This window comes from Carassius carassius, chromosome 45 (assembly GCF_963082965.1).
Source record: "Carassius carassius chromosome 45, fCarCar2.1, whole genome shotgun sequence".
Lineage (NCBI taxonomy): Eukaryota > Metazoa > Chordata > Actinopteri > Cypriniformes > Cyprinidae > Carassius > Carassius carassius.
The window spans coordinates 778564-846522 of record NC_081799.1 but is presented as its reverse complement, the minus strand read 5'-3'; the positions used below and the strand labels follow the sequence as shown (position 1 = coordinate 846522).

The following is a 67959-nucleotide window of genomic DNA, read 5'->3' as shown; positions in this document are numbered from 1 at the left end:
AACAGTCGCGACCTTAAATTGCTTGCACAAAAATGTGTTTGTTCATTTAAACCATTATGCGCAGAGAACGTGAGGGTGAGAGAGCGTGAGGTCTGCAGTCTTGGCCATTAGTTGATTTCCTTGTTTTTGTGTAGGTAATACGTTGTCATATATGCTTAAACTTAAATAGACTACCTATACAAGTAGTTTTGTCTCTTTGTATTATTTTGTCCTGTTATTGACGTAATGCGCGTCATTGACAACATGCGCAACCAGATGTTCGAATAGTTCGAATATTCGTGTATTTTTTAGAGGGAATATTCGACCGTCAATTTTGAGCAAGGTCGAGTCACTAATTAACAGTTTCACCTTTCGAACCTTTCCATCAGGGCTCGGATACACCTCTGTCACTCTTGCCAATCTCCATTGGTTACGTGGAGAACTGTCCTCCTGCAGGATAACAATGTCATTTACCTTCGTATTTCTCTTCTCTTTCTGCCATATTTGTCTTTGTTGAAGATTAAAGAGATACTCCTTCTTCCACCTTGACCTAAATTCATTTGCCAAAAACTGCACCTGACGCCATCTCTTGCGTAAGTATAGATCCTGACTCACAAATTCACCTGGAGGTGGGAATATTATGTTAGACTTCATCATAAGAATATAATTGGGCGTGAGAGGTTCAAGGCTTGTTGGGTCATTTAAATGCTTGGTTGTCAGAGGTCTGCTATTTATAATAGCCATCACTTCATACAGAAAGGTTCTGAGAGAGGCACTGTCGAGTCATTTAGCAGACTGGTCAAGGATTGCAGTTAAAACACTTCTGATAGTCCTTATTTGTCTCTCCCATATGCCTCCCATATGGCTCGATGAAGGGAAGTTCATTACGAACTCACATTCATGTTTCTTCAACCGTTCATGATCCAAATTCTTCATTGCATTCAAGAACTCTTGCACCTACGAAGTTAGTGCCTTGATCACATCTCAACTGTCTTACATGTCCGCGTATTGCAATGAATCCATGCAATGCGTTGATAAAGGTATCTGTAGTGAGGTCATCAAGCATTTCAATATGTATGGCTCTAAAGGAGATGTCATTTCCATTCTTTCTTCTGGCAAATCCGCCATTTTTCGATCTTGTGTGCTCCTTCTGTACTTTCTGCATGTTGTGCACTTGTAAATATGTGAGGCAACAGCACTGCTGCATCCTATGACCCATACTCCATTGGATTGTAATTCATTGGCAGTTATTCCTCTTCCTTGATGATACACCCTTTCATGGTAATGCTTAATAAGCAACGATGATACATGACTCTTATTTGGCACAATGGCAGGATGCTTGACATGTGGATGAAGAATAGATCTTGTCAATCGTCCTCCAACCCTAAGCACACCATGCTCATCTACAAACGGACTCCGTTTGTGTAGTTTGTTTACTTTGTCTTTGGGTTTTACTTCCTTGCCTTTTTCTATATATCTGATTTCACTGCTGAATGCTTTCCTCTGAACCAACTTAATTATAAAAAGCTCTGCTTCCTTCCTTTCCTCAATACTTGTAGCTCCACTTACTTTATCCTTGATGCCCTTGATCTGCTTAGCATGGCGCTTTAGAAGAGCAATAGCCTTGACAGCTCTTTTCCAGTCAGAGAACTTTGTTAGGCGGTCTAACAATGACCTCTCCTCCTCTCACCTTTCGAAGTTCCGGATCATCATCATAGACTTCTCCCACCATAACATCTCCTCTGGGTAGCTCTTTTTCCCATAAAAAATCTGGGCCAGTAAACCAATTTGAAGCAACAAGCTGATCTGCAGAGACCTCTTGACGCATGATCCGCAGGATTATCTTCAGACTTTACAAAGTTCCATTGTGCAGGATCTGTAGTAGACTTGATTCTTTGGATTCTGTTCGCTACAAACACATGAAACCGTTTGGCATCATTGTTTATATAGCTGAGGACCACCTTTGAGTCAGTCCAAAAATGTTCTTGAAGACCCTATATTTCAAGCTCATTTCTTAGCATAACACTTGTTCTTGCTGCTACAACTGCAGCCGATAGCTCAAGCCGTGGCACTGTGGTTACCTTGGTAGGAGCAACCCGTGCTTTTCCCATGACTAGTGTGCAGTGAACATCTCCCTTGACATCGATTGCTCTGAGGTAAGTACATTCCCCATAACCTATGACACTTGCGTCCGAGAAGTGGTGAAGTTCGTACTGCTTGACATCTTTAAAGTTATCTGGGATATAGCATCTTCTGATCCTTACATTAGATAAGTTTCGAAGATCATGTAGCCAGATTTCCCACTTTGCTCTTAGCTCTTTTGGGAGTGGCTCATCCCAAGTTACTTTGTCTCGTCACAGTTGTTGTAGGATCTGCTTTCCACAGAGAATAAAAGGAGCTACGAACCCCAATGGATCGTAGATGGATGCAACTGTAGAGAGTACTCCTCTTCTGGTGTTTGGGTGTTCCTTTGATGATCACTCTGAACTGGAATTCTTCAGAGGATACACACCATTGAACGCCAAGAACTCTTTCCACAAGTGGCTTTCCCAAAGCCATATCCATGTCCTTGACACTTTCTGCACACTCGTCCTTTGGTACTGATTTCAATACTTCCTAACTGTTGGAGATAAATTTGTGTAGTCTAAGCTTGCCTGTGCTACAAAGGTCTCTCGCTTCCTTAATCAGTTGGATTGCTTCAGTGTCGGATGTAGTGCAAACCAGTCCATCGTCAACATAAAAATTCCTTTGGATGAATTTAACAGTGCTTATAAATAGTACTTATATGACCGCCATCAGTTCATAGCAGTGAATGAAGATGTATCCTATCGATCACAAGTGCAGTACGGAGTACCTCAAGGCTCAGTACTAGGGCCGCTACTCTTCACGCTTTATATGTTACCCTTGGGAGATATCATCAGGAAACATGGTGTTAGCTTTCACTGTTATGCTGATGATACTCAGCTCTATATTTCTTCGCAGTCCGGTGAAACACACCAATTTGAAAAACTAATGGATTGCATAGTTGATATAAAAAACTGGATGACGAGTAATTTCTTACTGCTAAATTCTGAAAAAACAGAGGTGTTAATTATAGGACCTAAAAACTCTGCTTGTAATAACCTAGTACACTGTCTAAGACTTGATGGTTGCTCTGTCAATTCTTTGTCATCAGTTAGGAACCTAGGTGTGCTATTTGATCGCAATCTTTCCTTAGAAAGCCACGTTTCTAGCATTTGTAAAACTGCATTTTTCCATCTCAAAAATATATCTAAATTACGGCCTATGCTCTCAATGTCAAATGCAGAAATGTTAATCCATGCATTTATGACCTCAAGGTTAGATTATTGTAATGCTTTATTGGGTGGTTGTTCTGCACGCTTAGTAAACAAACTACAGCTAGTCCAAAATGCAGCAGCAAGAGTTCTTACTAGAACCAGGAAGTATGACCATATTAGCCCGGTCCTGTCAACACTGCACTGGCTCCCTATCAAGCATCGCATAGATTTTAAAATATTGCTTATTACTTATAAAGCCCTGAATGGTTTAGCACCTCAGTATTTGAATAAGCTCCTTTTACATTATAATCCTCTACGTCCGCTACGTTCTCAAAACTCAGGCAATTTGATAATACCTAGAATATCAAAATCAACTGCAGGCGGCAGATCCTTTTCCTATTTGGCGCCCAAACTCTGGAATAACCTACCTAACATTGTTCGGGAGGCAGACACACTCTTGCAGTTTAAATCTAGATTAAAGACCCATCTCTTTAACCTGGCATACACATAACATACTAATATGCTTTTAATATCCAAATCCATTAAAGGATTTTTAGACTGCATTAATTAGGTAAACCAGAACCGGGAACATTTCCCATAACACCCTATGTACTTGCTACATCATTAGAAGAATGGCATCTACGCTAATATTTGTTTGTTTCTCTCTTGTTCCGAGGTCACTGTGGCCACCAGATCCAGTCTGTGTCCAGATCAGAGGGTCACTACAGTCACCCGGATCCAGTACGTATCCAGACCAGATGGTGGATCAGCACCTAGAAAGGACCTCTACATCCCTGAAAGACAGTGGAGACCAGGACAACTAGAGCCCCAGATACAGATCCCCTGTAAAGACCTTGTCTCAGAGGAGCACCAGGACAAGACCACAGGAAACAGATGATTCTTCTGCACAATCTGACTTTGCTGCAGCCTGGAATTGAACTACTGGTTTCGTCTGGTCAGAGGAGAACTGGCCCCCCAGCTGAGCCTGGTTTCTCTGTCTCTGGCTCAGCGCCAGCCAGCGAACGCTGATTTGAATTTAGCAGCTGATGCTGTGCACTGAACGATCTAATCACACCGCTGTGATTGTATCAAATATATAAAAAAAGATTAATAGGCAATTTTTTTTTGTGTGTGTCTTTTGGAAGCTGCATTTAAAATCCACTTGGCTCAGAAATCTGAGGGGGCACGTGCTCCCTCACTTCGAATGGGCATGACGCCTCTGCCCTCGATGCCTGTGAAAGGTTTCTCCCTCAAACAGCACGCTAGCGTTACTTCTACACTACAGGCTACACACCGCAATATAAACAACATATCTGCATGTTCTCACATAACGTCGTTCTTGTAAAATAATAATAAGTAAATAAACATCAAAATCACTTCGCTGAGAATGAAACACCACTTACCAGCTTGTTGAAAATATCCTCTGGCAATTAAAAAATGCGCGCGCGGCGTGAGGAATCGTCCCGGTCGGATGAGGTCGTCATCGTCAGGTGAAAGGTCATCATGTGGGTCATTTTATTGATGGCTAAATTATTATTCAGAAATTTTACTAATATTTAGATTGGGCATGGGCAGGAATTCACCAAACTGTATGTTATGACAAAAAAATTTAGGAAATTTTGCTTTGACAAAAGGGCACTTTGGGCACCTAGTGGCAACGCCCCCCACCCCCCCCCCCCCCCCCCCGTGCACGTGCCTGCTTTCAGTATACTTTAAATTTCACAATAGAGCACTTTAATCATAGCAACAAACTCCAAAATCTTCAAGAGTATACCATAAAAACTGATGTTCCACCCAGTCAAAAGCCTTCTCCTGCTCCATGGAAATCAGACCAACCTTTTGATTAAAAAGTCTGGATACTTCAAAAACATCTTGAATTAAATATATGTTGTCCACTATTGAGCTGTTGGGTACACAATAGGACTGATCCATATGGATGACCTGCCCAAATAAGTCCCTTTAGTCTATTGGCCAAAGTTTTTGACAAAACCTTGTAGTTGATGCATAGCAAAGACACTGGTCTCCAGTTCTTGACTTCTTTGAGGTCACCTTTTTTTCAGGAGCAGAGTTAAAACTGCTCTCCTACAACTTGTTGGCAGTCCCCTTCAGACAGACAGCTGCTTAAAGGGTAAGTTCATCCAAAAATGAAAATTATGTCATTAATAACTCACCCTCATGTAATCCAAACCAGTAAGACCTCCGTTCATCTTCAGAACACAGTTTAAGATATTTTAGATTTAGTCCGAGAGCTCTCAGTCCCTCCATTGAAGCTGTGTGTACGGTCTACTGTCCATGTCCAGAAAGGTAAGAAAAACATCATCAAAGTAGTCCATGTGACATCACAGGGTTAGTTAGAATTTGTTGAAGCATCGAAAATACATTTTGGTCCAAAAATAGCAAAAATTACAACTTTATTCAGCATTGTCTTCTCTTCCGTGTCTGTTGTGAGTGCGTTAATGAAGCTGCTGATGTATGACGCTGCTGACCGGACTCGAGTACTACAGTCCTACTTTGCAGTGCCTTAAAAAGTTCATCCACTGTTCATCCAGAGGATGCACCAAACCAGCACAAGACTCCTCGGTCACCTGTGGAAGATCTAAAAGGAATAGATTTGTTGACTTGTCCTCCACCCATTCAGAAGCATATATCTCTTTATAGAAGCTAACAGCCCTTTTTTGAATATCAGAAACCCTAATCAGATGCATCCAATCCACAAACCCTAAACACTGAATACTTTTTTGTCCTTAAGAGTCTGAATTTGGCCTTGATCTCTATGGGTTCCACACAACACTTGGAGCTCAACGATATCCATTTCTAAATTTAGAATATTTTGAATAGTTGTTCTTGTGACATTACAGACATCCCAACCTGCAAAAGGTCATTTCAGGGAGGTATTCCCCCCACCCCAAAAAAAGGGAAGGAAATAGATCTCAGCTGTAGTCACCTGAATCTGAATGGGAGAACTGAGATATATTGGAGCAGCCTTCCCTGCGCTTAGCCTCCCTAACATGTTGTGATCCCTAAAAGATATAAAAGCATAAAATATTATTTATATAAGCTATAGGCCTATGTAATTATTCGTTAATTATGTTTAAATATGTAGATTACTTTTACTATTTATATAATCTGTTTATACAATTTATGTAAACTGCATTTATTTATTTTCCATTGCAACTTTAAACAGGTCTAAGGAGTTTGTTGTTTTCATGTAGCCTTGGCAACTAGCCTGAATAATATGCAGATGAAATTAAACTTGTCAACTCATCTCAACATGCCTTTTGCAATCACATAACCCTCCATGGGCAATGCTTGAGCAAGACTGTCATTATGTTTAACACCTATAAGACAGGAGTACACTTTCGTGTAGTCTGCCGTAAAATGTGTCTTATACTTTTTTTGTTTTGTGGCACTCTCCCTCTGCCATGGTGCTCCTGTTTCTAGATAGACATAACTGATTAATTTTGTTCGGGACTCGGGAGTAAAGATAAAAGCCCGCCCACACTGACAATTGATTGGTTGATTTGCAGAAACAGGCCAATCAGGATGCTCTCTGTCTTACATGCGCTTCGCACACACGCACATTAGCACACACACGCAAGGTCTCTCGCTCCCTCTCCCTCTCTGCCGTGCGTGCGCTACACGGTTTGAAACACAGTATCTGTTTTGCATGCGCGCTTTTGCTCGCTCGGTCTAGATTCCGGGAGATTTTAACTAATTCGCGGGTCTCAGGGAGCCGCTTTCAATATGCAGGAGACTCCCGAAACTTCCGGGAGACTTGGGATGTCTGACATTAGAATTATACTTTATTACATAGTTTTTGTATCTATAACTTTCCAACATCCCACCACTGCTGTATTGAGGTAAAATTATGTTTTTGAACTCTCCATCCCATCCAAAAGAAAAGTAAACATTGTCCAAAAACAATGCCAATATGCACTCTTATGCTTCACAGATTTAATAAACACACAAGCTTCTACCATTGAATGGTCAGAAAAACCAGGACAAATACAGCAAGACTTAAAACACGGTAATTGTTGTTTAAAAATAAAAAAGAAACACAAGTGTCTTAGCAATAGCATACATTAGCCCAAGTTAAGTCAAGTCACCTTTATTTATATAGCGCTTTAAACAAAATACATTGCATCAAAGCAACTGAACAACATTCATTAGGAAAACAGTGTCAATAATGCAAAATGATAGTTAAAGGCAGTTCATCATTGAATTCAGTGATGTCATCTCTGTTCAGTTAAATAGTGTCTGTGCATTTATTTGCAATCAAGTCAACGATATTGCTGTAGATGAAGTGTCCCCAACTAAGCAAGCCAGAGGCGACAGCGGCAAGGAACCGAAACTCCATCGGTGACAGAATGGAGAAAAAAACCTTGGGAGAAACCAGGCTCAGTTGGGAGCCAGTTCTCCTCTGACCAGACGAAACCAGTAGTTCAATTCCAGACTGCAGCAAAGTCAGATTGTGCAGAAGAATCATCTGTTTCCTGTGGTCTTGTCCTGGTGCTCCTCTGAGACAAAGGTCTTTACAGGGGATCTGTATCTGGGGCTCTAGTTGTCCTGGTCTCCACTGGGAATGTAGAGGTCCTTTCTAGGTGCTGATCCACCATCTGGTCTAGATATGTACTGGATCCGGGTGACTGCAGTGACCCTCTGATCTGGATACAGACTGGATCTGGTGGCTACGGTGACCTCGGAATAAGAGAGAAACAGACAAATATTAGCGTAGATGCCATTCTTCTAATGATGTAGCAAGTACATAGGGTGTTATGGGAAGTGTTACCGGTTCAGGTTAACCTAATTAATGCAGCCTAAAAATCCTTTAACGGATTTGGATATTAAAAGCATATTAGTATGTTATGTGTAAGCCAGGTTAAAGAGATGGGTCTTTAATCTAGATTTAAACTGCAAGAGTGTGTCTGCCTCCCGAACAATGTTAGGTAGGTTATTCCAGAGTTTAGGCGCCAAATAGGAAAAGGATCTGCCGCCTGCAGTTGATTTTGATATTCTAGGTATTATCAAATATAAAGCTCAAGGCGTAGACTCCTATACGAGCAGGCGGCTTGGATTTGGGGTCATTTTAAATCCATTCCAAAGGATTGTGGTCACTGACAAAGGTAAGTGGTGCCTCATAAAGATACATGTGAAAATGCTCACAGTCCCACACAATAGCGAGAGCTATTCGGTTTGTGAATATTTTTGATTGATGGGTGACATGGCTCTGCTTGCATAACTTATCACTCTGGTTGGTTCATATGGGCCATTTCTCTGTGCCAACACGGCCCCAAGACCCACTGGACTTGCATCTGTGTGGACATGAGGATACCAAATCAAGCCATCGAACGAGAAAGACATCTCACACCTACAGTAGATGATGTAATACAAACGCTCAATAGAGCCAGGTTCTTCTCAAAACTGGATTTAAACTGTGGATATCATCAGCTGGAACTGGAGCCATCATCATTATATCACAACATTCTTCACTCATGTAGGACTGCAACGTTATGAAAGACTGAGTTTTTCCTCGGCAGCAGAAGTATTTCAAAATTCATTTCAATAAGCCCTGGATGGTACCCCAAGAGTCATTATTCTAAGTGATTATATTCTGGTGTTTGGCAGAACGAAGGCTAGCCATGATCAAGCTTTAAGGGGCAACATTTCAGCGACTTAAGGAGAAGAACCTGACTCTTAAGAAGGCCAAAGGCTCCTACGCACAAACCACTTTAAACTTCTTCAGTTACACATTCTCAGATGGGTTTTTTTCTCCTGATCCCAAGAAGGTTCAGGTTCTACATGATGCTGCTTCCCCAACCAATGCCAGCGAGGTCTGCAGTCTTCTCGGCATGGCAAATTACAGCGATGATGTCAAGTTCCTCTAAACGTTGTAATTCAGCTTGAATTTGCTTTCTGATATGGAAAGGTACTCTTCTGTGAGTTCTGTGACTGGAGGAACGTCTTTCTTTATGTGCAGCTTGACTTGAAAGTCCTTTAATTTTCCCATCCCACAAAAGAGGTCACCATACTCAGTGAGCAGATGACCTATTGCATTCATCTCCGTCTGGCTTGAGGTTGTCATAGGCTGTGGTGGCTGCACTGGCTGCTCTGGAGCTGTGTGGAGTGTGTTAGCATCTTTGATTAGTCCCAACTGACTGGCAGTGTCATAGCAAAGTAAACTGCCGTTACTGCCATGAAGTACTTGGAAAGTTGCGTTTGTGAATCGTGATTTGGATTCCACCAGTGAGGTGAATTTTCTCAGGGTACGCAGTAGGGTGTTTGAACCATACAGATAGATGGGAACTGTACATTTAGTGAGTGAGGGCTTACGTCTCAGTCTCTGATAATTTGCTTCATCAATGATGTTTACAGTTGCCCCAGAATCAAGCATCACTTTTGTATTACAGTCACTGACCTTTATCTTTGCATGTGGGAGATTTATTTTTTGTTGGGTAATTGTGTATACATATTCCTCAGAGGACTCTGTGTCTGCGGTACTTCCTGCTTGGGATGTAGTGCTGTGGTTTCCACTGGTGTGTATATAATGCACTTCATGTCTGCCTCTGATGTTGTTTTGACACTTGGCAAAAGTACCTATATACCAATAAGACTAATAATAATGATTATGGTTATTATTTCTAAATAAAAACATTAATCAAAAGAAGGAATTTTACCTTTGTAATAACAATATTTCACTATGATATACAGAACTGAGTATTTAAAAATAAATATAATAATATATATAGATGCAATAATGCACACTTCGTTAACCTGGAGAAAAACAAAGGGATTTACAAATGTTTACCTCAAAGTTCATAATTATTTTTGCTATTTCTACTCAAATTAGGGTTTTGTGAGTAATAATGAGCACTCTATTAACTGAATAACATGCAGACAGACGTTTTACTGATGAAACATGAAGAAAATAAACAATGACTACAACAATATATGGTTTTATCTGTGCTCTTCAAGCCATCTTTGGTATTTTTATAAGAATAAAGTTTAATATAGCCTTTATTACTGTATAGAATAATATATAACCTCTCCTTGAACTGTCACCTTATCGTGGTGGAGAGGTTTGAGTACCCGAATGAATCTGGGAGCTATGTTGTCTGGGGCTATATGCTCCTGGTAGGGTCTCCCAAGGCAAACAGGTCCTTGGTGACGGGCCGGACTAAGAATAGTTCACAAACTCTTTTTTATGTTAACAAACAAAGCAAGGACTGAGACGTCACCCGACATGGCGCAGCCGGGGCGCCACCCTGGAGCCAGACCCGGGGTTGGGGCTCGTATGCGAGCGCCTGGTGGCCGGGCCTCCCCCCATGGGGTCCGGCCGGGCTCAGCCACGAAGGAGTGACGTGGGGCCACCCTCCTTTTGGGTTCACCACCTGCAGGAGGGAGCGTAAGGGGCCGGTGCATAGTAGATTGGGCGACAGTCGAAGGCGAGACCCCCGACGACCCGATCTCTGGGCACGGAATCTGGCTTTAGGGACGTGGAATGTCACGTCATTGGCGGGGAAGGAGCCTGAGCTTGTGCAGGAGGTCGAAAGGTACCGACTAGAGATAGTCGGGCTCACCTCCACGCACAGCTTAGGCTCTGGAACCACACTTCTTGAGAGAGGCTGGACTCTCTACCACTCTGGAGTTGCCCATGGTGAGAGGCGGAGGGCTGGAGTGGGTTTGCTTATAGCCCCCCAGCTCAGCCACCATGTGTTGGAGGTCACCCCGGTGAACGAGAGGGTCACTTCCCTGCGCCTTCGAGTTGGGGATAGGTCTCTCACTGTCGTTTGTGCCTATGGGGTGAACGGCAGTGCAGACTACCCGGCCCTCTTGGAGTCTCTGGGAGGGGTGCTGGAAAGTGCTCCGACTGGAGACTCCGTCGTTCTACTGGGGGACTTCAATGCCCATGTGGGCAGTGACAGTGACACCTGGAGGGGCGTGATTGGGAAGAACGGCCCCCCTGATCTAAACCCGAGCGGTGTTCTGTTATTGGATTTCTGTACTAAACACGGTTTGTCCATAATGAACACCATGTTCAAGCATAAGGGTGTCCATCAGTGCACATGGCACCAGGACACCCTAGGCCGGAGGTCGATGATTGACTTTGTAGTTGTGTCATCAGACCTTCGGCCATATGTCCTGGACACCCGGGTGAAGAGAGGGGCGGAGCTGTCAACTGATCGCCACCTGGTGGTGAGTTGGATCCGATGGCGGGGGAGGAAGCTGGACAGACTCGGCAGACCCAAACGTACTGTGAGGGTCTGTTGGGAACGTTTGGCCGAGCCCCCTGTCAGAGAGATCTTCAACTCCCACCTCCGGCAGAGCTTCGACCGGATCCCGAGGGAGTCTGGAGATATTGAGTCCAAGTGGACCATGTTCTTCACCTCCATTGTCGCTGCGGCTGCTCGGAGCTGTGGCCGTAAGGTCTCCGGTGCCTGTCGAGGCGGCAATCCCCGAACCCGGTGGTGGACACCTGAAGTAAGGGATGCCATCAAGCTGAAGAAGGAGTCCTATCGGGCCTGGATGGCTTGTGGGACTCCGGAGGCAGCTGACAGGTACCGGCAGGCCAAGTGGACTGCAGCCCGGGTAGTCGTGGAGGCAAAAAAATCGGGCCTGGGAGGAGTTCGGTGAGGCCATGGAGAAAGACTATCGGTTGGCCTCAAAGAGATTCTGGCAAACCGTTCTACGCCTCAGGAGGGGGAAGCAGTGCCCTACCAACCCTGTTTACAGTGAAGAGGGCACCTGTTGACGTCAACTGGGGATATCGTCGGGCGGTGGAAGGAATACTTTGAGGATCTCCTCAATCCCACCGACTTGTCTTCCGTTGAGGAAGCAGTGGCTGGGGACTCGGAGGAGGACTCGTCCATCACCTGGGCTGAAGTCACCGAGGTAGTTAAAAAGCTCCTCGGTGGCAAGGCACCAGGGGTGGATGAGATCCGCCCGGAGTACCTCAAGTCTCTGGATGTTGTGGGGCTGTCTTGGCTGACATGCCTCTGCAACATCGCATGGCAGTTGGGGACAGTACCTCTGGACTGGCAGACCGGGGTGGTGGCCCCTCTTTTCAAGAAGGGGGACCGGAGAGTGTGTTCCAACTATAGGGGGATCACACTTCTCAGCCTGCCCGGGAAAGTCTATGCCAGGGTACTGGAGAGGAGAATTCGGCTGATAGTGGAACCTCGGATTCAGGAGGAACAGTGTGGTTTTCGTCCCGGTCGTGGAACTCTGGACCAGCTCTATACCCTTTCCAGGGTGCTGGAGGGTTCATGGGAGTTTGCCCAACCAGTCCACATGTGTTTTGTGGATTTGGAGAAGGCATTCGACCGTGTTCCTCGCGGCATCCTGTGGAGGGTGCTCTGGGAGTATGGGGTCGGCGCCCCCCTGCTTAGGGCTGTTCGGTCCCTGTACGACCGGAGCAAGAGCTTGGTTCGCATTGCCGGCAGTAAGTCAGACCTGTTCCCGGTGCATGTTGGACTCCGGCAGGGCTGCCCTTTGTCACCGGTTCTGTTCATAATTTTTATGGACAGAATTTCTAGGTGCAGCCAAGGCCCGGAGAGTGTCCGGTATGGGGACCATACGATTTCGTCGCTGCTTTTTGCGGATGATGTTGTCGTGTTGGCCTCCTCAGACCAAGACCTTCAGCGTGCACTGGGATGGTTTGCAGCCGAGTGTGAAGCGGCTGGGATGAGAATCAGCACCTCCAAGTCCGAGGCCATGGTTCTCAGTTGGAAAAGGGTGGATTGCCCACTTCAGGTTGGTGGAGAGTTCCTGCCTCAAGTGGAGGAGTTCAGGTATCTTGGGGTCTTGTTCACGAGTGAGGGAAGGATGGAACAGGAGATTGACAGACGGATCGGTGCAGCTTCTGCAGTAATGTGGTTGCTGTACCGGTCTGTCGTGGTGAAGAAGGAGCTGAGCTGTAAGGCAAAGCTCTCGATTTACCGGTCAAATCTATGTTCCTACTCTCACCTATGGTCATGAGCTGTGGGTCATGACCGAAAGGACAAGGCCCCGGGGAAGAGCTAGGACACGCTGGAGGGACTATGTCTCCCGGTTGGCCTAGGAACACCTCGGGGTTCCCCCGGAAGAGCTGGAGAAAGTGGCTAGGGAGAGGGAAGTCTGGGCGTCTCTGCTTAGACTGTTGCCCCCGCGACCCGGCCCAGGATAAGCGGAATGATGATGGATGGATGGATGGAAGAATAATATAAAGTGACATGATTTCTGCCTCATTCTGTTTAATGAAACCATGTCAGATTGCAATAATACAGTACGTTATTTCATACTCGACTGATGTTGTGAGTAATTTTGGACTTAAACATATCATTATACTGTCATAGGCCTATGACAACAGCATTGGACAACAGGTTTGTAATCTTTCTTTGTGTTTTCATGGTAACCAATTAGCAATATCTAAGCACATATACTGCATTGTATTACCATGTGGACTCTGATTGGATGGTGGAGATGTACTCATTTTTATGTAATGATCTGTTTAAATGAAGGTATCTCCAAATACATTCTCACTAGTTCTTTATGAGGTTAAACAATATCTCCAAACGAACAGGGACTTGTAGTTATTCTGTTTGTGATATCATCTTTTAATTTCTGACTGGTGCAATAGTGACTAATAAATATTTAAATATTACTAGTAAGCATTCTTTAGATACTACAGTCGTGGCCAAAAGTTTTGTGAATTACATAAATATTAGTTTTCAAGAAGTTTCCTGCTAAACTGCTGTTAGATCTTTGTTTCAGTTGTTTCTGTGATGTACTGAAATATAATTACAAGCATGTCATACGTTTAAAAAGGCTTTTATCGACAATTACATGACATTTATGCAAAGAGTCAGTATTTGCAGTGTTGGCCCTTCTTTTTCAGGACCTCTGCAATTCGACTGGGCATGCTCTCAATCAACTTCTGGGCCAAATCCTGACTGATAGCAACCCATTCTTTCATAATCACTTCTTGGAGTTTGTCAGAATTAGTGGGTTTTTGTTTGTCCACCCGCCTCTTGAGGATTGACCACAAGTTCTCAATGGGATTAAGAGTTTCCAGGCCATGGACCCAAAATTTCAACATTCTGGTCCCCGAGCCACTTAGTTATCACTTTTGCCTTATGGCACGGTGCTCCATCGTGCTGGAAAATGCATTGTTCTTCACCAAACTGTTGTTGGATTGTTGGAAGAAGTTGCTGTTGGAGGGTGTTTTGGTACCATTCTTTATTCATGGCTGTGTTTTTGGGCAGAATTGTGAGTGAGCCCACTCCCTGGGATGAGAAGCAACCCCACACATGAATGGTGTCAGGATGCTTTACTGTTGGCATGACACAGGACTGATGGTAGCGCTCACCTTTTCTTCTCCGGACAAGCCTTTTTCCAGATGCCCCAAACAATCGGAAAGGGGCTTCATCGGAGAATATGACTTTGGCCCAGTCCTCAGCAGTCCATTCACTATACTTTCTGCAGAAGATCAATCTGTTCCTGATGTTTTTTTTTGGAGAGAAGTGGCTTCTTTGCTGCCCTTCTTGACACCAGGCCATCTTCCAGAAGTCTTGTCCTCACTGTGCGTGCAGATGCGCTCACACCTGTCTGCTGCCATTCCTGAGCAAGCTCTGCACTGGTGGCACTCCGATCCCGCAGCTGAATCCTCTTTAGGAGACCATCCTGGCGCTTGCTGGACTCTCTTGGACGCCCTGAAGCCTTCTTTACAAGAATTGAACCTCTTTCCTTGAAGTTCTTGATGATCCTATAAATTGTTGATTTAGGTGCAATCTTAGTAGCCACAATATCCTCGCCTGTGAAGCCATTTTTATGCAACGCAATGATGGCTGCACGCGTTTCTTTGCAGGTCACCATGGTTAACAATGGAAGAACAATGATTTCAAGCATCACCCTCCTTTTAACATGTCAAGTCTGCCATTCTAACCCAATCAGCCTGACATAATGATCTCCAGCCTTGTGCTCGTCAACATTCTCACCTGAGTTAACAAGACGATTACTGAAATGATCTCAGCAGGTCCTTTAATGACAGCAATGAAATGCAGTGGAAAGGTTTTTTTGGGATTAAGTTAATTTTCATGGCAAAGAAGGACTATGCAATTCATCTGATCACTCTTCATAACATTCTGGAGTATATGCAAATTGCTATTATAAAAACTTAAGCAACAACTTTTCCATTTTCCAATATTTATGTAATTCTCAAAACTTTTGGCCACGACTGTAGTACTTATTTAATAGATACTAGTAGTTATTCATTAGGTACTAGTACTTATTATAGTACTTTTGTGATTACTACTTGTAACTATTGTTATCTTATGAGTCAGATCAGTTTATAGATTAAATGTAGAAATATAGAAAAATATAAATTGAGTCCGTAAAATAATCCAGTCTTCCCGTCTCTACTGTAAAGTACTGCGCCTCTTTCTTGTTATTTAGTAATTTTATATTGAAATGTAAAATTGACAACAAACACATAACTTCTTGTGCCAGATCAAGGAGAAAGGGTTTTCCAGACGAGTCTTCATTTCTCACAGAATTTCTTCACCATATACTTAAGCTGTAATGGCAAGGAAAAACTCCATAAATGCGTTTGCATTTATTTTTACATTTGGGGGTGTACTCTGGGTACAGGACAAAATTCAGAGCTTGGAGCCCTCCCCTCGGACAGCACCACAAAAACACATAACCTTTATTTATTATATGTAAGTGAGAACGTGAAATTATTTAGTAATATGCCCGGATGAAAATATGTTCAGAAAGTGGACAGAAACTGGCCTTTCATGGTTTATTGGTAAGAAACAGCATCAAGACTTGAAGCTATGGCTAAGTGCTATCAAACAATCCATTAAATGATGAGCGGTTTGGGACTACTTTATGTGGCCATACAAACACAGATCAACATGGAAACAAGTGTTTTGTCCATCATCAATGCTATTTCACACAGTTAACTAGGCAGCGATGCGGTTCATTCAAACTTGATCCCTTGGGCCAATGGAAGATCTTTGCTGTAGTTGATAGTGCTGCAAGAAAAGGGCATTTCAGTGATGGTTAAATTTGTCAACAGGAGAGTTATTGTATCCATTTTATCGCCACCTTTTTCCTAACAAGTCTTAAATGATCCGGTTTGAAGTAGTTCCACTCAAAAAGACAAAATACAGACATGTTAAATATCAATATAGTAATATATGTCTGTAATTGCTGCGGACAGGAGGAGGATCTTTAGGAGTTACTCATGGTATGTTGAAAGTAATGTGTGACCACGGAGCACAAAACTAGTCTGAAGTGTCAATTTTTCTAAATTGAGATGTGTACACCATCTGATAGCCACTGTTGGGCAAGTTACTCTGAAAATGTAATCAAATTACTAATTACTCCTTTTAAAAATAATCACGTCACTGTTATGATAACATTATTTCAACAGTAATTAGTAATTAGTTACATTACTTGTTAGGTTAGTTTTTTTCTCCATGAAACATATGAAATCACAGCATAGGCTACATGCTCCTGATAAATATGTTATTACAGCATCAACATTTACAGAACTGTTATTTTGAACGAAAGCAAGTGGCTGCGTGCATGGTTTGGCAGAATGCAAGCAAATAGCGCTGCTTTTATAATCTCTAAAAGACATCTCAGTTCATCACAATCTCAGTTCTAACAATAAATATATGCATAATAAATCTTTCATAAGGTTTGTGAGCATGCGAATTTCAGCAATGCATTGCTCAACGCTGCAAACGTGTGTTATAACCTAAATAGAAACTCTGGATATACGCTTGCAGCAGTTAATCATTTATATTTTATATTAGTTCATGTTGCATCTGTGCAATAGATGAATAACCATTTATTTGTTTTAGATATTTTATGTTTAGATATTTCTATTTTCGGTAGTCCTGTGAATCTCCCGCATCCTGCGCACACGAGTGTGTACCCTCTCACACCAGGACTCGTGCATCTTCTCCCGCGCTGATGTTGCTTTGGGTCTCGCAGGAGCAGGTCTCTAATCCTTCACAATCTCTAGATTATAAAACACTGCATTCTGTCAGCAATGTAACGCGGCTTGACTCTATAAGTACTATTTCGAAAATTAGAATGTGTTAAATTACTCCGTAACTAAAAAAAGTAATCAAATTACAGTAACACATTAGTAAGTAATGCGTTACTGCCCAACACTGCTGAAAGCTGAATAAATGATCTCTCCACTGATGTCTGGTTTGTTAGGCTCAGACGATATTTGTCTGAGATACAACTATTAGAAAATCTGGAATCTGAGGGAGCAAAAACATCTAAATATTGAGAAAATCATCTTTAAAGTTGTTCAAATGAAGTTCTTAGGAATGCATATTACTAATCAAAAATTAAGTTTTGATATATTTACATAAAATATCTTAATGGAACATGATCTTTACTTAATATCCTAATGATTTTTGGCATAAAAGAAAAATCTATAATTTTGACTCATACAATTCGTTTTTTGGCTATTGCTAAAAAATATACCCCAGCGACTTAAAAATGCTTTTGTGGTCCAGGGTCACAAATTGTAATGTTTTTTTTTCCTTTTAATGCTCGATGACTGAAAGGTGAGTGAAATAATGTCACCTCATTGTACCCAGTTTCTGAACATGCTTATGTTCATAGTGCAAACCTTTAGCTGATTGTTTACAGTGTAAATGGAAGTTACTCCCATCATTTGCGCAAAGCGTCGTGGCGTGTAGGAAAAAGGTGGATAATAAACTCCATGTTTTATTTCAAGCATGCAGGATCATTTCCTGAGGATGTGACGTAGACCGAAACTCACCATGTGGATCTTCTCATGTACTGCTTCCATGAGTCACTGCCAGACTCGCGGCCACCTCCGGTGTGTTTCTCACCTCCTGTACACACACATGCAAACACAACACAGATCAACTGGACCAGTGGTTTTCAACCTGAGGGCCACGTAGGTTCATATATGTAAAAATGTCTAAGTCAGAACATAATAACATCATTTCATATACATATATAATTAAATAACAAAAAAGAAATATTAAACGGTCTATGCTTCCCCTAGTCGAGCTCGCTGATTGGTTTGAGAATAAACCACACATTATTGTTATTGATTATTGATATTTTTGCTGTGTATGCTACAGAACAACAGCAGTTGTGCCAAGCGGTGCCAGCCCGCGTTATTTTCTGTTCATTGCCAGTTCATTCAATAAAGACAGTTAACAATCTAGTTTCTGAGTACTAGGTTATTAACCCAACAGTAGCGGGGTCAGTAAAATGTTTTGCAGTGGGCCGTGCAAACATACGTGTTTGGTTGTGTGGGCCGCGAGCTGAAAAAGGTTGGGACCCACTGAACTGAACTGGACAATGAGGTTGATCGACCAAGCTTTCAGACAGAAATACATTCCTTTTCCACTAAAATCATGCTGGACCTTCGAACTGCTCTGTTTCTCCACTGACTTGAGACCAAAGGGTTTTTTTTTTTTAGGGAATTTGAGATTAATTTGCCAAATAATTCTAGTGATGATTTAAAGAATAAGTTTAGAAGCCATGATAAGAATTTAAATTGAATAACCGGTAAAAGTGTCAGCATTGCAACACTGAAAAGTTAAAGGAACACTTCACTATTTTCGAAAATAGATTAATTTTCCAACTTCCCTAGAGTTAAACAGTTGAGTTTACCGTTTTTGATCCATTCAGCAGATCTCTGGGTCTGGCGGGAGCACTTTAGCCTAGCTTAGCATAGATCATTGAATCTGATTAGACCTTTAGCATCTTGCTCAAAAATTATCAAATATTTTTCCTATTTAAAACTTGACTCTTCTGTAGTGACATCCTGTACTAAAACCGACAGAAAATGAAAAGTTGTGATATTTTAGGCGATATGGCTAGGAACTATACTCTCATTCTGGCATAATAATTCAGGCACAGTGATATTTTGCAGTGCCTGCTACAACCATGGTATGGTATTCACAGATTCCCGAAAGATACGGACTTGTGCAAAAAGTGGCTACGTTATCAATAACCCTAAGTTCGGTGAGGACACAACACTTGAAGCACTAAAAAATCAGACGGTGTGCAGTTTACATTTCAAGCCCGAAGATTATGCGCCTAACCCCCTAGGATTGAAGAGACCCGCGCTTTTGAAAAACGCAATTCCTTCAGTATTTTCCTTGCCAGACGACGATGACGAAAAGCCAGGAACGCCGGGAACCACCAGCACTAGCAGCACTAAACGCATTTGCCTGGAGGTAATGTTATTTCTGACTAGACTCTATTAGCAGCTAGTGGCTACTGAGAACACACACTGACATAGTCGTCTGCTGTAAAGAAACACATCTCCTATGATTTTTCTGTTTACGAACTAAATATCTTGTATGTTTTGCTCGCTTGTTGTTTTAATGTGTCTGCCTCAGTAACTAACGTTACACTTGTCAAGAAATGAGTAAGTAAAGTTAGTATGTAACGTAATAATGTAACGTTAGACACTTAGCTAAAAGTTATATATAAGTTTGCTATTATCGATGTAAATCAACCATGTTTTACTGTTAGTTTGACGCTTTTCATGTTTTTTTAGCTGCTCGTCGCTGTACTGTGGCTCATAAAGGTAGCCACGAACATCCGTTTCTAACATAACTTCGTCTAAATCAAAATCCTCCCCAATGCATCCGTCTGAAAAATCAGTATTTTCCTCTAAGTTTCTCCCGGTGAAATCAAACGCACGGGCACTGATGTGTGATAGGTCTGTTAGCGCATTAGGTACAACCAGGGGCGATTCTAGGGTCAGAGCTTTAGGGGTGCTGAGCACCCAATGAGCCCCAATGCCTCCACCCACCCTCTTTTCACACGAAAACAAAAAATATGTCTATTGAAAAATAACTTTATAATTTTAACATTGATTCAACTAATTCCAAATTTTTTTCTTTTTTTGAGACCTTTTCAAAACAACAGCTTAATTGTGAGAGTTCACACAGACAGCCCCCTGTAACAAACACAAAACCTTCTTCACTCAGCTGGTTTTCCTGACCGTTAACTCCATGTGCCTCCTTTTGTATCAACAGTCATCAGATTGGTTACATTAGATTCAACTTTATTGTCATTGAACAAAGTAACAGGTACGACGACAAAATGTAATTCATCTTCTGTAAATTATTTACAAATGGCCATCTCTAACATATCTGGATGCACGCCTGTCTGAACTTTCATAAACCAATATGTCATCAATAAATAATAATAAAACAAGCTTCATATCAAGAGTCATTTTAAATGTCTTTATTATTATTATTGGGCTTAGAAACTTTTTTAAATGACAAATTCCTTTCACAAGAGAAGCTTGTGAGTTTGAAATAAATAAATAAAAAATAAAAGCAGGGGACCATTGCCTAGATAAGTAATTTGATACAACAGCAGCGGGTTTGCATTATCTGTTACTTTAACTTAACTCTTTTCAGCAGAAGAAAAAAACAAGACAGAGGTCATTATGGACTGTCCCTACTCTCTCACCTGAATCTGTCTTTTTTCTTTTAAAGAATTGTCGTATGTCCATTGCTCACTGCCAGGCCACAGACACACACACAGACACACACACACACACACACACACAGAGAGAGAGAGAGAGAGAGAGAGTAATGCTAGGAGTTCAGGAGTTAAGCCTGGTTCAGTATGGAAGTAAAATAATGACTTATGTCTTTGAAACAAAAAAGCATGCCGAATAGCACTATCTGAAAAAATAATGCATTGAATTAACAGTACTTGCATTTTAATGCCTTGTATTACCAGGGCTTGCATCTTTAGGTCCTGAAATGTAATATAGTTGTTCGTTTAAGCTGTGAATATTTCAATTAAAAATATTTCACACACTTTTTCATAATTAAAAAATCAATAATTCATATTCACGTTCCAGAATTCACTTACAAAATATTAAATCGGTTAAAAAATACGATGTATAATATTCAACAGGCAAATTTCGGTCCATTTTATTTCACTTTCCAAATTCGCTTCCACAAATTCAGTGGTTAAAATTCGGCAGATAATTGGCCCTTTCACATCCGGGAGCTGCAGGAATAGCAGTAGAGCACAGAGGTATGATCTCCATCTACTGTCAGTCGCTCACCAGCAGGTGGTGCAAGCAGCTGTTAAATAAGGCCAAAGCAACAGGTGGATTAAGTAATACAGTTACAAAAACTGATCTGCAGAAATTAAGCAAGCGCTAAGCAGAAGTTTTGATTATCGGGGCATGTGGAAAAGCTGATTGTGCGTATGTTTATTTCAACCTCTTTGCTGTGACCAAGTAAGCAGCATTCAATGGAGATTATTATGGTGTTTTACCCAACGCTGAATTACAGAACTAACATTACATCTAAGGAAGACATATATTGCTTTCGGTTGTTTAGTTTGCCTAACTTTGTGTCATGGCTTGTGAGTCGCTGTGCTGTAATACTGGGGATCCCCTCACGTCACACTCCAGGATTCCCCAATGACGAGTAATGCTTCTCAGTCAAATAATACTGTGATATAAGACCTCAGATCTCAGAATACATTTTATTGATGATTATTCAAACTATATAGACAGTTAAGCAGATGTAAAATATGAACGAACGCTCAAGGTTTCACGCGGTTTCCCTCAGAAATCTGTTAAAGAAAAGAAAACACGTGGCTCAGCGCACTAACAGTGACAGCGATTTAAAGACAAACTCACATCTTACTGATGATGCAAACTATATACAGACAGATGAGGATATGAACGCAAGTTACGGAACAAGAAAAAGTGCATGTTATATATATAAAATAATTTATTTAATTTATTTAAAAAATAATTAATGAATGAATAAGGGGCCATTCACATATCGCGCCTAATAACGCGTGGAAAAGGCTATGTGCGCCGCTTTCTCCTTTTTTCCAAAGCGCTCGGGCAGAAGCGCTCCTGAGGCTAAGCAACAATGACGCGCTCTCTCCATGAAGACGCGGAAATTTCAGTAAAGGATAAATGGATTTGCAGCACAAAAAAATCGCTTTCAGTAGCTCTGCTACTAAATTTATTTAAAAATGGCAATCCATATACAGCTATGATCAGCTGGTCCTTCATCTTGGCTGAGCTTTCAACGTTCAGGGAAAGGATGAAGCTGAATGTTTAGTTCTTGTCACATGACCTGCGGTGCGCTTGCGGCATTCTGAAAGTTGAGATGTTTTTAACTCGATGCTGTGCGGACGCGCCTGGAAAAAACGGGACCGCGTCGCTCCGCGTGCGCATTGCGACCGCGTCGCTTCCATTATGAGCGTGCATACCGCGCGCCCACATTGGAAATAACGAACTTGAGCATGCAAAAGACGCGATAAGTGAACGCCCCCTAAGAACTGCGGTCTTCTACAGTACTTCAAATATGCCGTGGAGAATCACAGAAAGTGACCGAATTCAAGAACATTGTTGCAGCATCTCTCATGCAACGAATAAACACCGCTAACTTGGAGAATACAGTGAAAACTCCTCTTCTCGCGTCTGCCCTAGACCTTCGGCACAAACATCTCAGGTTTCTCGATGAAAACATGAGAGAATTAAGAAAAAAAACTTTATTTGAACATTTTCAGAACATTTTCCTTGATGCAAGTGGTGCAGATGCAGCCGCCGTCACCAACGATGCAGAGGATGCAATAACAACTCGTAGGAAAAGGCTGGCAAAGGCTGAGCCAGTACTTCAGCGATGATTACAGAGAGTTCAGCCGAGACGAGTGGGAACAGTTCTTGCTGGAGCCATGTATTCCATGTATTCCACCAGATGAGGATCCCATTCAGTGGTAAACGAAAACACGAAGCGCTTCACAAAACTTATTCGCTTAGCACACCGTTATTTGTGAGTCCCGACAACGTCTGTGCCATCAGAGCGCGTTTTCTCCGCGGCTGGCCTTATTGTTAACAGACTAAGGAGCCGACTTTCCCCCAATCATGTTTACATGCCGTATTTCTTAACAAGAACATTTGAAAGAATAGAAAAAAAAGCAAAAAAGATTTGCTGACAGTTTAAAAGTTAAGTGTACAATAGCCTAATTGCTGCAGGCTGCTTTACGTTTTTTCTTTGTTCACTTATTATTATTTTTTTGCTTTTAATCTGTACTTTTATTTGTTTGCACGCATTGTTAAAGGTTTTCAGCTACAAAACACAATGTGTAATGTTCAAGCTTATTGTGTGTAAGCTTGTTCAAAATGACGAAAACAAATGTTGCTGAAAAATGTCTGACTCATTAAACTTAATTTAAATAAACGAATATTCGAATATTCTTTTTTTTGTGAGCTCAAATAGTCGAATGTGATATTTGTGGAAAACACCCATCCCTAGTAAGTCAGTTTTGTATCTAGCAATGCACTACAACTGTTGGAACATGAAAACCCTTTCCAGGGATCTTTAATATGTAAATGATTGTATACTGTAAATATATGAAGGGAGGTATTGGCAAAATCTCACCTGTAGAAAATCACTATGAGAAATACAAGATTAAGAATTTGACTGTGTTATTTAAAATTTTAATTAAAACACATTGGACCTTTTAACCCAGTCAGTGGAATTGTCAGACGGTCCCTTGGGTGCGGTAGCACGTCAATAATTTCTTCAGTTTACATTTTCAGAATATACCTAGATTGTTTTTAACTCATTTTTTTATGTTAATATAAATTGGTTGCATATTGTTAAAACTAATCATGGTCTTGATATCTTTGTGTGACTGTCGACTTTATAGATCAGCGGTAATGGAAATCAATTATAAAGAAAATGCAGCGCATTGGATTCTTTTTGATCCCATTTGCTTGCCTGTATATAGTTTGCATAATCCTCAATAAAATGTATTCTGAGATCTGAGGTCTTATATCACAGTATTATTTGACTGAGAAGCATTACTCGTCATTGGGGAATCCTGGAGTGTGACGTGAGGGGATCCCCAGTATTACAGCACAGCGACTCACAAGCCATTACACAAAGTTAGGCAAACTAAACAACCGAAAGCAATATATGTCTTCCTTAGATGTAATGTTAGTTCTGTAATTCAGCGTTGGGTAAAACACCATAATAATCTCCATTGAATGCTGCTTACTTGGTCACAGCAAAGAGGTTGAAATAAACATACGCACAATCAGCTTTTCCACATGCCCCGATAATCAAAACTTCTGCTTAGCGCTTGCTTAATTTCTGCAGATCAGTTTTTGTAACTGTATTACTTAATCCACCTGTTGCTTTGGCCTTATTTAACAGCTGCTTGCACCACCTGCTGGTGAGCGACTGACAGTAGATGGAGATCATGCCTCTGTGCTCTACTGCTATTCCTGCAGCTCCCGGATGTGAAAGGGCGAATTATCTGCCGAATTTTAACCACTGAATTTGTGGAAGCGAATTTGGAAAGTGAAATAAAATGGACCGAAATTTGCCTGTTGAATATTATACATCGTATTTTTAACCGATTTAATATTTTGTAAGTGAATTCTGGAACGTGAATATGAATTATTGATTTTTTAATTATGGAAAGGTGTGTGAAATATTTTTAATTGAAATATTCACAGCTTAAATGAACAACTATATAAAATTTCAAGACCTAACAATGCAAGCCCTGGAAATTCAAGGCATTAAAATGCAAGTACTGTTAATTCAATGCATTATTTTTCAGTTAGTGCTATTCAGCATGCTTTTTTGTTTCAAAGACATAAGTCATTATTTTGCTTCCATAGTTCAGGTTAAATCCTGTGTGTGATGAATGAATAAATACAGCAAAAGAAAAACATGAAACTTTATTTTATTGTCTAGTTTGATAGTCAGCCACAACTGAAAAATAACAGATATAAATCTAGAAATTAATAACAATTCTTTTAAAAAGCCACAGTGAGTGTTTTCAGTGATACGTCGTTTGTTTTCACTCAAAACGCCAGCGCTTCATGTTTCCATGACGACTGACGAGAAAAGACGCACGTGACGTCATGTTTACATGACTCCCGAGTATTAAATTAACGATAAACTTTAACAACAGAGACACACGTACGCACTACACAGGTACGGAGTTTATTTGTCGCGCTTCTGTTTTTGTTTCACGCTCTAGCAGTTAATAAACAGAACTGCATGCGTCTTGCGGAAGAACATTGTAACCGGCGTTACTTCTCTCCGTTTATGACTATGGACGAGTCACCCAGGTCCTGTGCTACTCCACAGCGGCGGGGACCCGCCGGACTAAAATAGTCCGAAAATAAACACTTATTATAGATGTAGCATAGATTATAGATGTATAGAACCACCATGGTGATTCAGGATACTGACTCCAGTATTCACCGATATGGTTTCGGAACTTAGTTGCATCATAACCGATCACAACACTACATCACGGGTTCTCACTCTGCGTGTGTTTCGCGCTGGATGACGGTCGTGCTGAGCGGTGCAGGTACAGAGGAGAAGTAGAAGAAGAGAAGAGGATGACACCATTTGCTATGCGGGGATGTTTTCATTTTCCTCATTAACACCCACAAACTACGGAGTATGTTTTGGACATTATTTGACCGTGTAAAAGACGAACAAAACTTTTATTATAACAACATTTCTAACTCCAAGTTTTAGGGGTGCTGAGCTCCTTTTTAGGGGTGCTTCAGCACCCCTAAAAAGGGGCTAGCCTCGCCCATGGGTACAACCCCCTATGGGCAGACTACTTGTGCTTGTAGTCTTTACAGAAATCCACCCTTTTTACACTTCCTCCTACAATGACGTCAAATGACGATTTTTGCGTCATTGTAGGAGGAAGTGAAAAAGGTAAATAGTGGATTTCTCTCGTCTCAGGGGAAAATGAGAGAATGTTGCACAACCATTCAATAGTATGACTGGTTTTCTAACAATGGACCTCTTAATGCAAATGGGTGGAGTGACTCTTTAATAAAGATCAAATGATTGCTTTGGAAGTAAAAAAAAAAAAACTATGACAAAACTCAAAAATGCGCATCCTATGGCCCAAGGAATCTAGAGACAAACATATTGATGAACTAACATTAAATATAACATTACTGTATTTAAAACAGCTAGTTCATATATAGTGTGACACAATGGTCATATCACCGTACTGTGACCGATCTGCTTCATCTGCGCAGGGAAGTTATCAGTCTAATCTTCAGCAGAATCAGTCAACGGTGAACATCAATAGTAGATTTAAAGTCCAACAGTTTAACACTAATATTGGACATAAACGAACAAGTTAAATATAAAGTATTTAAAACAGGTAAGTTGATATATTTGTAGTAAAGTTGAATTGAACTGATGCATCAGTCATACAGCACTGTTCAGATTACTTGTTAAAGTGCAATGAAATACCTTATATCTGCAGACGATGTACGTCTGTTTGTGGATGGAGACTTTGTAACGGCCAAAACTCTGTATTTTGCATTAGTCACATTAAGTGCGATGTGCATGAAAATAAAACAGCAGAGCGAACTTATCATCCACAGTGTTTCTCACGGAGTCCTTCTGCGTCATCACCACATAGTGCGTGTTAGAAGTGATCAGTCTTTAAGAGAAGGGCTACGTGAATCACTATGGATGTTATTATTTTGTCTTTACTTTATTTGTAACGCCAAGAAAGAGTTAATCCGTCATGTATGAGAAGAGCGTGTTGTCGTGTAGCAGCCATTAAATGTGTGGGACACCAACTCCTCGTTTTCTATCTCTTTCATTTCATGGATTTAACGAGTTATCCGAGTCAAAGCGTTACAACTTCTTCAGCGACAGACTCTAATCCTCTTTTGCACACGCTGTGTGTGTGTGTGTGTGTGTGAAATGTGGTGCTGAAGTGAAATAGCTGGGCAGTTTGATAGCTGAATTATGATAGGCCGTCTTATAAAAATAATAATAGTTTTTATTATTATAATCTAATCCATCAATAGGAGAATGAGCCTAATATCGTCTTGATTATCGACAGATACATCCGCTTACGTCGATATCTCTGACTATCGTCGATACACGATACTATCATCTATCAGCACAACCCTAGTTTGTAGCCTTTGTTATCAGGTATAAAGCTCTATCTCACAGACACAACAACTCTGATAATGATTATGTTATGACTGCTCACCAAATACAGCTAAATCTAACAGTTCTGCCATGTCACATCAACCTGAGGTCACTGTGCTAACAATCTTCCCAAGAGCATGCTATTAATAGGAATTAGCCAGAAAACAGCTAGCCTGGGTGAAGGCTGTTTTTAGCTGCTTGTTCAGGCTTCATCAGAATTCAGAATAGCAGACAAATGGGATTTTGTTGGGACTCAAGGAATAAAAAGGAAAACTTGAACCCTTATTTTGGTCTCTATTTCTTTTCCTTTGTGGCAGTGTTTAAACTGCTAAGCGTAAATGAATGTGTATATACGCACCAAAGGCTCCTCCGATCTCAGCGCCGCTGGTAGGAATGTTGACGTTCACAATGCCACAGTCAGAGCCTTTGGGCCTATAGACAAACAACGGTTACACTCTCTTCAACTCCCCAACACCAACACCGTCCCGGACTCCTGCACTCACCCCAACCAGCGGAACACTCGACCCATGTCTTTAGTGAAGATGCTGCTGGAGAGCCCTTGCTTCACTTCATTATTCCAGGCAAACGCTTCATCCTCCGTCTGAAACCAGTGGGGAAATAATTACCAGCAAAATTATAATTATATCATATAACAATATGCAAAACCAGAATGAAATAAAGCAGCCCACCTTGAATTTAAGCACGTAAAGGATAGGCACAAAGGTCTCTGTGTGGACTATGGGGGCGTCGTGTGGCAGTCCAGTGATAATGGTAGGTTCCACATAGTTACCCGGGCGGTCCATTATCTGAATCAGAATTCAATACATCATCTCGGTTATGAAGCTTACATTTCACAAACATGCTATGAATGCAAGATACAAAAGTGATATTTTTCAAAGCAGCAGAATGAAAGAACTGAGTTTCCTGTGGGTGAGCACTAGACCATGCTAGAGCAGTGCACATGGATGTTGTTTGATAGCAACCTGCCTGTTTCATTACAAAACTAACAACGGATTTAACAAAAAAAGTGAACCTAAAACTTTGAATGCTAAAAAGTTCACCAATGAAACGGAATGCTTCAAGTAAAGTTATCTGACCTTGTGAAAATGAAGCAGGTGAAGCTTGAGAGAGGAACATATAAAAACATTTAACGATCTTTGTTACGAGGCTCTGTTGCAGTAGTCCCAGCTAGTAATTCATGGAGCAATGCATGCAGCTCGATGATTGATTCTTGGGGTCAGAGTGAGACAGACATCTGTGATTGCCCCACACCTGTTCTCACATTATCACAGTTTATTCTCTCAAGTTTAGAAGATGGTAATTAAATATAACAAGAACTCGGAGTTAAACTGTGTCAGAACAAATTCATCTTGATGTTTGATAACTTTGATAGAAATGTAAGGCATCACAATCTACCAGACATTATTCAGACAGCTGTTAGTACGACAGTATCTACACAACTATCAATACTTAGTTGGGCAACTCTTAGCCTTAATGTCTGTAGTCTCCTGGGCATGCGTTCATACAGATTAATGCAAACCTGAACTGCAAATTTTCCCCCATACTTGCTCTGAATGATGTTTTATTCATTTACATTTATTCATTTAGCAGATACTTTTATCCAAAGCGACTTACAGATGAGGACAGTGGAAGCAATCAAAAACAACAAAAAGAGCAATGATATACAAGTGCTATAACAAGTCTCAGTTAGCTTAACAAACGTTAAGTACACGTAGCAAGGGATTTTAAATAATATAATAAATGAAAAGAAAACGGATAGAATTTAAAAAGATGCCCAAATTGGCACTAAGAGGCCTAAAGTGTGCCAAGAAAACACCCCCCACACCATTACACCACCACCACCAGCCTGCACAGTGGTAACAAGGCATGATGGATCCATGTTCTCATTCTGTTTACGCCAAATTCTGACTCTACCATCTGAATGTTTCAACAGAAATCAACAGACACTCATCAGACCAGGCAACATTTTTGGTCCAGTTTTGGTGAGCTTGTGCAGTTGTAGCCTCTTTTTCCCATTTGTAGTGGAGATGAGTGGTACCTGGTGGGGTCTTCTGCTGTTGTAGCCGATCCGCCTCAAGGTTGTGCGGTTTGGAGCTTCACAAATGCTTTGCTGCATACCTCGGTTGTAACGAGTGGTTATTTCAGTCAAAGTTGCTCTTCTATCAGCTTGAATCAGTCGGCCCTTTCTCCTCTGACCTCTAGCATCAACAAGGCATTTTCATCCACAGGACTGCCACATACTGGATGTTTTTCCCTTTTCGCACCATTCTTTGTAAACCCTAGAAATGGTTGTGCGTAAAAATCCCAGTAACTGAGCAGATTGTGAAATACTCAGACCGGCTCGTCTGGCACCAACAACCATGCCACGCTCAAAATTGCTGAAATCACTTTTCTTTCCCATTCTGACATTCAGTTTGGAGTTCAGGAGATGGTCTTGACCAGGACCACACACCTAAATGCATCGAAGCAACTGCCATGTGATTGGTTGACTAGATAATTGCATTAATGAGAAATGGAACAGGTGTTCCTAATAATCCTTTAGATGAGTGTGTGTGTATACATGCATACATACACACATAATTGCATAATAAATGAAAAGAAAAGACAAGAAAATTTACAATTTTTGGGTGAACTAACCCTTCAATGAGAAGCACTGATTTAGAGGAACATCACAGTCACATATGTAGGGCACTATCTGTCAGAAGATGCCCTGTTTCTAGTGTAATGATGACAACATGAAGAGTGTTACCTGTCCTCCACACACGAGGGTGCCGCCCTGCTGCTTGGCTTGCTCTATGGCTGCCAGATACTGCTGAACAGCCTGCTCGGTGTGCAGAGGTCCATAAAGAGTGCTTGCTGTTAACAAATACACAAGAATTCATGCAACAGACACAACACATTGCGTCTCATTTACTAAATCTGCATACTAGAGATGACATGCCTGTAAGTTCCTGTGCATATAAATACAAACGGTCCATGCAATTATTAGTGATGGAGGCCCATGATTATCCACTGAACTTACGGTCCCAGGGGTCACCGATGCGGATCTGCTTGTACGCTTTAGCGATCCTCTCCACAACATCGTCATGTACACTTTCATGCAGCATCTAACAGCAAGAGATCACATGACTAACAATCGGACTGAACCGTGTGTGGTTAAACTAGAATTGGCTCAGCACATGTCCTAACCAGTCGTCTGGTCGTAGTGCAGCGCTGGCCAGCCGTTCCCACAGAGGCAAAGACAGCAGACGGCACCACCAGATTCAGATCAGCATCCTCGAACACTGGGGAAACATACAGCAATCACTCTACTGTACTACACATCGAAACACTTGGGGTTCAGTTTCATCAGCCCTACAGTCTCAGTGTGAATAACTCAAGACTAACACATGTAATTCAAAGACGCTTTCAGGAAATAAGACACAACAAACCTATGATGGCATTATTTCCTCCCAACTCCAGCAGCTGACGACCTGTAAAAAAGAAAATAATCACTCTAGAAATCACCAACCTTAGATTGAATCAGTAACCAAAACATTGATCTACGGTTGTCCTGATGACAACGTTTCAGGGTTCAGTTCTCACAGCGAGAGCTGGGCGATGTGGCCAGAGACTGATCAGATCAGATGACAAAGATAAGATCAAGTTTAAAGGCAGGTTTCTGCTCCTGAGTGAAAGTTATAGAAAGGTGCTATATACAGACAGCACATTGTGGTTATATCATCAGAACAAGACAACCAGATCTGTGGTGAATAGAGGATTTGTGGACTGAAAAGCCTTCTAATTAAATCACTGTCACACAGTGTCCTGTTCTTCTGCGTCAAGTGTTGTTGAGAACATCAGCGTTGTTAAAGAGAAAACTCATGTATTCAGTGTTCAGGGTGGGGTTAATCCTGCAATGGTGATGTTGTGCTTTAGGTGGCGCTGTGTGGCCCGGTTACTTCTGAACAGTTGTTACGTAACAAGCAGAGAAAGTGTTCTCCATTGGGTCTTTGTTCATAGAATATATTGATATTCAGACAAACAGCAATAACACTGTGTGATTGAGAAGCCCACGAACTCACGCTGTGTCTTTTGAGCGCAGTTCAAACAAGAAGCTCTTGTTTTGTTCCACTTTAATGTTTCTCATATGCATCAGAAATGGCAGCACTTATCAGTTAATTTGAGTAAATTTGGTATTAACCGCAGTGCAATGGTCTGCAACATGTGTGCACAGTATTATTTGCAACATTTCAAGCATACATCCTGGTATGTGGTAATTAGCATCCATGATTGAATGAAAGAATCCGTGTAATCATAGTATTGTATGTTGGCCCAGATGGTGCAAATGGTAAGTCTACCATAAGCAGGGATGTAGTGTTGTCAAAAGACCCGGTACTTCGGAACCAAGTCGGTACTAAAAAAATGTAAATGTGACGGTACCAGGTTTCTTTAAGTACCGGTAGTATCGAGGTCCCGTTCATGATTTCCGCGAAGCAGAACACGCGGACGGAATCTCAAAATCCAGTCATGAAAATGAAACTTACATTTTAATATGAACAGTCACGAAATTTGTCAAAGTTAATCAAATCATATCTTCATACGGAGCAGTATCTGTAAATGTTAAGCTGCAAAAGTTGGTTGAAATCTGCATCCTGCATGTTCTGCGCGTCTCTGTGTGAATTAATGGTTTGTTTACTACATAGACTGAAGCGCATGACGCTTGCAGTAATGAGGACATACAACATCACCAGAACTGTTCTGAGTCACTTCACATGCATTTTACCGTTTCATTTAAGTAAACCCAGTGTCAATTTAAAGGTATTCACGGAAAACCGTCAACACAGCTTCTACATTGCGAGTAAATCACTCGCATATGTGAATAAATTTTACTCAGGGCAAGTAAATTATGTCTATTGTTAGCCATTGGCTAATAAATTCTTAGATTTTAATCGCCAGTGTGTGTGTGTTCGAGGCTATTATAAGATTGGCGCAGATATATTTTCACTCGCTGAACACTGACTGAGCGCTTCACAGTTCTCTCTCCATCAAGCGATCTGTACTTTTCAATTCATCTCAATGGACGCACAGTACACCTGTATTTGCCTCTTTTACGGTCTATGGTATTTGCCAAACTGTAAACTCTGTGTGAAGGCGCACGACTCGCCGCCGCTTTACTGATCGCTCTGTTTCTCACACATGCAAAGAGAGAGAGAGCGAGAGTCTTACCACGCTGAATCGACACGCTACATGTAAACTATATTCTTTGTTGTCTTCTCCTGTCAAAATAATGGAGTTCATTTAGAATTATTCATATTTTCGAACAAGCAGAAGATTTGCCGGTTTCTCCGGTAGTGGGCGGAGCTAATGCGCAAATGGCAATTTCATTGGCTGGCGCTGATCTCTTACCGTCCCTGTTTTGATTTCAGCAAATCAGTTTGACCGAACGCAGACAACGTGATTAATATTCATGAACCCAGCAGCTCATCAATCCATAGTGCATTGTATATACATTAGTATGATAGTAGAATTAGTAGTAGTATTATCTTTTAATAATAATTAATATGATCTATTACTATTTTTTTACAGAAACCCTCAATGAACAAAAATGTCTTAAGCATCACCACCAGTCTTAAGTTCAGTTAAAATGACAAATATGCATTCATTACAAACTCATTTTTACATAAAGGCATTGTGCTAGAAATATTACTATTATTTAGTCAAATGTATGTGATACTGCTACTACTGTTAATTAAAAATTAATCACACAATATTTCTTACATGTTTTAATTTTAATAGCAAATCCTCTTTATTTACCAAAAAATAAAATGTGTTTAAATTTCATAAATTAAAAGACAAATTAAATTTGGGTGAAACTTGTTTACTGTTTTTCATAATTATATTACTTGTAGAAGAACTTTAAACACAATTGTAAATAAGTATAAAGAATGGCATTGGTTTTATTTTTAGTGATAAAAAGTTTTTTTTTTTTAATTAGCATATTTTTGTGTTTTGCTTTGGTACCGAAATTGGTACCAAGAACCGTGGATTTTCACTGGTATCGGTACCGAATACTGAAATTTTGGTACCGTGACAACACTACAGGGATGTGTATCGAACCCGGTATTAAACTGGCCCCGGGGCTGAAATATGAAAGACTGTAGTATCAGTAAGATCTGACGCTATCGGTTCTGCTTTCAGTACTGGAGGGGGGGGGGATTAATGTACTATGTATTTTTGCTTAATAATGTTATCATGCACATTTCATCTCACCAAACATTTCTAATGTGCGATCATATTAAGATGTTTGTCTGTGATATCTGCGAGATCTCTCATGCGCGCCGCGGAGGCTGTCAGTCAGTCACACACACACACACACACACACACACAAAACGAGCGCGGCGCATGCATAACAGTATGAAAACTCCCGCTTAATAATAAAGAGTGACGATGGCGGAAAGTGTGGATATACTTCACTAGAGTTGATGCAGACAGTGCTGGTTGTCAGGAGTGCAACAACATTTTTGCATGTAAGGGCGGAAACACAAGCAATCTGTCAAAGCTTCTTTCAAAAGTGCATTACGTGCAGACGGAGAAATGCAAAGTTTTCGACTGCCTAACACAACACAAAGTACCGATAAAAATACCGTTAAAGTACCGGACCGTTAAGAGTAGTAATACCGTTAAAACCTTAAAGGTGCCATCTGCAAAAATTGAGCTAAAAATATTTTAAAAATGACCTACACGCATTAAAAGTATGAGAAGAAATAAGGGCGATGATGTCATTAAAAAAATGTAAAGTTATAGTGCTGCAGAGATATCAACCTTAATTAGCAGTAGCATTACTAGCCCCGGCCCGACAGGTGTCGTAATACCAGTTTCGGCCATCATAACCACCAGCCAACCTGCAATACACGAATAACTCGCACGGCTTGTGGGCGTAATCTAACCTGATGTCAATCAAGCGAAAGGATGGTTGAAGCCCTTGGCAAGAGACCACCACCCGCTACAGGGAAACAACCGCACTCGGAATCACAAATCAAATCCGATAAGAAAAGGAGCCAAACCAGAGTAAACATCGGCACTGCTTTCAATCTCTGGAGACACCTGATGGACCTGAAAGAAATGAGGTTTGACACCGAACTTGCAACATTTCTTTTGGATTGGTAAGTTAGATGCTGTTAGTATTTCGCTAGAAGTTTGTTTTATATGTTTGTTTATTTTTTTTCGGGAAGTTATAACATAGAAATGTATCGAAGGCTGTTCTATAAACGTGCTAATGTTAGCGATGGGTAACCGTAGCTGCGTTTGATAATTAGCTAGCTATAACTTACCCATATTTTTATATCATAAGTAACCTGCTCTAACTAGTCTGTTGGTCTCCGTGTCCTCTTTGCTTCGTGGTTTTTCTGTACGTGAGAAAATTGATGTGTGGCGTGAAAGCGTGTGAAAAGAGTCAATAGCGTGTGTCTCACGGTGAATGCTTGAGAGTTGGCAGCTCTGGTTACGTCGGTTGGCGCTAGCTTGGTCAACATCAGCTGTCTGATGTTGACCAATGATGTTGACAGAATGCTGTCTGTCAAATTAATTTAATTCAAATAATGTGTATATACAACTCAATGTAATATGAACAAAACGAATATGAACATATTCACTGGTAAAGGTGAAGGGGAGTAGCTTGAAGATGTCATGTTTCAAAATCACTTGACATCACCCAACGTTCCTCTGGAGGCAAAACGTCCTCTTATAGCAGCGGTTCTCAATTCCAGTCCTCGCGCCCCACTGCTCTGCATATTTTGCACGTTTCTCTTTGTTAACACACCTGATTCAGATAATCAGCTCGTTAGAAATGAACTCCGTGCATGAACTGTGTTCCAATTGTTCATTGCTCCCTACTCTACAGGGGAAATCTGTTGAAGTTTACCTCACATCGAAACATTCATTCACTGATTTGTGCTGTGCAGGGTCTTTAAACATGGACAACTGTGACATCATATACCTCTGTAAATCAATACAATTTAAATTCACGTCTTGCACACTTCAATGCACTTTGATTGGAACATATAGCTACGTTCACTTCGAACTGGAATCATGGCTGAATATCCTGTGATGTCCACTTCGCAGGGCACTTACACTCTAAAAACTAATTCAGAGGACCTTTAGTCATTACTTAAATTTATATATCGTTGTGAAATAAAATATCAAGTTCTGAGATACTGTTAGACTTTTTAATTGTAATTGTTATTTTATTGAGTTGGGATGACACACAAACTATGCCTATTGATTGAATATACTATCATGACTTGTCAGAGCTTAACATTTTCAGTTAATCAAAAAACAATTTAATTTTAAGTTCTGTTAATGTAAAAAACTATTTGATGACGTGTAAACGGCCCACAGTTTCCGTGCCCATGTTCAAAACCAGACGAGATGAGTGAAGCATGTGGTGAATGGTAAGTAATTTTATGCTTAATTACACATATTCACATTTGCTCAGGATTCAGTTGGTGGTAGCCTACTGTAACCGAATACCGAAATCTGCAAGTCCTTACTCTAAAAGTTGAGCAGTGTTGATAGTAACATTATAGTCTGTGTGCCGAGGTAAAGTTAGCTAGTTATAGCTGTAGCCTGTCACTGATTGAGTAGCTACACTATTTGTTCAAATACTTTGCTTGCTCAAAACCAGTCGGAGTTGTGTAAGGCCCTATTAATTCCGTTTTATTTTTTCCTAAATTTCGTTTTATTTATTTTTCCAAATTTCGTTTTTTACCATTAAAATTTTTTGGAATTCCATTTTTTTAATCTTCTGCTTGTATTTTACTACAAAAGAGTGTGTTTTTAAGGTTTATGAATAAAATGTAAGATAGACATGTAATCAATATGAATAAAAAATGCGTTCGATAAAACATTCGATATATTTTTGTTTTCTTCGTCGGAAGAAACCAGAACAAAGGCACTCGCTCTCTGGTAACCTAGCAACGTAGGGAGTGACACGCTAACAGCCAATCATGCAACAGTTTGGCTACCCCATATTGTTGTCTCGTGTTGGATTGTTCAGTAACAGAACCTACTGTCTATGAACAGAACCTGCGTGGAGTGATAAGTGGAAAGCCTTATTTGATCGGTGAGTGATGTAAATTACTGACTGCTAGTTGTGACAGGCGTCCGCGCATGTTACTGAGAGAGAGCGAGAGAGAGAGAGAGAGAGAGAGAGAGAGAGAGAGAGAGAGAGAGAGAGAGAGAGAGAGAGAGAGAGAGAGAGAGAGAGAGAGAGAGAGAGAGAGAGAGAGAGAGAGAGAGAGAGAGAGAGAGAGAGAGAGAGACCCTCCTCCGGCCGCGCGCACGCTCTCACAGTCTTCTGTCTTGCTTTCCCTCCCTCGTGCATATTAATCAAAGTTGATATTACTATCAAAATCAACTGAGAATTGACACGATGATAGATCGGAAGAAAGTGTAGTGTAGTTGTAGTGACCATACAATTAAACTGAATGTCTGATTTGAATTGATAAGTACACAGGTTAATTTCTAAGAAAATGCTTGCTTTACGGTGGACAGTAATGGTAATACAGTTCATTTAAATGTTTTGAAAGGGAAATAAGTTGTGACTGTTACATGTATGTTTAAAAGAGAAATATATCACAATTAAAAAACGGTGCTAAAAAGATTCATAGTGATTGGAAAGCTGTTTAAAAATATGCATAATTACTTAAAGTCAGTAATTTCATGTGTTATTTAAAATATAGATTGTGAATTCATGATGAATAATTGTTTTGTTTGCACTAAAATATCCATCCTCCGTGAGCAACCCTTATAATTTCCTTGACATTTTTGTGTTGTAATTTATCCTATTACCAGCATTACAAGGCTTGCTTTAAGATTGGCCCCCATCATAAAAAACACACTTGGCCACTGGTGGGTCACCCTGCCACGGCTGTAACACGTCTCAAATAATTTTACTTAATTTATCTCTCTACTCAGGTCTTCAGTCTCTTTGCCGTGTGCCTTGCACGGACAAAAAACTCGCTTTCATCTTCTGGTATCCTGGTGTCGTGCACCAAGGTTTCAAGTTGAGACTTGGGCTGCCTCTCAGGACAAACCAGACATCACCTTCTCCTTCCCCTGAGGTGAGGAGCGGTCAGAGTCCATCTACAATTAGTGACAATGACACAGGTGAAACTTATTTAGTTACTGAATTGAAGAAATACTGAAATTGAATGAAATTTAAAATACTGTCGTGTGTGTGTGTGTGTGTGTGTGTGTGTGTGTGTGTGTGTGTGTGTGTGTGTGTAGGTGTGGCTTTCTGCCGTGATCCAGTACTAAAGAAAGCCGTAAAGAGATACAGGGTGAGACAGAAACATTAACACTTAACTTTTGTAATTCAGATCCACCGTAAATAAATCGGTTGTGTTCACACACACACCTCCTTGAATCATTTTACTTAATTTATCTCCCTTTTTAGGTCTCTAACTAACACTCTTTTTGTTATTTTTTTTTTTTTCAAATCGTGATTTGGGTTACACTTGAATCAGGACAAAGCAGTTGAAAGGCGGAGAAAAATTGCCATTCGCTGCCTCATAGTCTATCTTGAAGAGCACCTTTTCAAACAGTACCATGTAAGTAATTGAGTATACTTTTAATTTTTACTTTTGTTTGCACTGCATGTCTCTGTAGCCTTCCCATGTGGAGATATGGCCGTTTCAATCCCGTGCACCAGCCTCCTGTGGGATAGGCTTTGAACTACATGGTCACCCTTCATTCCCTTATGCACTTATGCTTGAGCCATGTATTTTATACTTCCTAACATCTTTTAATTTCTTCAAGGATGTGGAGGAGCTTGACGGAGACTTTGCGATGCAAGTGATGAAGATTGCCATCATCGATGCCTTCTTTTGCTGGATATTTTTCCTTAAGTTAGTCAGGAGTATGAGCAGTCTGATATTGATGAGAGAAGAGATGATAATGTAAGTACTGCCAAAGTTTATTGAAAGAAGCTTTGCTCATTTGATGTTGAAATTAGTGCCTGGAATGTAAAGCCACCTGTAATTTTTTTTAAAAATCATTTTCATGTGTACATAAGGATGGTGGTTCATGCACAGGGTTTTACTTAATTTTATAACACTGTTCCTCCTCATAAAACTTCTGGGTACAAGATTCAAGATTTTTATTCGTCACATACAAAATTATAAATAGCATATACAGGTCCTTCTCAAAAAATTAGCATATTGTGATAGTTCATTATTTTCCATAATGTAATGATAAAAATTAAACTTTCATATATTTTAGATTCATTGCACACCAACTGAAATATTTCAGGTCTTTTATTGTTTTAATACTGATGATTTTGGCATACAGCTCATGAAAACCCAAAATGCCTGTCTCAAAAAATTAGCATATTAGCATTCTCTATGGGGTTCAGGTCAGGAGAGTTGGCAGGCCAATTGAGCACAGTAATACCATGGTCAGTAAACCATTTACCAGTGGTTTTGGCACTGTGAGCAGGTGCCAGGTCGTGCTGAAAAACGAAATCTTCATCTCCATAAAGCTTTTCAGCAGATGGAAGCATGAAGTGCTCCAAAATCTCCTGATAGCTAGCTGCATTGACCCTGCCCTTGATAAAACACAGGCGACCAACACCAGCAGCTGACATGGCACCCCAGACCATCACTGACTGTGGGTACTTGACACTGGACTTCAGGCATTTTGGCATTTCCTTCTCCCCAGTCTTCCTCCAGACTCTGGCACCTTGATTTCCGAATGACATGCAAAATTTGTCCAAAAGTCCAGTGCTGCTTCTCTGTAGCCCAGGTCAGGTGCTTCTGCCACTGTTTCTGGTTCAAAAGTGGCTTGACCTGGGGAATGCGGCACCTGTAGCCCATTTCCTGCACACGCCTGTGCACGGTGGTTCTGGATGTTTCTACTCCAGACTCAGTCCACTGCTTCCGCAGGTCCCCCAAGGTCTGGAATCGGTCCTTCTCCACAATCTTCCTCAGGGTCTGGTCACCTCTTCTCGTTGTGCAGCGTTTTTTGCCACACTTTTTCCTTCCCACAGACTTCCCACTGAGGTGCCTTGATACAGCACTCTGGGAACAGCCTGTTCGTTCAGGAATTTCTTTCTGTGTCTTACCCTCTCGCTTGAGGGTGTCAATGATGGCCTTCTGGTCAGCAGTCTTACCCATGATTGCGGTTTTGAGTAATGAACCAGGCTGGGAGTTTTTAAAAGCCTCAGGAATCTTTTGCAGGTGTTTAGAGTTAATTAGTTGATTCAGATGATTAGGTTAATAGCTCGTTTAGAGAACCTTTTCATGATATGCTAATTTTTTGAGACAGGCATATTGGGTTTTCATGAGCTGTATGCCAAAATCATCAGTATTAAAACAATAAAAGACCTGAAATATTTCAGTTGGTGTGCAATGAATCTAAAATATATGAAAGTTTAATTTTTATCATTACATTATGGAAAATAATGAACTATCACAATATGCTAATTTTTTGAGAAGGACCTGTATAACCAGCAGTGAAATGTGACTCAGGTCCGCTCCATGGACAGTGCAATTATTAAAGACATGTTTTGTGTCTTAGGAGAATGTAGCCTACAAATGCTGCTGTTTGCACTTTTAAGGATTTAGTGCTAAATAAATAAATATAAAATAAATCTATCAACCTTTCAGAATGTGTTTGTCATCTTTCTGTTTTCCCTCCTGGAAAACACAGGAAAATGTCTTTATTATAGGACAGGGCTCAACTTAATTATTAAGTTCATGTTACTTAGATATGTGTTTTATTGTGGCCAAAAAACTTCTTCACCTTACTTAAAACATTATGTTGGCTCAACTTAATTACTTGCATTCATGTTGGAAATTATTGAGTTCATGTTACTTAGAAATGTGTTTTATTGTGGCCTAAAAGGTAATTCACCATACTCAAAACATCGCTTTGAATTAATGTAATTCTGCCAGTAGTCTTAACATAAAGATTCTAGTGGAAAACGTTAACATACTTTTTTTTGTTGACCCAATGTTTTATTTTTTAGAGTGTATGTTCGAATAGAACAAATGTCTGAAGCGCTGAGAGAAACGTTCAAAATGTGCAGAGCAGTGGGGCGCGAGGACTGCAATTGAGAACCGCTGTCTTATAGGCTTCGGCTATGGCTGTAGGGTTGTTGTGAAGGTAGGGGCGGAGCATAGAGACTATGCCGTTTCTCGTTTGTTACTCTAGAGTAGACCAATTCACTTTATTGAGGCATACTGCCCCCATCTGGTATGGAATGTGGAGTATGACTTGATTTTTTTGCCAGATATGACAGATGGCACCTTTAATGATACCCATCCCTAACCATAAGTGATATTTTCATGTGTAAGTTGCTTTGGATAAAGCATCAGCTAAATGATTACATGTGAATGTTAATATGAATGCTAAAACTCACCGAACCGTTCTTGTACCATCATGGCCACCTGTTTGCCCACCTGAGTGCTGCCTGTGAAGGACACCAGACCCACTCGCTCATCTCTGGCCATGGCCGTGCTGCACACACACACACACACACACACACACACACACACACACACACACGTGTGTACAAGAGTCTGGTCTGGTCCTTGATGTTCTAATGGTCTCGTGTGACTGAGGAAAGCACAGATGTGCTGTATCTCAGCTGTGTGTTGGTGTCATACCCGATGTCAGCACCTCCACAGGTCATCGAACAGATCGCTCCAGGAAGATGATTGCGCTCAAGCACCTCAGCTACAATCCTACACACAAACATGAAACACAGCATGCAATGCTGTGAGAGCGCCATGGAAGATAATTATCCTTAATCACACTGACGGCAGACTGATTGGCTCAGGCGTTTCAGTAGGGGTGTGCGATGTGACTATCTTTGACCGTGGACAATAAAAATGTCTGCACGATCTGTTTTTGAAGGAATATCGCCGTATTGTGTCTCCATCTCAAGATACTGTACATACATTCACATCAATGTTAACTCAGCGGTAGAGTTACTCTCACAGCACACTGCACGTATTCACAATCACAAAACAACATTATCTGCATGTGCTTTAAAGCCTCGCCGGTTAAATGTTTCATTTGCACACGGTTCTGATGTGTGCTTTTTCTGAGCACGCACAACCAAAGCGTGTGCACTAAAAAGCGTGTTAAACAGCGGTCCAATGATCCACACTGACTCTGATAGATCAGCAACTGTTCGGTGTTCCACATTCTTCAAAATAGTTTATGTTCAGCAGAAGAAAGAAACTCAGGTTTAAAACCACTTTTGAGTGAGTAAAATGATGATACAAAAATAAAATCAGTATGACAGATTTGACAAAGATGACAGTATTTTGACTTTTTGGGGTGAACTATTCCTTTAATGTTAATAAAACAACAAAAAGAAAATCACTGACATCCTCAGACTTTGAATGCATCCTGTATATAATTTAACATCTGTGAAGCTGATGGTTTAATTGGCAGGATTTACACACAGTCTGGTTTTACTAGGGCTGCACTGACTGAACTGTTGGCGGTGTGATGCTCTGCTCTATGAAGGTAAAATGACCGTACCCTCTCGTGACACTATGCTCACATAACAGCTTTGGAAAACTGCACATTATTTGGATAATTGAAAAAAAAATGAAAAAAAATTATAAATATTATAAATGCTTAAACATTGATATATTTTCTATCCAATTTTTATGGTTTTACTTTCAATAAAAGTGTGGCAATTTTATTGGTTTGTATTTTATGTTATGTTGTATCATTAAAATTATTGATTTAAATTAAACTAAATCTTACAAAATTAATTTTAAATTTTATAATAAAATAATAAACTTAATAAAATGCATTTTTGGTTTTCAGTCAAGTTCATCCATAATTGTTGGTTATTGTTCATCCAATCATTTTTGTATTGATCTGTTTTAACCTGATATCTTGGATCTGAAGGTCACAACATGCTCTTCCTGTGACACATTACACGATCCAATCAGTCATGACCAATAAAATATAACAATAAACAAACCAAAATCTTTTTTTATTATTATCTGCTAAGTGGTTTCACTCTGAAATACATGTGAAATAACAATAGTGGGGGAAACGGATCCATGTCAGACAGAAAGCTGTACCTGGTGACAGCGACGCTGGTGAGGGGTGTTGTTGGCGCTCCTTTCCTGTCAAGCAAAGAAACACAAGTCAGGACTGCACACTGAGTGCTGTAGCGATCCATCCTGCAGTGAGATAGCGGAGGACTAACCAAAGACAGACGTTGCCGCAGATGAGAGCGATGGCGTTGTTCCAGCCGTACACAGCCACAGGAAAGTTAAAGGCAGTGATGATCCCTACCAAACCCACAGGATTCCACTGCTCGATGAGCGCATGACCCGGCCCTCGGAGCACAGAGACAACACTCAGTGTCTGCATGCTCTCAACACAACCTGTGTAACCACAACTCACTTTCTGAGGGTAGAATGGGTCCACCGATCATACGGGACAGTCCTACAGCATAGTCACACACGTCTACATACTCCTGCACCTCCCCGACACCCTCCACATAGATCTTGCCCATCTCCAGAGACACCTGCACACAGCACACGGTCACACCGCTCACCCCTCACCAATTACAGCCGTCTCCATCAACCTTACCAAGCTGCCCAGAGCTTTGATCTTCCCTCTTAAAGCCTCCCCGATCTGTCGCACGATTTCCCCTCTCTTGGGAGCAGGCACCTGGAGAACGTGTCAAGAAGTGTTCAGGAGGAATTATGGTTATTTAATTAGGCTCGGAGCACTGAAAGATCACTTATTTATTGTGAAAAGATTCTGGATATCTTTAGCAGTGGCTATGTTTACATGCATCCATATAATCTGTGAGTAACTGGACTGAAAAGCCTTAATCGATCTGACTGAGCTCAATCTCAATGACATTTCGATCTGAATGAAAGGGGTGGATTATTCCTTTGCTAAAATGATCAAGAACACAAGTAAACACTCGATGCATATAATTTTACAAGTTACAAATGAAGTCTGAAAATCCAGTAATGAAGTGATGATGTGTGTCTGTTGTAAGAGTACTCAGTTCTTGACCGTATGAAAGCTTACATCTGCCCACACTTTCCACGCTTCTTGTGCTTTCTGCACGGTCTCCTCGTATTCTGCCATGGTCGCCTGGTTAAAGACAGCATTCATTCAGAGAGAGGCATGTCCTTCAGTGTGCTTTATTCATGTGTTGTGTGTTTGTTACCTGGCGTACTCGGGCGATGGGCTCATTGTTGGCTGGACAGTAGGAAGTGACCACCTGTACGACACAGAGCATGCATTCAACACTGTCCTGTTCACACCCAAGACAACTCTGAAGACCAAACACAGTCTGAACACGCTTTTAATTTACAAACCTGGATGCGCTCCGAGAGAAGGCCATTAAAATCAATTTCCTATTTTCGTTTTCGAAACTTGTGTTGGTTGGTCCAATCGATTCGTGCAATAGATGTGAGAAGTTTTATACTAGAGAGGAGAAGGGATGGGAAAAGATCTGCGCACAGTTTTTCCAGAACTTCGTGCCAAGTTAGAGCGGTGTCGAGCTGTTTTAATGAATGTTTTAGACGTATTATTGTGCCTAAACCCGTATGACTTTGAACATTTAGTTTACTGCAGCCGCAGCCATCATTACCAAGCGCGAACCGTTGACTCTGACAGTGAGTGAGAGCATGAGACGAAGCGAACGCACAGGACACAGTGTGACATCAGTGGAAACCTTTATTTGTATGTAGGCCTAGGCAATTTATATATTTACAATACTTACTAAAATATAATTAATAGTATTTTATTGCGTTTGTATTAGTTGTTTGAGGAGTAAAAAAATAATTTGTCGGTCTTAACACAAATTTACAATCGGCAAGTCGTTCGGACTAAAAGCAAAAAAAAAAAATATTTGAGTCAGTGCTAAATTGACAGGGTCGGTCGGGTTACGACAAACAACAATATTTTTAAGGATGGCCTGATGCGAGCGCAATATGAGCGTAATGTGAAAGTCACGTGTAGGGCTGTCAAAAAATTATTTGAATTTCGAATATTCGTCGAATTGAAAATAAAAATCCACATTAGGATCCAACGTGTGCTTTAAGGAGGCGGCTCTAAGGCCCGCCCCGGGTATACTTCACAATCCACGTTTTGTTCCTTCTTGAGCGCAGCAGCGTCCGCAGAGCTTTCAAAAGACACAGTACCACTTCTGTCTCATCATTCCCCTCGTGCACATGTGGTCTCAACCCCCTGCATGCGGCGGGGTGCGCGGCGGTCCACGAGCCCTACTGATGATGAACATGACATGCAGACGGCGTTGCGTGTATAGTTGGTTAAACGACTTAATTATAATTCGTTTATAAACATTATTTAAAGTATTATTCACTTTGCAGTCATGTATTCTAATGCTTCTAAAGGCGGTCATATCAGGGAGATGTGTGTGTATCTAGGAGAAAGATAAGCACTTTATTTGTTCTTCAGACAGAAGATGCATTCAGGAATCTTTAAGATCACTTCCAACAGAACAGAAACTCATTTTATGGACGATCGTTTCGTGAACCCAGGAGAGGAGATCATTCTGACTCTACTACAACAATCTGCTGCTTCTGAATCAGCTACTGGAAGTGTGTTTTGTTATTAGTTTAAGTATTTGCTGTTGAGTATTTGTTTAAGTACGTTATTTGTATTGAATGTTCAAATTAGGCATTCATCGGGATCGGTACCGGCTCGATACTGGCCTTTTCTGTGGATCGGGTATCGTCAGACGAGACCGATCCAAATCTCATATTGTGTGTGTACTATTCTGTTATTGTTGAGCTCCAGCGAAAGACACAAAAACATGATAAAGCACCTGTTTTTGTGCACTATATTTGAAGTGTCCTGAAGCTGTCCCATATTCCTGTGAGGGACAGATTCATACTGAAGTCATTCAATCTGCCGTGGTGCAAGTCTGCCACGCCACTTTATTAATCGATACTGAATCGATACATTAGATTTCTCAGCAACTTATGACTCCTTAAGATAAAGTGTAACCACTTGTTACTATCAGTATTTTTCAACATACTGTAAATGTTTTACTAGCTAAGCTGATGTTTAATAGAAGTTAGAAATAACAGACTGACTGTTTTCTGATCTGTGCAGAAGCCATAAGTGAGGAAGCAGGTTAACAAACTATAACTAGTAGTTATCCTTGACTAGAGCTGTAACTTCACTCGGAGTTAACACAAGCCTCTAAACCAGGGTTCGGTCCTGGAGAGTTCAGCTCGAACCCTGAAAAATGAGCTTGTTCAGATGTGTTTGATTAGGGTTGAAGCTGAACTCTGCAGGACTGCGGCTCTCCAGGACCGAACTTGCTACCCCTGCTCTAATCTAACAGAAGTGACCCGAAGCTGTATTGATCGTGCAGTGACGAGCGCGTCGCGGTGCGGCTATATTTAGCGCGCGTCGCGTCGCGTCGCGTCAGTGATCCTCTCACCTGTCCCTGGCCGCCCCAGGAGCCGTTATACACGCCGTGGTTGTCGTCGCTGAGGCCCAGCTCTCTCAGCCAGCCGTACTGCGGCCGGTTCACGAGCAGCGTCGACATGTTGACCGCCGCGGATCCGACACTCGGAAAGAGTTTAGTTCTGGGCGCGAGGAGCAGCGCCACTCTCTGCGTCAGCACGCGCTGCATGGCGAACAACTGACGCACGGCACGCAGGAGCGCCACGCGCAGCCGTCCGCGGTCACGTGCTCACGGCGCTTCTGATTGGTCAGCCAGCGACTCACCCCTTCAAATACACACGTGTGTCTGTCCCTGGAGCACAAAACATAAAAGAAACATATATAATTCTGACGGATACAATGTATTGTCTATTACTACAGATATACCCGTGCTGCTGATGAGTGCTTCTGTGCTGCAGGGACACATGTGATCTGTTTCAGACAGATCCGCTGAACTTCTGTTGACCAAGATCCCCGTTTAGTACAACTCATGAATATCACGTTTAATCATGTGTTAATAAACTTGAGTAGAGTGTACTTATCAAGCCCACCAAACCTAACGTTAGGTGTTTCTCATAGATCTTGACATTATTTACAAGAAAAATCATTTGTTCAAATGTAAGATTTATATCTCATTTGAAAATGCATTAATTAGTTGAATATATAATTAAAATATTGTTTTAATAAAGTCAAGGTCTTTATTGGTACTTTGGCACATTTAAGCCCGCATGAGACAATTCTAAGCCCCCATCCTGACTGATTAATAATTACATTAACATTTATTGATTTCAAAGAAGTAAAAGATCATTATATTTATTCAGTGAGAGCAAAGTTGTTGTTTTAAATCATTGAGCATTGATCAGTGTGCTAGTGCTCAACAGCTGTACAATAACACTAACAGCTCCGGTACACGTGTGTTACTGTCCTCATCTGTTACTGTGCTGAACACTTATTAATGTGTACTTGTGTAGGCCTCTCTGTCATGACTGAGCTCAGGTCAAAAGAGGCACACAAACAACTGTTATTAAACACGTTCACTCAGAAAAATGAGCAAAGTCTGTAATCATCGAGAAACATAAAGTGGGCTTGAAGGTGAATATATCTGAAATATATGTGAAGGAAAAGATGAAACAGCAGCGTGGAGATTACACTGAGAAGACATGAACAGCTGAATAAAGCCTCCGTCTCAGGAACACATCCCACAGGAGCTTAGATGTCACGCAGGACACTCTTAATGAGCAAGGAAGACATATCTGATTAACTTCATAAGGAGATGAGACTGGAAGGAGGCATTTCATTGAGATTAGACCGCAAACGGCAATGCAACCTTTTGGATGTTGAAACACCATCAGAACACCAAAAACAATGAAGAAAAGAATAACTAAGTATTAAATAGTTAATATCTGAAATAAAGCATAGTACAGAAAGATCCTTAGAGAATGACAACAGCACTGGATAGAGACTAAATGGAGGCAACATATTTATAAATATACAAAAATATTTTTGCATACCCATTTGCTCAGATAGCAAAAGAATAACTGCACGATAGTGTTTTCATGACTTTGAATAATAGCAAACAAACTGAGAGACTGATGACTACTGGATTAGAAACACCCTCGCATTAGCGAGAACGGGTTATTTATTTATTTATTTGATGCAAAGGTGATATAGTACAAATAATACTATTTTAAATGTTCATATTAAAAATAATAACAATAAATAAAAATACAAAAACTTTCATATTTAAGATTTACGATGCTGATGACCGTTAAACGCGTCATCACAGTCTTGTGAAACGGATCCATATGAAGAACAGAGGAAACGGATAAAGGAAGAATTAGGAAAAGTGGAATTAAGGATCTGGTCACTAGTGTAATGGGATGTTAGTGAACACGTGTTTAACACCAACAGGATAAGACGCATTAGCTCCCGGCAGGTGGCGGGAGTGTGCTGTCTAGTGTGCAAAGAAGAAGCAGAAGAAGAAAACGCGCCCAATGAGAGTGAGCGCCGTCGCCGGAGCTGTAGTAAATATGCGCGTCACTTCCGGATGGTAGAAATGGCGGGCGATGAAGACAGAATGGCGGAGCTGGAGGACGGAGAGCTGGATTCAGATCAGGAGCAGCGAGAGCAGGTGTGTGTGTGTGTGTGTGTGTGTGTGTGTGTGTGTGTGTGTGTGTGTGTGTGTGTGTGTGTGTGTGTGTGTGTGTGTGTGTGTGTGTGTGTGTGTGTGTGTGTGTGTGTGTGTGTGTGTGTGTGTGTGTGTGTGTGTGTGTGTGTGTGTGTGTGTGTGTGTGTGTGTGTAAGTGAGAGATTCGTGCTGTTTCAGAAGATGACGGAGTTTCTCTGAACTTCGTTCTCTTCACTCACACGTTCCTGCTCTGTCTTGTTTTTGTAAAACACTTGCTTTGTCTCTGAAGTGCCTGTCGGATTACTTCATCTGGTAAAGATCTCTTCTCAGAGACCGAATACAGTAATGATATTATCAACAGCTCATGTCAGTCTTCTGCTGTAGTGTGTCAGAAGGAGATGTGATCATCATCAGACATGAAGAAACCAGGGGGGCAGGGTTTCATATTTTATTGAAGCACCCCTGTGCGCCGCCATTGGCTAGCGGACCCCCACCTGCTGTTAGCATTCCATTGACTCCCATTCATTTTGGCGTCACTTTGACAGCGAATAACTTTACATCTGAGGCGTTTAAAGACTCTATTTGTCCATTAATTATTTCTAAAGAAACACGAAAATGTATAAAAGGCTCCATTACCTTGTATCTTACGTTATGTTCCTGTAAAAGCAGTTTTTGTAAAAAAAATAAAATAAAATAGGCTAGCGATTGCGTCATAACCAGCGACTCTCTGTCGCACAGTAGAGAAATTACCTTACAATCTTACCACACAATCTTTTACTGTCTATGAGGCTATCGGGGGGACGTGGAGGCATAAAGTCAAGGGAGATAATTATTCCGAATACTTACCAAAATGTGCTCCTGTTCACGCTCGCCTTCTCTGGAAGATTCGGTGGGTGATTCAGATTTCTCTTGGCACAGCGATTAGAAGACGTACAGGTTGCTCACGTGACATCCATTTCTTTTACTGTCTATGGAAGAAACTGAGCACACTGAGACAGACTCCATCCAGAAGAACTGTGTCTCAGAGACACTTCAACAAACCTCCAGAGGATGCTCACAACAAATGATGATTTCATTTAGTTCATATTATTTAATTGATAAAGAAATCTACTTATGACTTTATTTTTGACCGCGTTTTTACACAAGTGCCTAAGCGTTTAACAGTACTGTAGGTTTGCAGGAGGTTTGTTGAAGCGTCTTGGAGACACAGTTCTTCTGATTGAGTCTCAGTGTGTTCTGTTTCTTCATGTGACTCCAGACAGACTGAGGATGATCAGATCCCATCTCACAAACTCTCACTGCATTATTACTGTGAATGGACAAATGATGACTGGAGATGTGTGCTGGTGTGTGCTGCAGGGCGGCGCTCCGTCTCTGAGCTCGGCCTCCGTCTCTGGGTACCGCAGCCTGAAGAGCCCGGGCTCCAGCGACAGTGACTCTGCGTCTGAAGACGAGGCCGTGGCCTGGAGACACAAGCGGCTCCGCAGCTCCAGCGCTCCCTCCGGCTCCGGACGCAGGGTCAACAACGTCTGGGGCTCCGTGGTGCAGGAGCAGAGCCAGGAGTCTGTGGCCGCAGAGCTGGGCATCATGGGCATGGAGAGCAGCGTCAGCATGAGCAGTCGCCAGAGCGAGACCTACAACTACATCCTGGCCCGCAAGCTGATGGAGAAGGAGCGCGAGGAGCAGGAGCAGGGCCTGAGGAGCGCGCTGGACGGCCAGCTGGACGGATACATGCAGCAGAAGAGCTGTCCGAGTCTGAAGAGGAAGCGTCCTGCTAAAGAGAGGCTGGGCCCGCGGGCCGAGATGGACCTGAGCGGCCGATACCCGCTGCTGGAGGACGACCCTGAGGAGAGAGTGGTGGAGGAGATCGCCCACAGGTCAGGAGAAACACAATACACACACGCTCAGAGTCAGTCCGCTTCTAATAAAGACCGAAGCGCACAGGGCTTACTTTCTTATTTTCATCATGTGTGAATTACTGATTAACATGGAGGATAAAAGCAGCTGGTTTTTATACATCAACAATATGCTATAACTTTTGAACATCTATATGTGCAAACCTAAATATAAATTCTACAGTAACTTAAGGGTAGAATAGGAGAACTTGGAAAATGCTAACATTAGCCTGATAGCACTGACAGGAGCGCCCCCCCCTGCAGTCGCTGTTCAAAGCCACGCCCCCTGAACACAGTTATGTTCACAGACAACATTACTAGGATAGACTGCATCAGTCCGTGTTCAGAAGCGCTGTAGGGCAGTTTGATTACTTGGCTTCCACAGAATATATAAATACATTTAGACCTCTTAACTTAACGATTGCTAGGCAAGGAACAAGGAACCGGCAATAGCACAGTGTTTCTGAAGACCATCACCTGCTGCAGCGTTAAGCTTGTTCTTGATCTAGGAGTCAGCTGTTCTGTAACGGTGCTTTGGTTTGCTCTCTGTTGAAGACTCATGGAGCCGAAGAAGGATCTGATCGAGCGAGTGGTGAGAGTGATAGGAAAGAAGAAAGCCATCGAGCTGCTGTCGGAGACGGCAACCATTGAGCAGACCGGAGGACTCTACACTGTGGTATGTCCAAACTACCTGACTGAATACACCAGGATTGGCTGTTCAGAGCTAAACACACCGATGTGTGCACAGAGAGAGCCACTTTAACATGTACCTACTAGTTAATCATAGCATTTGCTCATTATTCTGCTAAATATATTTGTAGACACAAATGGAGGGACAGTTTGTAAGACTGAGCATGACGCCTTGAATATCAAACAATCACATCATTAAATAAGTTTAGCTGTTAGCAGTGTTTTACACTAATGAATCAAATGCACAAGCATGTTTGTTTGACTTTCCTGTAGGATGGCAGCAGGAGACGGACACCTGGTGGAGTGTATCTGAACCTCCTGAAGAACACACCCAGCATCTCAGACGGACAGGTGAAGGTGCGTCAACACTGACACATCTCAAGTCTTCACGAACACTTCATTAATCTGCATCTGACTGCAGAGCCACCAGCTGCCTCACTATAGCCGTGTTTCCACTGTTGAGCTTAAACCGGCCGTGCTAGTACGTGCCATGGCCAGTCGTGTTTCCACTGTCACTTCCAGGGGCTTTTCTGGCTTGGGCCAAAGCGGGCCAGCTGGGGCTAGAGGAGGGGTCATGAACAAACCACGTCTGGAGAGCTCAGCTCTGCGGATCATTTCAGAGAGATAACAGCTTTAACACCTGTATTAAAGACTTTTTAAAAGAAGTTGAGCTCAAAACTCACTCTTAGTTAGCAGCGAGTGTTTGAAATAACTTGATCCGATGTGGATTATGATCACCATACAAGGCAGAAATATTTATAAACGATGTAAAAGACTGTGCACGCTAAACATTAACATTACCATAGTAAACATGGTAAATGCAACCACTTGGAGAAAACAGATGTCAGCTTATTATTCTCTATCACAATCGAGTATTTATTTAGTAACTTATATTATCTGTCACAAGCCTCGTCTCGAGAGTTTAGCTCTACTTAGCATATGTCATCAAAATATAATAATGATTTTTGTTCGGGGGCTTTTATAAAAATAGAGATATTATCATTCATTCTAAATGTGGCTACAAATAAACAGAAACGGACTCGACTGAATGAGCAGGCTATTTTCAAAAGCGTTAGAAAATAAATAAAATAAAAATAAGTGTATTTATGTGTGATTAATCTTGAGTCCTGATAAATCAAATCAATATGATCAATGTATCACTTACTCTATAGTAAAACATCGATGCTTTTAAATTTGAATATTTACCAAAGCATGCAAACAAACGGGCGCTTTTATCATGTTCGTGTGTGATCGCGCATGTTCCAGTGATTTATTTCTTAGTTTTCTGGTAACTTCTCTTTGTTGGTGAAATGAAGAGGTTGCATGACGTTGTTCTGGGAGGCGTGTAAAGGGCGTGTTTTAGTGACACGCAGCGGAGCTTCAGGCCCTGACGGTGGAAACCCTGCGCTATTCTGGCCACAGTCGAAATACGGCTAATGAAAACTACAGCAGGGCTTATCTGCTTCATGCGATCGGTGGTGGGTGGGGTTAAGCACTCGTTGGGAGGAGCTTATCCGCTTCATGCGATCGGTGGTGGGTGGGGTTAAGCACTCGTTGGGAGGAGCTCATCCGCTTTATGCGATCGGTGGTGGGTGGGGTTAAGCACTCGTGGGGAGGAGCTTATCTGTTTCATGCGATCGGTGGTGGGTGGGGTTAAGCACTCGTGGGGAGGAGCTTATCTGCTTCATGCGATCAGTGGTGGGTGGGGTTAAGCACTCGTGGGGAGGAGCTTATCTGTTTCATGCGATCGGTGGTGGGTGGGGTTAAGCACTCGTGGGGAGGAGCTTATCTGTTTCATGTGATCGGTGGTGGGTGGGGTTAAGCACTCGTTGGGAGGAGCTTATCTGCTTCATGCGATCGGTGGTGGGTGGGGTTAAGCACTCGTTGGGAGGAGCTTATCTGCTTCATGCGATCGGTGGTGGGTGGGGTTAAGCACTCGTGGGGAGGAGCTTATCTGCTTCATGCGATCGGTGGTGGGTGGGGTTAAGCACTTGTTGGGAGGAGCTTATCCGCTTCATGCGATCGGTGGTGGGTGGGGTTAAGCACTCGTTGGGAGGAGCTTATCTGCTTCATGCGATCGGTGGTGGGTGGGGTTAAGCACTCGTTGGGAGGAGCTTATCTGCTTCATGCGATCGGTGGTGGGTGGGGTTAAGCACTCGTGGGGAGGAGCTTATCCGCTTCATGCGATCGGTGGTGGGTGGGGTTAAGCACTCGTTGGGAGGAGCTTATCTGCTTCATGGGATCGGTGGTGGGTGGGGTTAAGCACTCGTGGGGAGGAGCTTATCCGCTTCATGCGATCGGTGGTGGGTGGGGTTAAGCACTCGTTGGGAGGAGCTTATCCGCTTCATGCGATCGGTGGTGGGTGGGGTTAAGCACTCGTTGGGAGGAGCTTATCCGCTTCATGCGATCGGTGGTGGGTGGGGTTAAGCACTCGTTGGGAGGAGCTTATCCGCTTCATGCGATTGGTGGTGGGTGGGGTTAAGCACTCGTGGGGAGGAGCTTATCTGCTTCATGTGATCGGTGGTGGGTGGGGTTAAGCACTCGTTGGGAGGAGCTTATCCGCTTCATGTGGTGGGTGGGGTTAAGCACTCGTTGGGAGGAGCTTATCTGCTTCATGAGATCGGTGGTGGGTGGGGTTAAGCACTCGTTGTCTGGTCTGACACGGACTCTAAAGGCCTGCTGTCTGAAGCTGATGTTGGGGTTTATTTGCATGTTTATCTCCTCATTACATACAGATTTCAGAAATGTTATGCGTGTTCTCTTGGTACAGGAGATATTTCATGAGGAGAACCAGAAAGAATACAACAACAAAAAGTCAGCTAAGAAGCGACGGAAGCGAGTAGTAGCAAAGCAGATGAAGCAGGCCATCAACACGCTCAACCTCCAGGAGGATGACGACGTGTCCCGAGAAACGTTTGCCAGTGACACTGAAGAGGCTCTGGGCTCGCTGGAGGAGGCCCCCGAGGGCCCGTCGGAGTCTGCACTGGGCACAGAGGACAGCCCTGTCGTCTACACCTCCACCGACCTCGAGGTTTTCTAACGGAGCATGCCCCTTCTAGATCGACTGAACTAAAGATGAAAGACACGGTGGGTTTGTTCTGACAGATAGCACTTCAAGTTCTCTGCTGGTTCCTGAAAGACTAAGCAGCAGCCAACTCTTGTACAGATCTTCTACAGAAATTCTTGCCTGGTTTAAATGTTGTTGATAAATTGTGATATTTCTGATTTTTTGCAAGCTTTTGATACTTTACTGCATTCACGGAAAATGTATTGCAGCAAGAAAATATACATTTACTTATTTCAGAAGAATACAGCTTGTTTCAATTATCTGAGATGCTCTAAACGTTTGTTAAAGGTGAAGTGTACAATAAAGAGTACATGCTTAATGTGTAGAAGTCAAGCTCAGCTTTTGGTGTGTGTCTTTGTAATATTGCTCTCGAATAGGTCTGTGGTTTGCTTTTTTTACTTTGTTTTTGCTTTCATTGCATGGTGTAATTGAGCTGAATTGATTATTGAACTAAGTTTCAGTACATGCTCAAATTAAAAAGCAGTCTCTTCAGTTTTGTGATTTAATGCTATCTTCTCTGATCAAGTTCACTCTTGCACATGGCTGAATATAGATTTTCATAGAAGTGCTTCATCTGTGACATGGAACATAAACCCATCCATGAACAGTGTTGGGGATAACACAAGTGACATTACTAACCCAGTTACTGACTGTCGTGTGAACATGATGGTTACTGTAGCTCTAGACTGAAGGTGAACATGGATTACTCAAACAGTCAAGTGCAAACCTGCAATAATTCAATGTTAAATTACTTGGATGTCCTTTATTTTATTATTGCTGAAGAGTGATGAACTTTCTTCTGCTGTGTCCTATCCTTCGTACAATCTAGAATAGCAGCACAGCTTAAAGTTCATTACGTTTCCTCCAGATGAGAATGAAAGGGCTTTTATGTTCCTGCTGTTTAACTCTGTGTCCATCTGATGAAGTATTTTCAGCTGGTACATTTCTTATATTTAGCACTTCCAGTGTGACACTTTAACATTTCAGGATAAATCTCACCTTCTTTAACATATCAAATGTATGCTAACAGATACGCTTGGGTAAAATTTGTTCAAATTAAAAGATTTGCACCTGAAAAACAAAAAATAAGTTTGAATCTCTACAAGTCCTAGACTGAGAAAGTAAAGAAAACTCAGCTCATCATGAGATGAAACCTAAAAGCTGTTCATATCAGTTCAGTCAGTGTACTGTTTGAGTAAATGAATTACTCCGGGATATTGGTTTGTTTGAACTCAGAGGGAGTGTCAGCCACATTAAACAAGTTAACAGCTTAAGTCATTTGTGGATTAATGCGTATTAGAGATGCAAACCGTTTAAAACGATTCAGTTTGATTTGGTGAACTGGTTCAAAAAGATCCGGTTACATCGAATGATTCGTTCATAAACCGGATATCACAAACTGCTTTGTTTTGAACTCTCTCTCACAACAGACACGGAAGAGAAGACTGATAAATAAAGTCGTAGTTTTTGCTATTTTTGGACCAAAATGTATTTTCGATGCTTCAAAATATTCTAACTGACCCTCTGATGTCACATGGACTATTTTGATGTAGCCCGTACACTAGGGTGGCCATTCGTGCCATTTTCGCAGGACACGTCCTGGCCAGGATTTCTATATTGCCTAAAATATCCAGGTTTTGGCTTTGGTTTCCTGTTTACATGACGGTAATGATCATTTGACCAATAACCTGCAGACTTTTTACGTAAATCGACCAATTGTGGTGCGTGAGAAGGTGGGATCTACAGAGAACGGTCAAAGCGATGCAAATACGTGTACATTTTAGTGTGGGACTGGAAAGCAGCATTGAGCTGACTGATCGGTGTATGACAAAAAAAAGTAATATGATAGCGATTCAAAAGCAGAGTTAAGAAGCCATTGGTCTGTGCAGCGCAAACAAAGCCAAAACCTGGATATTTTAGGCAATATAGAAATCCTGGCCAGGACGTATCCTGTGAAAATGGCACGAATGGCCACCCTAGTGTACACACAGCTTCAATGGAGGGACTGAGAGCTCTCGGACTAAATCTAAAATATCTTAAACTGTGTTCAGAAGATAAATGGAGGTCTCACGGGTTTGGAACGACATGAGGTGAGTTATTAATGACATAATTTTTAATTGGGTAAACTAACCCTTTAATGGCTCAAGACCTCAAGAACTTGCCTGTTTGTGTGCTCGAGTAATGTTCTGCTTATATACGTCCAATAAGTCATTTTAATAGCAGTTATTATTGGCATTTTCTGCTGCAGTAATATTCCCCTTTTCTAACCTCATTAGTTTACTGACAATGTTTGTACCAAAATGTTTATTAGATTTGCTCCACAAGTGTAGCTGTAATGTTTCCCAGAAGTCTGTGAGAGGTGTTCCTTGATGATTGTTCTGTCCAGGAAGAGAGAGAAGAGGAATGGTCTTTTAACACTTCACCACAGCTTGTTGAAGCTGAATGTTTCACACACTGTGAACCGATTGTTTATTGGCCAGAGCTGTGTACACCATATCAATGAATCGTTACACCCCTAGTAATAGTCAAGTCAAGTCACCTTTATTTATATAGCGCTTTAAACAAAATACATTGCGTCAAAGCAACTGAACAACATTCATTAGGAAAACAGTGTCAATAATGCAAAATGATAGTTAAAGGCAGTTCATCATTGAATTCAGTGATGTCATCTCTGTTCAGTTAAATAGTGTCTGTGCATTTATTTGCAATCAAGTCAACGATATCGCTGTAGATGAAGTGTCCCCAACTAAGCAAGCCAGAGGCGACAGCGGCAAGGAACCGAAACTCCATCGGTGACAGAATGGAGAAAAAAACCTTGGGAGAAACCAGGCTCAGTTGGGGGGCCAGTTCTCCTCTGACCAGACGAAACCAGTAGTTTAATTCCAGACTGCAGCAAAGTCAGATTGTGCAGAAGAATCATCTGTTTCCTGTGGTCTTGTCCTGGTGCTCCTCTGAGACAAGGTCTATACAGGGGATCTGTATCTGGGGCTCTAGTTGTCCTGGTCTCCGCTGTCTTTCAGGGATGTAGAGGTCCTTTCTAGGTGCTGATCCACCATCTGGTCTGGATACGTACTGTATCCGGGTGAATGCAGTGACCCTCTGATCTTGATACAGACTGGATCTGGTGGCTTCGGTGACCTCGGAACAAGAGAGAAACAGACAAATATTAGCGTAGATGCCATTCTTCTAATGATGTAGCAAGTACATCGGGTGTTATGGGAAGTGTTTCCGGTTCCGGTTTACCTAATTAATGCAGCCTAAAAATCCGATTTGGATATTAAAAGCATATTAGTATGTTATGTGTAAGCCAGGTTAAAGAGATGGGTCTTTAATCTAGATTTAAACTGCAAGAGTGTGTCTGCCTCCCGAACAATGTTAGGTAGGTTATTCCAGAGTTTGGGCGCCAAATAGGAAAAGGATCTGCCGCCCGCAGTTGATTTTGATATTCTAGGTATTATCAAATTGCCTGAGTTTTGAGAACGTAGCGGACGTAGAGGATTATAATGTAAAAGGACCTCATTCAAATACTGAGGTGCTAAACCATTCAGGGCTTTATAAGTAATAAGCAATATTTTAAAATCTATGCGATGCTTGATAGGGAGCCAGTGCAGTGTTGACAGGACCGGGCTAATATGGTCATACTTCCTGGTTCTAGTAAGAACTCTTGCTGCTGCATTTTGGACTAACTGGAGTTTGTTTACTAAGCGTGCAGAACAACCACCCAATAAAGCATTACAATAATCTAACCTTGAGGTCATAAATGCATGGATTAACATTCCTGCATTTGACATTGAGAGCATAGGCCGTAATTTAGATATATTTTTGAGATGGAAAAATGCAGTTTTACAAATGCTAGAAACGTGGCTTTCTAAGGAAAGATTGCGATCAAATAGCACACCTAGGTTCCTAACTGATGACGAAGAATTGACATATAATTGACTAATAATATAATGTGATTTACCTAAATTATCTACTAGTGACAATTAATTCTTGATAGCAAAAATTATATTAGTAAGAAATACAAAGCTGATATGTGCATTTAGAATTGTAACTAGTAACAAATGCATTTTGATATCTGTAATAGTTTTGGTGCCGTTTTAACATTTAAACATATGAATTGTTGATATCAGGAATTATATTTCCACTAGTAACAACACGTATTCTTGATATCAGAAATGATGTCATCACTCACAGAAATGTGTTTATCATATAAAAAATTTAATTACAACTAATAATACACATACTTCTTGTTAAAATTACATTTTCAGAAGTAAAATTTATTTTCCAGCAGACCTCCAGCAGAAATATAGGCCCACCACATTAAAAATACAGCAGTATATTTAATTGTACACATGGGGTACTTTTTAACCCATCAAACCCATCTTGAGTGTTTGCTGCTAAAAAGCTCATTTTGTAGTTTCATCTGATCATAGAAGCCAGTCCCATTTAAAGTTCCTGTCATGTCTGATAAATAAATATGCTGGAGTTTGTTTTTGGATGAGCTAGGAGAATTTGGGTATTTTCACTGCTCTAGCTCTTTTCTTAAAGCCACTTCACCAATTTGTGAAGCTCAATTATCTTTTGCTAGAAATATATTCTTTGGTTTTTCTCATTGTGATGGATGACTAACCATCTCTTTAACCTGGGTTACACATAACATACTAATATGCTTTTAATATCCAAATCCGTTAAAGGATTTTTAGGCTGCATTAATTAGGTAAACTGGAACCGGAAACACTTCCCATAACACCCTATGTACTTGCTACATTATTAGAAGAATGGCATCTACGCTAATATTTAGCAGTGCTAGATAAGTCTCACTACTCCCCGTAGAATCTCCAGGTGTTCCCCAGTGTGACGTGTCACCATAACACACGCTGGCGACGGCAACTCCTGCACCATCCAGTGGAAACCCATTCATTTCACTTACAGCAGCTTTGCCAGCAAGTTTGAGAAATCAGATCTTAGTTGGCAATGCTAAAAAAATACTGGTTTTGTCAGGAGAAAGCAGGCTGGATTCAGGTGCGGGTAAACTCAAGGCTTTATTCACAAAGCAGAGACAGAGAAGAAAGAGTCACGTTCCACAGGTTTCACTCGCAGTGACAGGATGAACAGCAGATGAGTCACGTTTCACAGGTTTCACTCGCAGTGACAGGATGAACAGCAGATGAGTCACATTTCACAGGTTTCACTCGCAGTGACAGGATGAACAGCAGATGAGTCACGTTTCACAGGTTTCACTCGCAGTGACAGGATGAACAGCAGATGAGTCACGTTTCACAGGCTTCACTCGCAGTGACAGGACGAACAGCTGAAGCTACTTGGAGCTCTGGGCTTGTAAGAACTAGAGCAGCGAAATAAGCCAAACACACTGGAGCCTGAGGACAAGACACGACAGGGTGAGTACAAAGAGCTGCTAGATGATCGGAGCTATTGGAACGAATAACAACAGTCTGACAATAGACAGAGAAACACAGGGAATAATAAAGGGGAAAAAATTAGAAGGACATAGAGAACAGGTGGCGAGCAATTACGGTTAACAACGGGGAACAAGGGAGGCGGGGAAAACACAAACAGGCAGACGTGGTGAGCTGTCAAACCATCCCAACACACACACACCCACACCAAAAAGACAGGTGATTAGCCCCGAGACCCGACAGTACCCCCCCCCCCCCCTCCCAGGAGCGTCACCTGGCGCTCTAGGAAGGGGCCTACCTCGATGCCGCCGGAAGTCCTCAATCAACGAGCGGTCCAGAATGTCCCGGGACGGCACCCAACACCTCTCCTCTGGACCATACCCCTCCCAGTCCACAAGATACTGAAACCCCCTGCCGCGGCGCCGCTCATCGAGTAATCTCTTAACCGTATAGGTAGGAGATCCATCCACAAGACGAGGGGGTGGGGGGTGGGGCGACTGCAAGCAGGATTAAGGGGGGAAGAGAACACAGGCTTGACCCTGGAAACATGAAACACCGGGTGAACCCGACCAAGAGTAGGAGGGAGCTTGAGCCTGATCGCCACCGGACTAACCACCTTGGTGATGCGGAAAGGCCCAATGAATCTGGGTGCCAGCTTACGAGAAGGCGCCCGGAGAGCCAGATCCTTGGTAGAGAGCCAAACCCGTTGACCACACACATAGGTAGGAGGAGAGGACCTGCGACGATCAGCTGCAGCCTTGGTTCTGTCAGAGGCTTGGACCAAAATCCTCCTGACTCTCTCCCAGGTGCGACGGCAGCGCTGGACGAAAGCCAGGGCGGATGGAACCGCTGCGTCGGGTTCCTGTGATGGGAACAGAGGTGGCCCGGGCCTTACTGAAGACCGCCCGAAGATCATGGTACTCCTCCGGAACACCAGTCAGGTCAGAGGGATCCTCCTGAGAAACACAAGACACAGAGACAGGACAAAAAGCAGCACCCAAACATGACACGTGACAAGACTGAGTCCAGGCTAAAACAGAATTATAGACCCAATCAATGTGGGGATTGTGCTTGTGCAACCATGGGAGTCCCAGAACTAAAGGAGCCTTAGGGGAATCAATAATAAACAGTTCAATCCGCTCATGATGACTGCCACAAATATGGAGGTCTATCTTGGGAGTGACGTGGGTGATGGTGGTAAGGGGACGGCCAGCTAATGACCATGCTGAAACGGGGCTAGCCAAAGGAACAAGCGGGATCTTCCAACGTTGAGCAGAGTTAGCATCAAGGAAGTTCCCCTCAGCCCCTGAGTCCACAAGGGCGAGTCCAGTGTGTGAATGACTCTGGAAGGAGAGTTGGAACGGCAGCTGAGTGCGTGTTGCAGAAGAGCTTGAGCTGAGAACCGTGCCCACCAGGACACTCCGCCTCACTGGTGGACCCTGGCCCTTTAATGGGCACTGAAGGGCGAAGTGGCCTCCCTTGCCGCAGTATAGACACGCCCCCGACAACAGACGCTCCTGCTTCTGCCGTGGTGTAAGCCGTAGACGACCCAACTGCATGGGCTCCTCCTCCGAGGGCTGTCGGCTGGCTAAACTGGCTGAAGAGGACTCTAGGTGGCGCCACGGGGCGGGTGTTTGCCGTTGTTTGCGGCGCCGGCTGAGACGACCCTCAATGCGGAGCGCGAGACTAATGAGCCTATCCAATTCCCGCGGGAGCTCTATGGCCGCGAGTTCATCCGAAATGGCGAAATCCAACCCCTCAAGAAAACGAGCGCGCAGCACGCTCTCATTCCAGCCGCATGCCGCAGCTAAAGTATGGAATTGGATAGCATAGTCAGTGACGCAGCTCCTCCCCTGAGACAGTCGTAATAACTGGGCCGCCGCCTCGTCACCCTGAGCAGAGCGATCAAACAATTTGGCCATCTCTTGACTGAAATCCGCGAAAGTGGCACAACAGAGAGCCCGCGATCTCCAAACGGCGATTCCCCATTCGCGGGCACGGCCCGAGAGGAGTGTAAGGACGTAAGCCACCTTGGTCTCTTCATTAGCGTAACGCCGGGGCTGCAGAGAAAACACCAGCGAGCATTGGGAGAGAAACGCTTGACAGGCGTTAGGATCGCCATCGTAGACCGGCGGATTGTTGGCATGGGGTTCGGACTCGTGTGACATACCGGTGTGAGAAACGGGACCCCGGCTCGTTGCCTCTTGCTGAAGATCGTCCACCCGTGTCTGGAGTTCGGAGACTCGGGCACTGAGAACTTCCACATCCAGCGCGGTGGTGTTGAGCTGAGTGGCATGCTGCCCGATCAACACTCCCTGTTGAGCGAGAGCCGAGCGAAGCGGACCAGATCCCGCTGAATCCATAATATGGTCAGACTGTTCTGTCAGGAGAAAGCAGGCTGGATTCAGGTGCGGGTAAACTCAAGGCTTTATTCACAAAGCGGAGACAGAGAAGAAAGAGTCACGTTCCACAGGTTTCACTCGCAGTGACAGGATGAACAGCAGATGAGTCACATTTCACAGGTTTCACTCGCAGTGACAGGATGAACAGCAGATGAGTCACGTTTCACAGGTTTCACTCGCAGTGACAGGATGAACAGCAGATGAGTCACGTTTCACAGGCTTCACTCGCAGTGACAGGACGAACAGCTGAAGCTACTAGGAGCTCTGGGCTTGTAAGAACTAGAGCAGAGAAATAAGCCAAACACACTGGAGCCTGAGGACAAGACACGACAGGGTGAGTACAAAGAGCTGCTAGATGATCGGAGCTATTGGAACGAATAACAACAGTCTGACAATAGACAGAGAAACACAGGGAATAATAAAGGGGAAAAAATTAGAAGGACATAGAGAACAGGTGGCGAGCAATTACGGTTAACAACGGGGAACAAGGGAGGCGGGGAAAACACAAACAGGCAGACGCGGTGAGCTGTCAAACCATCCCAACACACACACACACACCCACACCAAAAAGACAGGTGATTAGCCCCGAGACCCAACAGGTTTGCCCTTCTGGGGTCATAGATAAAAGGATCGTTGATTGTGGGGATTTCTCTGTTGTTCTCAAAGAATGTGACCCTAGATTTTTCAAAAGCCTGTCACTTGTAGAATTCATTGTTGTATTTGGAGTCTTCAGAGACACAATTTGCGAGGTCTATCCAAAAAGAAGAACTGAATTTGATATTTATTTGGCTATTATCTCCGATTTGGCTCCGAGTCCTTTTTTCTAAAGCAGCAATGTACACGCTACGATAGACCATGCTATTCAATTTATTAAAATTGCGGGGAAAGGCGCCTGGATGGGCAAAGCAGATATTACTGATGCATTTAACCCTTTAACTGTCACCCCCATTTTTGAACATAGACGTGAAAGTACACTATTCACACTTAAATTGTTATAACTCATAAACGCTTTTGAATTCAGACCAAAGGTTGGTCTCTTTTTAAAGAAGAAAATCTGCAGAGTATTGCAGAAGTGAAGTGAAGTTTGAAAATCATTTAAAAAAATCAAAGCATAAAGTTATAGAAGTTTAAATTTACTGTAAAGAAAATGTACTGTACTATTTTTATTATATTTTATATAAAATAAATATTTAATAAAATGTTTTAATCCAAATTTGCTATAAAATTATGTTCCAAATTTGAAGTTGATATAAAAAAAGTGTAGGTTCATATCCAATTTTGTTTAGGCGTTATACCACAAACAGCCACCGGGTGCCATTCAAACTCCATAGAATTTTTTGGATGCATTTTTCTGTCACAAATGTATCAATTTCTCTCTCAATATTATGTCTATGAGACTCAGATCTTTCCAACAATATCTATTTTGTCCGTAATATATTTGGAATATGACACCTCACACTAAGGGGGAGGAGACCGCCAAAAGATTTTAAAGTACGATTTCCATGGTAACGCAGTGTCTGATTTCAAAATGGTTTACAGAGAATGAATTTGGAGTTTTAAGCTTTCAAATTATATATAATTTCTGATGATTACTAAAACATGTGATAGGGGAAAAGGAAGCGAAGAAGATTTTTTTGTGACAAAGATCAGAACTTCTGTTATGTTGTATATGTTTTGAGGTGCACTCTTGTCATAAATTAATCTATTACTGTTCCTAAATAATTTTTAACAACAAAACGTGGCCAAATATCTATTTAGGAGTCATAGACCTTTCCAACGATATATAGTTTGTCATGATTAGATTAGGATTTAATTGTAATATATTGAAGTAAATTTAGGCGTCCTGTATACGGGACATCCCTCCCAGAGGCACCTCTTTGGTAACAGGTGGAAGAACCTGCATCCTGCAAAGTGAGCTTCATTGGGTCTTGCCCCGAGCAGGCTCTGGTCAATCGAGTCTTCTTAGCAGATGACGTGGGTCTGAGGACCATTATTTTTAATAGGAAACTTCAGCTTTGAGAGTCCTGATGCTGTGGCTCAGGACCTCGGAGGGCAGGCCCCTCTGGGGAAGAGCGGGGTACTCCGCAGTAAACGGTGCCCGTCTCTCCTCAGTGCCCTCGGGAGATCGATCTGCCAACCCTGCCTGTGTTCCAGGGCGCAGCAGTCTCCGGCGATCGCTTCTCTCAGTTACTGTCTGGAAACGTGGTGGTGCTTAGAGGTAACCCCCCCCCCCAATATTCAAATCCATCAGTTACAACCCCCCCAATATTTAAACATGAAAATCACAGTAGATCAAATGAAAAATATGTAGAATTCATTTATTTTGTAACCATAAATTTGTTCCTAATCAAATATGAGTTTGTCATAATAAATCAGACAAAAAATACTCCCCCTCCATTGAACCGATTGGTACTCCCAACCAATGAGTTGCACTTTCACCAAAACAACGCGAGTGCTGTTTGAATGGGAGAGCACACGGGTAACGTTAGCACCAAAATTGAAGAGAAGCGCTGCATAGCGGACTATATTTAACTGCTGGTCAGAGAGGGATGCAAAAAAATTAAGCATGTACTGAGAATGAGGTATAAGAATATTGTGTAAAAGCTAAATAGACACCACATAATCCATTGCAATATATTAAGCTATAACTATACATGGGTTTCTCAGCGACGTCATCACTGCTTGCGCACGCAACCAGGAGGCAAAAGACCCGCGCTCTTTGTACCAGAGTAAAGGGTTTAGGCTAGTAGCATAGTGGTGGTGTTGTCGCTAGTCAAAATGCCAAGGAGTTGTTGCGTGGTCAATTGTACTAACCGAGCCAGTGCTGGGTGTCAGATGTTCACAATATGTCCGGATTTTGATTCGTAAACAGTTGGACGTTTTACATAATGTTATATTAATATGAAACACAAACAAACAGATCCAACTCTGAAATTGCAATTTATTTTTGAGTCAACAAGAAATTACAAACAATGCGAAATCTACGTTAATTACAATGTTCTTTTACTGAACTCGGCATAACAGATAGCGGTTTTCTGCCTCCTGGATGCGCGCGCATCCGGTATTGTTTGTATACAAGAAACCCGTGTATCAGTATAACAATTTACCAAAGCAGCTGTCTGTTTTGCTAGTTTATTTTTCAATAGTGTCTGTAATTATCAATAACAAAATTATTCACATCAGTGTTTGTTTTCTTCCTAAATTAATCTGACTTTTGAAAGAATTGGATGAACGAACGATTTAAGTGGCTAACTCATTAAAACACTGAAATGCTGCCGCCTACTGGCGGTTTCAATACTTAATTTCTTTCTTTTGATAATCACTACAATGTTAGAATTTTATGAATGATGATTATACACAAATTTCATAACGTTATGAGGTGTATAATCTCTTAACATGTCTTTATAAAAGTTTCGAGGTAAATATTGCAGCAGGGTAGAAAAGTCAGCAGAGGGAGAGAAGGAGCAGGTGATCAGGTAAAGAAGATGCCATAAAATCAATAAAATAAAATAGGAAACAGTATAGAAAAACAGCAGCTTTGTAAAGTTAGGCTACACATTAATGCCTTTAATGTTTTAAAGACTCCAGTAAACAGCTTTATACAAGTCAAGTTCCTAAGAGAAACTGTTTTACATTCCGGCTTTTCTCTATCACAGTGAGGAACAGGGAAAAGACAACAGACAGGCAGCTCTTTCAGATAAACGGGTAAGAAAACAGGGAGGGGTACAGAAATGTTTAAAAATGTTTGATCATCAGATTATTATACATCTTTAAAAGTATGCTGTGATTTTTATGGGTTTTATTTAATGAGGATTACTTGGTCAATTAAAAATAGTCAAGATTGTAGGGTGTATTCAGTATTTGGGTCAACAAGGTATTGCATTGAGAGGCCATGCTGAAGAGAGGGGGACTTTTTCCCAACTTCTAAAATGCATGGGAGCAGATGATCCAGTCCTTGTCAAGTGGCTAGCACCAAAGCATAATTACACAAATCCTCAAATTCAGAATGAACTACTTGGCATAATGAGCAATTACATCATCAGAGGAATAGCTAATAACATTCAGTCCCTTACTGTTACTCAGTTTGCCTTAATTGTTGATGGAACACAAGATGTCTTAGGTACAGAGCAAGAGTTTTTTTGTCTTCGTTATGTTGACCATGACTTGTTTCCCAAATGAGGAATTCATTGGTTTTTATGCAGTGACAGAAACTACAGGAGAGAGTCTTGCAAAAATTTTAATGTACAATGGATGTATTCTCTCGATTACATTTGCCATTATCTGGATTTCATGGCTAGACATATGATGGTGCAGCCAATATGTCTGGCAAATACTCAGGAGCACAGGCTGTAATTAAAAAGAAACAGCCTATATCTTTATATGTGCACTGCGGAGCACATTGTGTAAACCTAGTTAACCAAAAGGCATGCACAGCTTCAAAACTGCTGCGAAATTCTCTTGACTTGGTTCATCAGCTAGGAAATCTGTATAGCCTGTCTGGGCAGATCATGGTATCGCAAGCCCTCTAAAGCCTCTCTGTCAAACACGATGGACAGTACGACACCATGCTGTAACATCTGTTCTCAAGCAGTATGATTCTGTGCTTACTTCCTTAGAGGAAATGTCAAACAATAATGCTCCTAGTGCAGCCACCTCCAATGGCTTGCACCAACAATTTCTCAAAGGCCAGACCTTACTGGGTCTTGTGTTGGCAGGAGCTGCGATTGGAGAATTGGAGTGTTTGAATGCTTCTCTCCAAAAAAAAAGAAACAGACTATCTCTGGCATGAAAGCTGCCATTTCTTGTGTCCAGTCTGTCTCGTAAGACAAAAGAAATGAAGATGCTTTTCAAAGTCTTTTTGAGCAAACAAATGTGATTGTGGATTCTCTAAATCTAGAGCCTATAGAAGTTCCAGAACCAAGGCGACTTCCTAAGCGTTTTAGCACAGATGCAAGCACATACAAGCCAAACACTGCAACAGAGTATTACAGAGTTGAGTTTTATCAGGTGCTTGATGTTGTTGAGTCAGAGCTCAATGAACGTTTTCATCAGGAAGATCTGCTGACCATGCAGAAACTAGAGGACACTCTGCTCACTGGACAAATTGATTCAGTGTGTTGTGAGTATCCTGAAATCAACAGCCAGTTGCTTGCAGTTCAGTTACCAATGTTTAGGCATAACTACCAATTTGGATCCATTATGGAGGCAGCAAACATTCTTAAAGGTTTGTCAGTGGAAGTCTGTGGCCTTTTCAGTGAAGTGGAAACTCTGGTCAGGTTGCTTCTGGTTGTACCAGTGTCATCTTCTGAAGCAGAAAGGAGCTTTAGTGCCCTTAGAAGGTTAAAAACAAGGCTATGCTCGAGTATGTCACAAAAGAGACAGAATCATGTGGCAGTTTGTCATGTCCACCAAGACAAGTTGGACATCAAGTTGGACAAGTTGGTATGCCAAGAATTGTTGTTGGTTGTCAACTCAAGTCACCTTTATTTATGTAGCACTTTAAACAAAATACATTGCGTCAAAGCAACTGAACAACATTCATTAGGAAAATAGTGTCAATAATGCAAAATGACGCTGTAGATGAAGTGACCCCAACTAAGCAAGTCAGAGGTGACAGCGGCAAGGAACCAAAACACCATCGGTGACAGAAAGGAGAAAAAAACCTTGGGAGAAACCAGGCTCAGTTGGGGGCCAGTTCTCCTCTGACCAGGCGAAACCAGCAGTTCAATTCCAGGCTGCAGCGAAGTCAGATTGTGCAGAAGAATCATCTATTTCCTGTGGTCTTGTCCTGGTGGTCGTCTGAGACAATGTCTTTACAGGGGATCTGTATCTGTGGCTCTAGATGTCCTGGTCACTGCTGTCTTTCAGGGATGTATAGGTCCTTTCTAGGTGGCGATCCACCATCTGGTCTGGATACGTACTGGATCCGGGTGACTGCAGTGACCCTCTGATCTGGACACAGACTGGATCTGGTGGCTACAGTGACCTCGGAATAAGAGAGAAACAGACTAATATTAGCGTAGATGCCATTCTTCTAATGATGTAGCAAGTATATCAGGTGTTATGGGAAGTGTCCCCAGTCCGGTTTACCTAATTAATGCAGCCTAAAAATCCTTTAACGGATTTGGATATTAGAAGCATATTAGTATGTTATGTGTAAGCCAGGTTAAAGAGATGGGTCTTTAATCTAGATTTAAAGTGCAAGAGTGTGTCTGCCTCCCGAACAATGTTAGGTCTAGAGTTTAGGTGCCAAATAGGAAAAGGATCTGCCGCCCAGAGTTGATTTTGATATTTTAGGTATTATCAAATTGGCTGCGTTTTGAAAATGCAGCAGACGTGGAGGATTATAATGTAACAGGAGCTCATTCAAATACTGAGGTGCTAAACCATTCAGGGCTTTATAAGTAATAAGTAATATTTTAACATCTATACAATGTTTGATAGGGAGCCAGTGCAGTGTTGACAGGACCGGGCTAATATGGTCATACTTCCTGGTTCTAGTAATAACTCTTACTGCTGCATTTTGGACTAGCTGTAGTTTGTTTACTAAGCGTGCAGAACAACCACCCAATAAAGCATTACAATAATCTAACCTTGAGGTCATAAATGCATGGATTAACATTTCTG

General features: G+C 41.9%; 2 protein-coding genes across 2 annotated transcripts; one reads left to right on the top strand and one right to left on the bottom strand.

The window, feature by feature from the left end:
* Positions 1-15831: 15831 nt before the first annotated feature.
* On the bottom strand, positions 15832-45959 carry aldh7a1 (aldehyde dehydrogenase 7 family, member A1). Its single transcript, XM_059539129.1, has 18 exons — positions 45729-45959; positions 43479-43532; positions 43337-43402; positions 42884-42964; positions 42695-42818; positions 42495-42627; positions 42367-42411; positions 40924-41001; positions 40677-40774; positions 30706-30747; positions 30464-30558; positions 30297-30381; positions 30024-30130; positions 27943-28059; positions 27757-27854; positions 27612-27685; positions 18049-18124; positions 15832-16270 (listed from the first exon to the last, which is right to left on the bottom strand). The coding sequence occupies exons 1-18, from the start codon at positions 45921-45923 to the stop codon at positions 16216-16218; spliced, it is 1623 nt and encodes a 540-aa protein (XP_059395112.1). The 5' UTR covers positions 45924-45959; the 3' UTR covers positions 15832-16215.
* A 1783-nt stretch (positions 45960-47742) lies between these two features.
* On the top strand, positions 47743-53765 carry phax (phosphorylated adaptor for RNA export). Its single transcript, XM_059538514.1, has 5 exons — positions 47743-47864; positions 49221-49738; positions 50312-50432; positions 50720-50803; positions 53217-53765. The coding sequence occupies exons 1-5, from the start codon at positions 47781-47783 to the stop codon at positions 53484-53486; spliced, it is 1077 nt and encodes a 358-aa protein (XP_059394497.1). The 5' UTR covers positions 47743-47780; the 3' UTR covers positions 53487-53765.
* Positions 53766-67959: the final 14194 nt, after the last annotated feature.

Excerpts from the sequence above, each read along its gene's own strand:
- aldh7a1 (XM_059539129.1), bottom strand. The coding sequence starts at position 45,923 with ATGCAGCGCGTGCTGACGCAGAGAGTGGCGCTGCTCCTCGCGCCCAGA. Across the intron at positions 42,412-42,494 it reads TGCGGCAACGTCTGTCTTTG|GAAAGGAGCGCCAACAACAC; the intron begins GTTAGTCCTCCG and ends TTTGCTTGACAG. Across the intron at positions 16,271-18,048 it reads TACATGAGAAGATCCACATG|CACTATCAACTACAGCAAAG; the intron begins GTGAGTTTCGGT and ends CTTTTCTTGCAG.
- phax (XM_059538514.1), top strand. The coding sequence starts at position 47,781 with ATGGTAGAAATGGCGGGCGATGAAGACAGAATGGCGGAGCTGGAGGAC. Across the intron at positions 49,739-50,311 it reads GTGGAGGAGATCGCCCACAG|ACTCATGGAGCCGAAGAAGG; the intron begins GTCAGGAGAAAC and ends TCTCTGTTGAAG. Across the intron at positions 50,804-53,216 it reads TCTCAGACGGACAGGTGAAG|GAGATATTTCATGAGGAGAA; the intron begins GTGCGTCAACAC and ends CTCTTGGTACAG.